We start from the raw sequence: 60,948 nt of genomic DNA, 5'->3' as shown, positions 1-60,948 counted from the left end.
TTTGGGTTTGCCACTTTCTTTGGAAATTAGGCTGGGAGTCGGATGTGGCTTTGTTTTGGTCTTGTTGCATGTAAGGCGGTGGTCCTGGGAGGTTTTGTTAGGTGAAATGGGTGTCTTTGGTTTGGGCTGCTGCGTTTTTTGTGAAGTCACGGTTGTCTCCGCCACCGTTTTCGTTTGGAGTGAGGTCTGTTTTTGAGGGTTGCATTTTCTATGTTGAGACTGGTTGGTGAAGGTAGGGTCTGGTGGTGATGGTGGTTGTGTCGGTTGCGGTGGTTCCCCCTTTTTCTAATGCGTAATCAATGTCTTTGTCTTTTATTTATTCAAATAATAAACTTCTTTTGGTTGAGGGTGTCCTGTCCCTTAGCCATTCGGGGACTAGTTTGTCATCTTATTAGAGAGTCAAAAACAACAAATGTAATTTTACGATCGGCTGGTGTTGGGTCCATCTCTTTCTGGCTTTTTGAGATGGTTTTGGTTAGGGGTCTGTGCAAGTTGCTTACTTTATTGCTGGTTATATACTTTCTCGCTTTTCTAGGCTACGAGTTTCTTGTCTATAGGGATTGTCCTCTAAAGTGCAGGAGTTTTTGCTCCTTTGGAGACAGATTTTGGTCTGCTTTCCGCCTTTTCCTTCTACGTCCTAGTGACGTAAGTGCACTTTGTGCTTTCTTGATGGTTCAAGCTACTCGTTGGTCTTCAGATGCCCTTTTTCATAGCCAAGGGGATGAATCTCCGAGACACATTTTTGTGTCTTGTTGCAGGTATTTCTCCGAAGCTTTGTCTGTTAAGATGAGTAAAGGTATGATCGACCATTTGGCCAGCTCTAGTTGCCCCTTCAAGGATGATGGGGATGTTGAAGATCTTCTTTGTGTGCAGACAGCCGTACGCCATCAACACTCTTATGTTAGCGGATGTAGCTACTTTGTTGTTTTTACTTATGGTGGTATTCCTATAATAAGTGCATTTGACCAAATGAGTCAAATGTCATTTGTATAAACCTAGTTAGGTATATCTTTATTTACAGCTGCCAAAAAAAAAAAAAAAAAAAAAAAAAAAAAAAGATTTAAAGAAAATGATCATACATTGTATTTTTTTAAACAATTAGTCTCTCTTGTGACGGAGTATATCCGTCACAAGGTGAAGACGGGCCAAATCGATACCAAATTGAGCAATGTGAATACTAGTGGGGCATGTGTAACTTATTACTTCCTCCATTCAACTCCAAACTACCATATTGGTTTTTGCATACTATTCACAAATGAATCTTCAATTGCAATTTTCTCTCAATATATAAGTGAAAATATATTCTTGTGGGATCTTATTTGATTCGTCTTTACGAGTACATTAAAAATATGTAACTTTTATAATTTTTGCATATACGTAGCTAATGATATTTACCGCGCAAAACATGCGTTGACAAACGTGAAAAGTGTACTATGGTAGTTTGGAGTTGAATGGAGGAAGTATTTAATATATTGCATGTTGGGAAAGCAAAAGCAAAAAATAATAAAGAAATGGTGAGCTCCCCATATTTCGTCTAATGTCAGAACAATAATTCAACCTCACCTTCTCTCATCTCTCATCACTCTCAGTAAACACCATTTTTTTCACACTTTCTCATCACTCTCACTGTATCATCTACAATAATAGTCATTTTGCCATTAAAAATCGCCATTTTCTCAGTCTTACATCTTCGAAAGCTCCGTCCATCAACTTAATCTCTTCAATAATTGAATATTCGATGGGCAAGAAACAAATGGCGAGGAGGACACCCCCGAAGAAAAATATGGAAGGTATGATATTATTGAATTTGTTGAATGTTTTTTGTTGTTGAATGTTTTGTCAGAAAAGATAAGGTAAAAAAATGGTGTTTATTGTTAAATATTGTTGATGAACCGTGCATGCATGCTTAGATTTAATGAATGTTGTTGTTGAACATGGTGATTTTAATTTACTAAAGGATGGTATCGTTAATGTATTTAAAATCAGGTCAGGTTTTGTTATTAAGGATGGTATCATTAGTGTAATGGGAAAAAAATGTTTGTTTAGTATGCAATAATGTCAGGTGAAGTCGGGTTTTGTTTAGAAATTGTCATGGTAGTCAGTTTTGTCAGATTTGTTGAGATTAGGGTTATTGAATTTGTTTTTATTGGTAAAATGAATTAATTAGACGTGTCATTGATTAGATGAGAAGAAAGGCAGAGGAAAGCAGGCGATGCAGAAGGGAAAAGAGAAGGTGAAAACATGGGTATCATTTAGAGAGCCGATGGAAACAGATGAAAGGGAAGAAAGTGATGGGTCAGACGACATCTCAGAGGATACAGAAGACACTGGTGAGGAGGGAGGCAGTGGTGAGGAGGAGAAGGAAGGCAGTGCTGAGGAGGAAGGCAGTGGTGATGGTGGTTTGACAGAGGTGCTGAATAAAGTGGTGAAAATGGCCGCAGCTCTTGGTGCAAAGAAGATAAGCAAAGAAGAGAGGAGCACGGCAGATGGTAAGCAATATATGTGACCATTTTATCGCAAAAAGTGACCACTTTAACTGATAAATGTGACCCTGTCATGTTTGTTAGCTGTAAAATGTGACCAATGTGGGTATTAGATGGTAAATTAGTAAACTTGCTTGCATTTGTGATAACATCATAACATATCTATCAATGACATAGTGACATTTGGAAATTGTGACTAATTTATGGAGAAATGTGACCTTGTTAATATATATGTGAGATTGTTATCTGCAAAAAGTGACCAATTAGGGTGATTTGAACTAACATTAACAAGGTAACAGCTATAGTTATCACATGGTGACATTTTTGTTATCTGTAAAATGTGACCTGTTAATGTATATGTGAAATTCTTATCTGCAAAATGTGATCAATTTAACTTATAAATGTGGCCATAACATATTTCATATCTTTCATATCTTTAAAATGTGGCCATATGTTATCTGATGAATAAAGCTTAAGTGTCTAACATACCCTTAAGTTATGTATTTACTATGAAATGTGACCAGTTTACTTAATGATCTTTTATCTAGGATGGTAACATAATAGAATAAAGATATTGTCACCACTTTAGTATACATTTAGTTTCTTAAAATGGTCACTTAGCTGCCTTGGTTATGGTAACATGTACACGTAGTTGAATTTGAGATGATATGTGAAGACTTTAATGTAAACTCAATATTTTAAGATGGCCACATAATAAACTGAAGTTCCTGTTAATGTATATGTGACAGCTTTATGAGCAAAATATGACCAATGTAACTAAGAATTGTGACCCTGTTAAGGGATAAATTGTGCTATTTGAGTGATTTGAACTATCATTTACAGGGTGACATATTTGTAATATGTAAAATGTGACCATTTTAGGTAGTAGTTGCACCATATATCATGTGATGAATAAAGGTTAAGTGTCTGACATATCCTTGTGGTATGTATTTACTCTGAAATGTGACCACTTTAGTGGAGAATAATATCTTAGGATGGGTACATAATAGACCAATGATATTGTCACCAATTTAGTGAACACTCAATTTGTTAACATGGTGACATGTGACCAAGCTAACATAATAGACTTGGTAACATAATAGACTTGGTTGCATTTGTGATGATATGTGACCAATTTAGTGTACATTTAGTTTCTTAAAATGGTCACTTAGTTCCTTTGTTATGGTAACATGTACACTTAGTTGCATTTGAGATCATATGTGACCAATATAACTGAGATATGTGACCCTGTTTGGGTGATGTGACCAATTTAACTAACATTTACAGGGTAACAACTATGTTTTAACAATGGTGACATATTTTGTATATGTAAAATGTGACCACTTTAAAGTAGAATAAATATCTTGGGATGGGAACATTATAGACTCAGTCTGATTACCAGTCATTATGAAATCCTTTTATGTTAGACAATGTTTGACCAACTATAGATTTTCATGTGCAAACAGTACTCAGAAAATGAAAGGTGTTGCTGAAAAGTCGAAGAACATAGAGGATGGACAAAGCTCAAAGAGAAAGTTATCGGAAGGGGTTGTGGTTGTAAAAAGAAAAAGACAGAGAAAGGAAGGAACGTATGTTAAGCATCCTTTCAAACTATGTGACCATTTTATTAAGACTATGTTAAGCAAAAGCAGAAGGCAGATGCCGGAGAAGCGGAAGCATCAGAAGAGACATTCACGCAACAATTGGAAAACGACCTCGTCTTGATCAGGTGGACAATGCTTTGGAGACCGTTAATGTAACCGTCGGTGTTGATTAACGATGTAATATTTTGGAGAAGTAGTTGGTGGTTGGCTTAACAATGTAATATTTTGGCTCACACTTTTAAGACCTTCATGATGGTGGGGATTGTGCGACAATCCTTGTTTTGTAACAACCTTATAACATAACAATGTTGTCATATATATATATATATATATATATATATATATATATATATATATATATATATATATATATATATATATATATATATATATATATATATACCAATGTGGTGACAGTTTAGCATTAATGTCGTGAGATTTTCATGTTGTACAGCAGTGTGACCATGTTATGAAGCAGAACTTATCATCCCTATGTTGGCAAAACTTGTCTTTTTATAACGTTCAGCAAAACATAGGTACATTTATCGTTTAAGGTGGTAACATATTCAAGAATCACTTATATGTCACCATCTTTAGAGTATTATGTTTACATGTAAACAGAAATCCACCCTGACATATGGGTGATCATGGTTGCAAAACTTAAATTTTTATCACCTTACATTATCTAGTTAAAATGGTAACATATTCCCATACATTAATCACATTTTGCCAAAACTTGTCTTTATAACATTCAGCAAACATAAGTACACTTTTCGCTAAAGGTGGTAACATATTCAACAATCACTTATATGTCACCATTTTTAGAGTATGATCACATTTTGCAGAAACTTGTCTTTATAACATTCAGCAAACATGGTACATTTCAGCTTAAGGTGGTAACATATTCAACAACCACTGATATGTCACCATCTTTAGAGTATTATGTTTACATGTAAACAGAAATTCACCCTCACATATGGGTGATCATGCTTGCAAATCTTACACATTTTTATCACCTACAATGGTCATATAAGACGAGGGACAGCGACGTACATAGTACTCTCTACTTTAGTCCCTTTCTTAGCCTTCTTCTTTAATTTGGCCCCATGTTCCTTTTTTTTCGTTGACTGCGGCCCTTTGTCGTACAACATAACGGGTTAAGAATAGGAGGCACGGTAGCATCTACAGTTGTTTCCTCTTCCTCCATATTAAGGTTAGAAAGCATCAATGTTACCTCCTTATTAGCCTTAACAAACAGCTTATCCACAACAACTCTTGCATCAGCAACATCCTGGCTTATGTTAGAAAGCAGCAATGTCCTAAATGTTACCACCCTGAGGAAGAAAATGTATCCATAATAACAATGTATAATATGTCTTAAGACAATAAAGCACATTGTGACCATTTTAGCTTATGTTAATATACTGTAAGATGACAACATTTATGTAAGAATGTGGTGACTTGAGAGGATATGACACAATGTAACCATGTTAGCTTATGTTGCCACAAATTAAGAAGGCGACATTTATAAAAGGACGTGGTGACATAAGACATTATGACACAAATGTAACCATGTTAGCTTATGTTGCTACAAACTAAGAAGGCCACATTGATGAGAGACGTGGTGACATAATACATTATGACACAAATGTAACCATGTTAGCTTATGTTGCTACAACCTAAGAAGGCAACATTGATGTAGGAACCTGGTGACATAAGACAATATGACAGAAATGCAACGATGTTAGCCTATGTTACTACACGCTAAAATGGTTACATTGTGACACGTTCTACTTTAAACAAATATGTGACCATGTTTAAACAAGTAAGGTGGTGACATTATCAAAATTTGATTTCATATCACCATGTTTGTTTAATATGTTTAGATGTTAAGAAAAATTGAAAACATAACACTTGTTAGCTAAGGTGGCCACAGTAGAAAAAAAATCACTTGTATGTTAAGAAAGGATATCACCTTAGCTTAAAGTGATAACATATAAGCTCAAATATGGTCACGTAGTGATTCCTGCAAATTGTTTAATAATTAGTCACAAATGTCAAATATTTTTTGATGGCATTTGCTATTGCTTGGTCTTGATCAGTGAAAATTGAGACAGGGCGGACATACTCACCCCTGGATTCATTGAAAACGTTGAACAACCACTCAAATGATTCTTCCCTCTCGTTCGACAGAAAGCACAACCGAACATAACGTTGGACCAATGATTGTTTATACCCACAAATGCTTCACATACAAGTTGTAAATGAGTTCCCATTTTGAAGCTTTTATTCCAAGTAAAGTGCCTGAAAGATCAGTACCTGACAATCAATAAATTTATAGCCTTGGTTAAAATGGTAACACTGAACTCTAAACTGGTCACATTATAAGCTAAAATGATCACATATATTACTGAATAATTACTTTTCAGCTAGCATTTAAATTGACATTACACATTGAACATATGGTTAATGCACGCCAGTTTTCCTTTCCATTGAACATATTGTACAGTTATCAATAAACCATTGCTTTGCATTGAATAATCAAATCTTGTACATAGTTGATAATTGCTTATCTGTGATGAGATTTCTTTGAAGTTATTTGAAGTTTAAGTTAATGTGTAAATACCCTAAATATATGCAAGCAATATTTTGATAACATTAGTTTTAAATTTAAGTTTCCAACATTAATAGAATCTTCATCAAAATTTGATATTTTCCTTCATCTAATTTAACAACAACAACAACAACAACAACAACAACAAAGATTTACTTCATCTAAAAGAATACATTACATCATGCATTATATTGATGAATATGTCTATTATCGTCCTAAATGGTTGCCTATGAAGTAAAACATTCAACTAAAAGTAATTAAACAACAACAACACAACAATTTCAGCCGTAAATTTTGATCTAAAAATGCAAATATATCGACCCAAACATATTGTTGCCCTAAAATCTGATGAACAAAAAAAATAACTTTAAATTAAAAAATACACACCTTTACTCATCAACATCCACAATTCCGTTTTCAACATCAATAATTTCAGTGTTAACAATACCGTGTTCAACATCAATTTCAGCCTTTTTTTTTGTTGTGGATTTATGAGGATTTTACAAAGCTAATTAAAAATATGAATTTGTGATGAACATTTGGTGATTGTTAGATGGATGAATATGAAGAATGAAGAATATAGGTTGAAGATTTGAAGATGGGAAGATTTGGTAGCATGCGGTTGTGTTTGTGTTGATTTTTCACGTGCCTCTTACACAGATTTGATGGGTATGTACTAATTGTCCCCCACCACTAATAAAATAATACTAGCTTCTCAAATACACTATCCACTATCTATCCACTATCCGCCCCATATTAGTGTAAATGGTATCGATTCGCCCCGTCTTCACCTTGTGACGGATAACGTCCGTCACAAATGAGAATTTGTGTTTTTTAAAAGGGCTCTAATCTACACTTTTGCCTAGGGCCCCCACAAACCTCGGGATCGGGCCTGCTCGCAACATTTGTCAGTAGGTTTCGCCATTATACCAATATAATACAACCTAAATTAGTCCAGTTTCGATTGTTCAACTCGTAAAACCATACAATTAATCGACAAGAACACCACTTTATCAAAACCAAGGGTTTCGGGTAATCGACAATGAGATCAATTAAAGAACACCAAGCAAACAGCTCAAATTAACAAACAATTTTTTGAATTACAGAAACTCTGAAAGTAAACAACCAATTGAGAAATAGATGAAGCATAGAAAGCAGAAGAGAGCTGAATTGAACTGGTAGCATAGGAATTGATTAACGAAACCCTAATTAACTGAGTAAATCCCCAATTTGGTTGCACCAAAATTAATTGATTCCTCAAATTAGAATGGAAATGAGGAAGGTAAAACGTTTGAGGACGAAAAATGATACTCGTAGTAGTATGAGGTAACAAATGAGGTAACAAAAAACTTACCGCAAACTGGTTGATCGATGGAAGACGAGGACAGTGAAGGTCCGGTGTTGTACAATTGAACAAGACGAGAATAGGACGAAGTGAGGAACTGGGGTGTAATCGAGCCGATCTGATATTGAAGCTCGAGTTTGGATGGGTTCGGAATTTTGGGCTTAGTGGGTTCGGTTAGGACTTAGGAGGTTGTCGAGCGTCTCGAGCCTAATAAATTGAAGGTTGGGTTTGGCTTGGAAAAAGTTGGTGTTGGGTCGATTTTTTTTTTTTTTTTTTTTTTGGAACGAAACCTCTAAAAAAGATTAAGAATTACGTAATTATTAAATCACATGAAGCAGCGATTATAATGTTTGTAGGATAACTATTTAAGCAAACTTTTCCACCAACTTGCCACGGTGCCAATTTAATTAGCAAGTTCATGAGCTACTTTATTAGAGCCTCTCCTGGCGAAAGACCATTCGCACCTCCGCTCGATGCTGCCTCTCACCTCTCCCTTCCACCCTACCACCACTCTTCACTAACTCTTCCTGCATCTCCTCAACCCTCTTTAGCACCATATCGAGACCCCGAAACTCCTCCTCAAAGACCCACTTATTCCGTCTCTCCCATAGCGCTCAACATCCTACCATAAACGTGACCATTTCCTTCACTTGAAGCTTCTTCACCACCTCACTAACCCACTCCCACACCTTCTCAAACCCCCCTTCTATCAACACGCTCGAGCTCCAATCCATCCCACAACCGTGACAACCCTCCTAAACCACTGCAGCCCCAAACTAAATGGAGGTAAGTCTCCTCTTCCCTGAGACAAAACGGGAATAATCCATCTGTACTTTGAATATGCTTCATAATATTACCTTTTGTAGCAAGAGCCTCATTACACAATTGCCACATGAAAATTTTTATCCGAGGAAACACCGGTATACTCCAAATCGTGTTCCATAATCTCCTCTCCTCCGCCCTAGACGAGGCCGTAGCGACCTCAAAGCCTTCTTCCGCAAGGACATGGTATGCCTTAATATTGTCTTTTTTTCTCACTTTTATATCCATACAAAAAATTTAGAAATGTTAAATTCGAAAATACTACTCCGTACTGTAATACCACGGTTTTCTAAGTCTGGTACTCGGCCGAATATGGCTTACTCGGCCGAGTAAGTGTGTCGTGTGTTTCTGGACAGTTTACTGCCCAGGAATACTCGGCCGAGTATGGGAATACTCGACCGAGTATACTCTACACTCGACCGAGTATCCGGTATGACGGGTATTATTTCCGCGGTTTGATTTAGAAAGGATTAGAGTTATATAAGACGCGATTTAGAGTTCTTAATCATTTTTACAAAACCTAAGCAATACAACGTAACTCTAATTCTCTCCAAATCTCTTTCAAGTGCGTGGATCGTTCGTGTGTCGTAGTTCATCTTTCCTTGCGTCGATTGTGTCGGTAAGCTTCTGATTTCATAAGTTCCATTGATTTATCTTTTAGGGTTTTGCCCTAATTTGTGATTTGGGGGAAAAGGGGTTTTGGCATATGATAATTGGAATTATGTGATTATTGTTAGGTGGAGATTTCGTAGAGGGGCCTTTCTAGCTTGTTTGATTGTCTCATTGCAGTTTTTGCTAAGGTAGAGTTTCCCTACTCGGTTTACTCTTTAACTGATTTAAGATTGTGTTGTGATTGTTTGTACGATTGATATCATGATTATCTGTTGTTGTTGGATTGGAGTTTGGTGGTGGTGTTGTGATGGTTGTTGGTGATGTTCGCGAGGTGCGCCCTCGCCTGAGTGGAGTCACTTACGGGAGTGACTTCATGCCCTGGTTTCGCCCTCTGAGGAACCCGCCACAGGAGGGGATTTGCACATTAATGAACAGGGTTATCGCTAGTTGATGAACGGGGCTTAGGTGGGTACGGTTGCGGTCCCCCACTGGCAGGGCTACACACTTTAGTGTGTAGTCAGCTACATGATGTGATTGGGAGTTGGAGGTGGATGGTGAACAACTGATTATCTTTTCGTACTTGTCTTATTTTGTTTATGCAGTAAACTAACCTCGATAATTGTTTTAAAAATTGTGGTGATCCATTCGGAGATGGTGAACAGTTATTGAGCAGGTGTGAGATGGTTTGCGCGAGGGATAGCTGGGATGGAGTCATCACGTGTCACTAGAGTCTTTCACTGTGTCTTGAACTTATATTTCTTTCAGTTGGTTTGGTATTTTGGAATAGATGTATTTCACTTTACAGTTTTGGGTTTTGGATATGTAATCACTTAAACTTATTTATCTAAAATATGTTTCTTTATGGTCAATTTGATATACATTGCCTCGGGTAATCGAGATGGTGATGATCTCTCATGCTAGGGTGGTCCTGGTAAGGCACCTTGGTATGTGGGGGTGTCACACGTACAATATAATATAATTAAAAAATATTAAAATTATACTCCTACTCAAAAAAAATCTAAAACTCTTTCAATTTGAGGTTTGTTGAACTTGGAAGCAAACAATTTCTAAGGGCTCGATGGCAAGCCAACTCAGATCATTTGCAGTCTTTGGAGGAACGATATTGGCACACTGAAGATAAGAAAAAAAATCAAAGGAAAGAAGTAATCTATACACATTCGTATATGACTGGATTGAAATAGGGCTTTGAGTTGATATAGTGATTTTCTACTAGTATACCATCGAGATCTGGACGAAACTCGTGTCGGGGTGAGGTCAAGTTGAGTAAGGGCCAAGAGAAGTGAAAGGTTGAGAATTAGGCCAGACAAAAAAAAAAAAAAAAACGATCAACCTAAATCTGACCCTCGGAGGTATACGTTAAATACTTATGTACATCCTCATAACCTAGAGTACACATATTTTTTACACACCTCTGTGTAAGTGTTATTTAGAGTTATCCCGTTTCATTTGATTTTTAACACATGTCTTCATTTAGGTGTTATTTAGAGTTATCTTGTTTCATTTTATTTATTACTATTTTATTTAAACGGGGTGTATTAAACTTTAAGTTATTCAGTTAGTTAAAATTACGTTTATTAAATTTCGTCCAAAAATTGTGGGCATAAATTACAACAGGTCTTGCTTAAAAGTTAATACTGTAATAAGTAGATTATACATCCGATGTACTACCACCAGGACACCAGTTGCATACGTTTCTGAGCATTATAATAAAGTTTTTTGAGTTTTGTTTTCAAAATTATGAGTTCTACTATAAAGTTTTCGTGTTCATTCATTTAAACATTAAACTCAAAAAAATACAATACAACTCAAAAACATCATATATAAGCTTAGTTAAATTTGAATTTTGACGGAAAAAAAAATAAAAATCTAATTTATAAACTTTAATAAACTCAGAAAAAATACAAATATGCTCAAAAAGAAATAAGGTCTGAGGTAATACATTCGATGTGTGTTCCCTTTTCCCGTTAATACCGCTTTAATTTAAAACCTCACGTAACCTTCTTTCATTTTTTAACTCTATTTTAATTGTTGAGTGAGACGCTAGGTAGCACGGACACTCCTCCTAATCAGTCGTCCCGTGTCCGACACGACACTCATCGGACACGCCTTAACGTGTCAGATATCTATAAACGAGGAATGAGATGTCGAAAGACTGAAAGAAATTGATTAGAAGATGGATTTGAGTGGAAAATGAGAATAAGTTATAATCAAAGTCAAATTTTACCTTCAATTATTTAAATTTATTATCAAATACATTTATAAAAATAAAATGGTACGTTAATTATAACTATAAAATATATATTTTATTAAATTTAAATAACGTGCCCCGTGTTCTAAATTTCATGGGATGCCGTGTCACGTGTCCGTGTCCGTATCCGTTTCGGTGCTACCTAGGTGAGACGTTGCAACTTTTAAGTTAAGGGATTATGATCCTCCCCACTCCCCAAATCCATTTCCTCTCCCAATCCCTTTTAATAATAATTTTCCATTCACTCCTGTTTTTGTTTTTGTTTTTTTATGAATAAAATTAGAACCGTTAGATGTTGTCAGAATGCGATCCGAACCATTAATAGGAAATGGAGAGACTATTGGCTCTAAGGGCTTGCTTGAGATGAAAATAATTATTAAGGGAGTAATGAGAGCTAAAACAAGAAGAAATGAGACGAGATTGATGCTTTGTGCCTTTGTGGTGGTTTTGGAGAGTGAAAAGAGGAGGTGAGGCCGTGAGGGGAGAATTATTACCTCCATAGGGAGGTAATGCATTACTTGGGGGAGAGGTAGTTAACAATTACTCCCTTAATGGAGGGACTATTACATACTATTACACTATATTTCCTCATTTCTATCAATTTCTATCTCAAACCCCATCCCTTCTTTCCATTTTTTAGTTCATTTAAGCTCTATTGCTCTCCTAATAATTACTCTCATCCCAAGTAGACCTGACAAAAGTAACCCGACACGATTGACCCGACCCGAAAAGGCTGACCCGAGACCCGAAATTGACCCGAACTACATCACCCGAATGTGACTCGAAAACCCGAACTGACCCGATCTGAACATGACCCGAACTTTCTTGACTCGTAACTGACACGACCAGAAAATGACTCGATCCGAAACCACCCAAAACGAAAATGACCCGACAAAACATAACTCTAATTGAACCGATAATACTTAAATTGGCTTTTTCTCTCTTATTCATCTGAAAATGACCCGACCCGCTTGACTCGAAACAGGCTCGACTAACAAACCCAAAATCCAAAATGATCCGACCGACCCGAATTAACCCAAATTCAATAAAAGACCTGAACTAACCTGACCGACGGTCTTCCAGAATTGGTAAAATGTAAGACTATGTACATCAATAACATTTGTAATGTGAGTGTTGTGAATATAAAACTAATATTCTCACCATTTTATAACTTTTCTACCTCAATAACATTCACTCTCAATTTGTTCACTTTATCAATAATTTTATCATGACATTCACTTTTATTATTATTATTATATCACACCTTTTATATCTCTAATAATATTACCCATTAAGTAGTTGACAAGTGGCGAAAAATGAGAAATCACAATGTCACAACCTAGTGTTGCAGCATAACACAATGTTGCGATTTTTTTCCATCAAGGCTTATTTTATTATTATTTTATGATGATTTTTTTTTGTCTTCTTTTAGTGAATGTTATTGATAGACATAGTCTAAAAATCGTGGTACTGTAGAAGTGTAGGAGTGATGAATTGACCAAAAACGGAAGTACGGAGTATACATAGCATTATGTAGCAACATACGGAATACATGATTCGTTGCACAAAAATTCACCACCACCTTTATTTGACTGAAAATAATTACAGAGGAAAAAGATACAGATAAAATAAAGAATAAAAAAAAGAGGGGAGGAGAAGAAATAGAAGAATAGAGAAAGGAAAAAAATCAGAAGTCATGGTTATGTCACCATCCCTAACCTCTTCTATTACTCCTCTTCTTCATTATCCTGCCTCCTTTATCAAACCTCCCAAACTTCGCCCTAAATAATCTTTTTCCTTTTTTTTTTCCTTACCTAATTCGCCGTTTTTTAATTCCTTCGATAAAATCAATTAATAATTTCATCATGAATTTTTCTCCATTTTAATTTGGTGCGTTATTTTAATTCATACTTTACTCTTTAATTCTATGTTTTTGTATGATTTTTTTTGGTTTGTTTCATGGTTTGATTGTTGTTTGGATGATTATCTTGAGCTGAAGTGATTAAATGATACGAGTAACTTGATCGTAATTGTATAAATTGTACAGTAATTATCTATGCTTTGATTGTTATCGTGATGATTGTTTCGAGCTGAAGCGATTAGTAACTTGCTTGTTAATGTAACCTTTTTCAATGTCATGTCGTCAGTCATTTGTTTACCTTTTACTCCGTATATTCATTGTGACGAGTATTTTAATCAAAGACAAATGATTGAGACGGAGGGAGTAAATTTTACAGTAATTTTTCGGAAGTAGTTATCTATGCTTTGATTGTTGTCATGGCGATTGTTTTGAGCTGAAGCGATTAGTAACTTGTTTGTTAATGTAACTTTTCAATGTTGCAGTTTTATGTAGTAATTGTATGAATTTTACTGACATTTCCGGACGTAGTTACCTATGTGATCACTAAATTTGTTTGATTCAATTTGTTTGATTGTCTTGACGATTGTTTCGAGTTAAAGCGATTGGTAACTTTCTTGTTAATGGAACCTTTATTGATCGCAATTTATATCGTAGCTGAAGTAGTTATATAAATTTGTGGTGGTTGTCTTGCTGATTGTTTTGAGCTGAAGCGATTAGTAACTTGCTTCTTAATGGAACGTTTATTGATCGCAATTTCATAGCGCAATTCTAGAAATACTAATTCCTTTAAGTAATGTATGTATGTGTCATGTGTGTAAATTTGATTGGTAGAAGTAAAAAATTAATAACAAATTTCTTGGTACTTTTGTTCGAAATGTTCATAATGAATGCTCATGGTAATTTACCTCTAACATAAAAATGCAAGTTTTCTTTAATTTCATTATCACTACTTAATACAATGCTTAAAAATGGTATTAACTTGGTAATGGAGAACAAAGAAGAGAAGTAATTGAATAGATGTGGACGAGCACTACCACTGTAATAAACGGATCGTTTGAACTATAAACCTAAATTTTGCTCAAAAGTACATCACCGTTTCCTCATTTTATGACCTCGTGCCAACAGACCGTCAATGTGGTTTAGATTTTATAGCACAAGTTTAAATTCATAGCTTTATTGAACATTTTTGGTGATTGTGTATGTATACAAAGATGTGTAGTATAGGGATTGAATTCTCGGTTTCTGTTGATATATTGCTTTACATCCTATTTATGCCAGTGTATTGCTTGTGCTTCTCTGTGAGTTTAGAACCAATCAACTGAATCGATTTGTCAAATTAATACTCAGTAGTCATTTATACATGTGCAGGTTTAAATGATCATAGCTTGTGCTGAAGTTATTTCTCCGTGCCAGGAAATTTGTGCTTCCAATTGTTGGGTGATTAGATTTCACGGGATTCTTTGTGGTGCTCTTTAGTGTTGTTATGGAAGCGATGTGGCTAGTGGATATGGAGGTTGTATAGTCTATTGTTCTGGGAAGTAGTATCTAGTTGTTCAAATCTGTTGTTTGGACTGAGTGGTACCGTAGTTTGCATGATGATAGGACTAGGGAAGTTAGATTCAATGAGCTCAACAACTTCAGGCATTGAAGACCGTTCTGAAATAGGAAATACTCAGATGGTTCTATTGGTAGAGCAATGTAATCGATAGGGACGGCAAACATATATTTAGACGAGTAGTTGATTCAGAACTTTAGAAAATTTGTTCTAGAATAGGAAGATTAGCAATGGGTTTACCCCAAGTAATCTCAAATGAATCTGATTTGGATTGTCTGGTTCCACAAAGCCAGTACATTGAAAATCCTCCTAATTGTCGTAGTGTTAGCACTTGCGATTTGGATGGAATATGTGGAATATTTTCAAGTCCACCAGATAGGAATTTGCCACTTTCTTCGAGGGGAGATCTTTCAAGTGGTGCCGTGAAACATGTGGGTACTCCAAGTGACTGTTCTGCACCTAGAGCGAACAGCGATATTGTACCTTATGTTCCCAGAGTGAAAATTGGTTCGAGGGGAAGTGATAGTTTGGGTTCTAAACTGAGTGTGAATGTTACGCCTGTTTCTCGGAAAGTAGGGTTTCATGCAAATGAAACTGCAATATCCTGTGAAGTGAATAAGGACGGTGATTCCCCAAATGAGGTCGGTGCTGCTGTGGACAAAAATGTGTCGTGCGGATTAACAATTCGAAAGCCAATGTTATCACCACTGAACCATATGCTCTTTCCTTGCAACCTCAAAGGAGATGCTTTGAGCGTCAGATATGGAACACTCTCCGCCGTCACAACTGCGAAAGTATGTAGTTCAGGAGAACAAGAGCCTATGAAGGAAAATACAGGTCTTAAGGACCAATTAAGTACCCCACCGTCATCATTTTCGTACAACAGAAAAAGTATAAATGCATCTTTTGTAGCTGGTAGAAAGGCCTCATTTTTTTCTGTTGATGGCCCTTTCCCATTAGACCATGACTCATTTGATGTTGGTTCTTCACCTCCAGGATTTAGCCTCCTGGAAAAATTAAACAAGGTAGAAACCAATGTCGTAGGGAACTCTGACTGCCGGGAAAGAATGACCCTCAGTTCTCTTCCGTCATCTCCACTTGGTCGGGAATCATGTGGAAGGATGAAGAAATTAGAAATTGACTATATGGCTATCAACAGCGCCGGTCTGTCACTTGATGGGCCTATTGATGGACTGGTCTTCCCTGCCGGAGAAGGGAAATCAATTGAATACTTTCGGCCATCGTCCTTAGATTCTATCAGTGGGTTTAGTTTTCCTAAAAGTCATGATTTACCCCCTAGTCCTCATAGCGCGAGGTCGAACAGAACTCCAAAAGGGCTATCTATTAGGAGATCTTTGGTTGGCTCATTTGAAGAGTCCCTTTTGTCTGGTAGAATCTCTTCATGTAGTGCTCATCAGGTATTGTACTTTCGTCTCTGGAGCAATGTTCAATGGGGACTTTCCAGTTCATTTGAAACATAAGTGGCTTTGCCATGCTACCATCATTTTATTTTTTTTCCTCCCTCGTGGATCATGTGAGGAGGGTTCAGATTTTTCGCTCTCTCCCTTCTCTTAAACATGCTGGGGATCTAGAGACAGGCTTCAACTAGCGAGGGTTCTGTAAAAGAAACTTCCTTGTTTGTGTTTTTGAGATGTTTAATGACTCCATTCTTCTAAAAAGATGATATCGAATGATCCCATTTGACAGTTACTCTGTTTTTATATTGTTAGAACATCGACGGTTTCCTCGCCATTTTAAGTGTTACTGGAGGAAACTTCTCGCCAAAGTCACAGAAACTACCATTTTCTGTAACCAGTGTCGATGGAGATAGCTGTTTACTCTACTATGCATCAATAGATCTCGGTGGCAACTCTACTTCGTGTAGGAGTGGTGGCAAGACTTTCAGTAAAAGTCTTGGTATTGATGATTCACAATATGTAAAGAGTCGTCTGCACATTCCCGTGAAAGGACGTATACAGCTGGTACTCTTTTGAACTTTTGGTTTGGGTCTCTGTTCTACATTAAATTTGTACATTTGGCTTTTTGTGGTATCTGTCGTACTGCCTTGCATAGTTGCATGTGTAAATCATCCTTGTGACAGAGTTCTGTTCACAGAAAAAAAAAAAAAAAATTCTAGTGACGTTCATTGCCGTTTTTAACTTTTATCATCGACCTTAATCTGCAGGTCCTCAGCAATCCGGAAAAAACACCTATACATACCTTTCTTTGCAACTATGATTTGAGTGACATGCCTGCTGGAACTAAGGTACATAACCTCTTTCTTTTCAGATTGATGCTAAAATTTGAGGTGTTGCAACATCTTTTCGCTCTCACATTTGTTTTGAAGGGGGAAGTCGGTGTATCTATGAGCTGGTATCCAGTTTTGCATTTGTTTGTCTACTGTTCAAACACGTCGAATCTGATTTATCTGGGTCATGTATAAATTTGGCTCAGGATTCCTGCTTCTATCAACAAACCACGATCCCTAATGTTTCATATATGAGAGCCAATTAGGTCATAGTGTCATACATTGACCTAATTGGTGGTGGTCTTATATGTGAAACTAACTCAGTCTCACATGTGAGCTGTCTCATACAAGACTCACTGCTAAAGATACAACGTAAATGTTTTATGTGAGAGACATTGTTCTATATGAAGATGAACATGTGTATTTGACTTTCAAAGTGGTGAAATGTAAATAGTTATTTTCTCACATTCTTTCAACCAGGATCCCTAAAGACTCTTCGTGTTTATCTTTGTTTTGATTAAATTGAAACAGACGTTCTTGCGCCAGAAGGTCACTCTTGCATCTGCTAAATTGTGTGATGAGCCTGAGCAGGGCGGTGAAGTTCAAAACTCGGAGGTTGAAGAAAGAACTGTGGTAGTTGAATGTGATGGATGCAACACTTTAGAAAATTGTGTAGGAAAGATGGGCACAACTTCCTTATGTGGTAATGCAAGCAAATACGAAGATACCTGCGACCAGAATTTCTGCCAGGCTAAATGCAGTGAAATTCCAACGAAAGGCTCTCCTGGTTCCGTTAAGGTCAAGCATAGCAGCAGCTGTGGCGCCCTTCGTTATGCTCTTCATCTTCGCTTCTTGTGTCCTCCACCAAAGAAATCTTCTAAATCAGTTCAGAGGTGCAAATCTAACACATTAAGTCCAACAAATAATGGCAGTGGTATTGAACAAGACCGCAGAATTTACCTATATAATGATATGAGAGTAGTCTTCCCTCAAAGGCATGCAGATTCAGATGAAGGCAAGGTATGATGCTTAAAAAATTAAAAATGCATTCTATGTTTATTATATAAGTAAAAATGCAAGTCAAAATTTGTTCATATCCTATCCATTCTGTATGCTGGAGAGTGTGGTCAGAAAAACTAGAGGCATGCTGAAGATGAGAATTGTCACGATCTTGGCCACTTATTTTTGCAATGTCGGATCTTAGAAAGTCCAGGAAGGGTCTGCCCCTCTGACATATAGAAAATTCAATATTACAATATAAAATTGTTAAGATTAACTGTTGGTTAATTGATTTACAAGGTAGAGTTATAACGTAAGCATATGGTCATAGGTTAAATCCAGCCCCCATTGTTTAATTTGAAGGTTCGCCACTGTATTTTGGCTTTTTTTTTCGTCCAACAGCAGTCCTGCCTATGCCACTGTTGTTTTATGAGATGACTTAGAAAAGGATGGAAGCATTGTTGAGTCAAACCCAGCTACGGAGTATTTGATTCTCAATTAGTCGACACGGGTTTAAAAACTTGTCCCCAAGAATCCCTTCTCCAATATTAGTCCTTAGTCACCAAAAAAATCCGTTCTCCCAAGAATTTGATGGTTAAAATATGCTATTGTAAGCCAACGAGTAGGTTTATTAACGCCGTGTGTAAGGTTTTTATCGTGAGTGACCTTATTATGTCAGTAGGAGCTAGTACTACTGAATGACACATGCCGAGTTGCCTACATGTAGAAATAGAAGTTTGGCTCTTTATGAATCGACCATAATTCGAAACTATCTGCAAGTATGAGTCAGTAATTGTCCTGAAGTTCTGTGCATAATTTGATGGTTAAATTGTCGGTTTATTGCAGTTCACTGTGGAATACCATTTTCCAAAGGATCCCAAGTATTTCAAGATTGGCGATCCATAAATTGTATAAGTTCGTCGAGGAATGAAACATCCATCCTTCCTGTTGCAGCGTACATTCTTGTACAGTTAACCTGTATCACTGTATGGTTCCGTCTTGAACTATGTATCTGCATCAACTTTCTACTGTACAGCTTACTTTCATCTTTAACCAATAAAATCCGTTCCAATTGTACCATTGACTCTCGAGTCTAGACCACCTGCTTTTGTATAAGGATCATCTCCAAATAGATGGTCCATTTCTCATTCGCAGTAAAAGTATAGTTTTAGGTTAAACTTATGTATATACGCAAATTCTTGTTTAAGACGGTAATATCCGTTTTTCTTCTAGTAGCAAATAACTTGGTCCTTATCTTGAGTTGTTTTGATGCAAAATATAAGGTGGGGGCCACAACTTATAACTGCATGCACAAACAAAGTCTGGTGATATAATACGACAATCGTAATTGTACTCCTGACATTCTCTTATGCGCCATTCACTATTTGCTTGCTTCCACCATTTTTCCCATTTGGTAATGTACTTTTACCACCCAATCACATAAACAATCTGTATGAGTTACCATTTTTGCTTAAATACTCTTTAACCATATATATACGCAGTATATTGGTAAATGGTAATTATGTTTCGAATTATCAACAACAATTTATGAGTTACATATTACAAACAACGATTATGCTAATTATATTGATTTTATTGCTCCAATGAACAAATAATTGTTTTGAGAAGAGTGTAACTAAATAAGTAAATTATTTAAAAAACAAAAACCATAGAATAATATTGTCGTATGGTATGAGATAATTCTGTTTATTGATGATAAAATAAATTACTGTAGTATAGTCTTATACAAAAACTATTGAATTTGTAAGTCAGATTGATATAAAAGGGGAGGCATGATCGAGTGAATGTCATACAATTATAAATAAAAAAGAAAAAACAAGAATTTTGAAAGTTTCTCTCCATTGCAAAATTATAAAAGTTGGTGGTTTTGAGAGTACAAAATTTTGAGCTCTATAAAAATTTATTTATTTCTGGTAGCTTAACTTGGTCTTTAGCTAGATTTGTACTGTCTATTTAAATGAAATTGTTTCCTTACAACAATCTAAATAGATCTATGAATCTATCTAACTAGAATTATGCTTGATCTAGATTTCAAAAAAAAAAAAAAAAAAAAAAAAATTATGCTTGATCTATTTTAATTTTAAAATGAAAATTATCGTCTTAAGGGAAATTAACCGCGGTAAAACATAACACCAATCCTTTTATTTCTGAATACACAGTTGTAATTACAGTCGCAACAAACTCAAATGCGAAGCTAGAAAATGACAAAAGAGTATCGACACCTGTCCACATATTTACAAGTGCATTTCCCAAAATACCCTTCCCCTTTTCATCTGTATAAAATCAAAACCCCTTTTTAAAACCCTCCTCATTTCACCCTCTCTTCGTCTTCCTTCATCTCACAAAAACAGAGCAACAATGGCGGAATCTGGAAACATTGTGAATTACCAAAACTACCCTTCCCCCATTCAAACTTACCCAAATCCTCACCCTTTTCCTTCCTCATCTTACCCATACCATTTTCCTACTAACTACACTCCAACTTTTACTAACTACCCTCCCCCTTTTACTAACTACACTACAAATTTTACTGTTTGCACTCCTGATCAAAACACTGAAATTGAACAAAGCTTTCTTCATACTACTACTACTACAACAATGATGAAGAAACAAAAGAAAACAAACCCTTTTAAAAACATCAACAATGATGGAACTCCAAGGTTTTACGAATGCCATTTTTGCCCTCGTAAGTTTTCCACTTCTCAAGCTCTCGGTGGTCACCAGAACGGTCACAAACGCGAGCGTGCGGCTGCTCGTTGCGCCGCTGCGGCTGCTTCTGCCGTTAAGTACGACGTTGTCCTGGTGCCACCTCAGAATAATGGCGGGTTCGGGTTCTGTGCTTGTTGTTGCGGTGTTAATGGCAGTAATGGTGGGTTGATGAAACAGGAGGAGAAGGCGGAAGGGTATTTTGGGAATAATAACAGTGGGGAGATGAATGAGAATGGGGTGTCGGGTTTGGGTTTGGGTTTTGGTTGCGATGGTTGTCAGATTCTGGCACTGCCTTCGAATGTGGCGGAGTCGGAGTGGATGGAAGGAGGTTATTTGGTGGGATTTGAAGATGAAAATCTGTGTTTTAATGAACAGGGTGTTGTTGATGCATCTGCTGCTGCTACTGCTACTGCTATAATTCCTCATCATCAATTTAATCCATTACTTAATCTTGATCTTAATCTGTCTCTCGGTAATTTCTAGTTACTTATAAATAAAGTATTCAAATATTAGAAGTAATTTAATTAATTAATCCTTTTTTTTTTTTGTTTGAGTTATGAGTTTTGTTGTTAGGGACTTGAGTTTTTGAGAAGTAACAGAGTATGTAGTTTGGTTTTGGTTTTTGGTTTTGATTTCGGTTTGGTTTTAAGATGAGGTGATGATGTATTTCAACTTAAAGAAGTTATGAGTTTTTTACTTTCATGAGTTTGATCTCATTTATTATTACCGTGGTTGTTTTAAAGTTGTATGACTTTGGTTACGATCACTACTTGGCAATTTTAACTTCTTCTGTTAAACTTTCATTCACATCTATCTAATTATTGAATTTAGAATTTGCATGAACGATCTCGATTAATAGACCATGGCGAGAAGGGAAAGAAATATACTATTCCTTTTATGTGATTTCAGTTATTTGATTACTTATTTAGTTTCATTTTTATGGTTTTGTCATTTATTTACTAAGATTGATACCAACTTTATCATTCATCAAAAAAATAATTTACTATAGATTTTACTCCGTTCGTACCAAAAAAATGTGTTCCATTAGTCAATTAATCAATTGACATACTGAAGCATGGTGCTAGCATTAACGGCTCAGCGCACTTACGCAATGACCCTTATTGGTTCAGCCTCGGCCCTAAAAGGAAGATGGGTATATATACATTATACATATAACCTTAAAAGTTGTATTTATCATTACCCTTAAAAAAAATCGATTATAGTTTACGTCTGTAACAAAGTAATGTGGTTGGCTGGTAGAACTGCAGAAGTACATTAGGAAATGGAAAAATGGTGGAAGCAAAAATAGTGAATGGTGTGCATATAAAGGGAATGTGCAGGATCGGAGTACAATTAGCATTGTCGTATTTACATTACTCGTACCAGAGTTTGTTTGTGCATGCAGTTGTCAGTTGTGGCCCCCACTTTATATTTTGCATCAAAACAACTCTAGATAATAACCAAGCTAATCCAGTTAAGGTTAATACGTATAGTGACCGTTTTAGACGAGAATTTGCGATTCAGTGATAAGAGTCTGGGAGCACAATCATAATAATGTTGTAAAATAGAGCAGCATGTTAACCCGTGAGATGCCAAATATGGAGATTGGTAAATCAAGTAATAAATGAGGTAATCATGAGAATCATCTACATCAACTCGTGTGCGAGCTAGCTAATCTTGCTTCAACTTGTTCTCTACCATCTTGATTAATTAACAATTTAATCACACTTACCTTTAATTAGATTTGGCAAATGGGTTAGTTCGGTCGAGCCATTTTGATTCGTGTTGTTCGAGTATGTAAGAATTTGGGTTGGGTTGGGTCATTTACGGGTGAATTGTTTTTAAGTTATTCGAGGATAATTATCAGTTTGCGATAATAAATATTCAGGTTAGGTTGAATAGGGTCGGGTCAATTCGAGTTTAGGTGCGAATTTGGGTTATTCGGATCGGACCAGTTTCGGCAGGTCCACCTTTGATTACTACTTCATAAGAGGTGCATAATTATTGAGTCTTTGGCTCCATTGAAAATAGGAACATCGACGAGCAAGTTATTGAAAATGCTAAATTGATGTTACCTTTCACAAAGAATACTAAAGGAAACCCGTAAATAATTGAAATGGTACGTGAAAATATATTTGCAACATTCATTTTGTAGATGTATCCTGTATTTACGGAGTAAAACGCAACACGCCGTAATAATTAAGGAGATCCAACAATGTAATTAACTCAGGTAAATGAGTAAACTAAGAACTTCATTAATTAACAAGAATTATCAACACCATGATTATCATCATTAAAATCAAATTCTCAACTCCGTATCGATCTAACAATAAAACTCGATCTAAATTAAACTTCTCAACTCTTTACTCCTAATAATTAACTTAATAATCAGTTAATAATCCTCGTAAATTCTTCAAACTTAAGAGAAATTAAACAAACAACATGACATTATTTATAACTAGAAATTACCAAGAGATAGATTAAGATTAAGATTAATTAATGGATTAGATTGATGATGAGGAATGATAGCAGTAGAAGAAGCATCAACAACATACTGACCAACACCCTGTTCATTAAAACACAGATTTTCATCCTCAAATCCCACCAAATAACCGCCTTCCATCCACTCCGACACCGCCACATTCGGAGGCAGTGCCGGAATCTGACAACCATCGCAACCAAAACCCAAACCCGACACCGCATCCTGATTCATCTCCCCACTGTTATTATTCCCAAAATACCCTTCCGCCTTCACCTCCTGTTTCATCAACCCACCATTATTATTACTACTATTAATATTATTATTATTACTGCCATTAACACCGCAACAACTACAGAACCCGGTTCCGAACCCGAACCCGCCATTATTCTGAGGTGGCACCTGGACGACGTCGTACTTGACGGCGGAAGCAGCCGCGGTAGCACAACGAGCAGCAGCACGCTCGCGTTTGTGACCGTTCTGGTGACCTCCGAGAGCTTGAGAAGTGGAAAACTTACGAGGGCAAAAATGGCATTCGTAAAACCTTGGGGTTCCGTCATTGTTGATGTTTTCAAAAGGGTTTGTTTTCTTCTTTTGTTTCTTCACCATTGTTGTAGTAGTAGTATGAACAAAGCTCTGTGCGATTTTATTAGGAATATATTAGGAATATATCATTGTATTGTATTGAGGCCCAACCCATATCGTCTATGTATTCTATATAAGCCGTGTTAAGGCTAATGATCAATGACACACACGATTATACTTCTTAACATGGTATCAGGAATTCAGGATCAGGTTTCCTCACGAAACCCTAACAAAACCCTAAAAAAAAAACCCTTTCTTTTCTTCACGACGAAGATCGTTTCCGCAGCCACAATGGCCGGTGATGACGACGTCGCTACCAACTCTAAGATCGACTCACAATCTCCTTATTACCTCGGTTCCAATGCTGTTCCCGAGGCCAAAATCTCGAATGTCGTTTTACGACGTGATAATTACGATGATTGGAAGAACTCTATGCGCATGTCCTTGAAATCGCGTCGAAAATTCGGTTTCATTGATGGCACTATAAAGAAGCCGACTGACCCAATCCTTCTTGAAAATTGGGAAGTCGTACACTGTACTCTTGTGCAGTGGATTCGAAACACTATCGATTCGTCCTTGCTTGACTCGATTTCTTATGTCGAGGACGCTTCGGTTTTATGGAATGATCTTGCCGAGCAATTCTCCGTCGTCGATGGTACAGTAATTCACAATCTGAAAACTCAACTCAAAAATTGTGTTCAAACTAAAGGTATGGATGTCACTACTTACTTTGGCAAACTTAAAATGATTTGGGACTCTTTAATTGTTCATGAGCCTCCTTTCTCCTGCAAATGTGGCAAATGTAGCTGCAATATTGGCCCCGATGCCATTAAACGACTCGATAACGAGCGTCTCCACCAATTTTTTATGGGACTCGATTCTACTTTGTATGGTAACATTCGGTCTCAACAATTTCAACTCGACCCGTTACCTTCTTTGACTCGTGCCTATCATGCTGTGCTTCAAGAGGAGCGACTTCGCTCTTCCTCTACGACCGAAGTTGATGCGGCTGATGTTGTGGCGTATGCTATGCCACGACAGTCTCCTAATTGGCGTGACAGGCGTGAGCAGGAGAGTGCACAACGCCGGGGTCTGTTTTGTTCCTTTTGTGATACTCGTGGTCATGAACCTTCAAATTGCTTCATTAAATCACAGCGATTCCCGGAATGGTGGGGTGATCGTCCGCGTACCCTTGCTGATTTACGCCGTGCTCGTGCTGCTAAGGGCACTCGTGGGTCTGGTCCGTTCCCTAGCACTTCGTCCTCTGCTGGTCAGACCACGGGTGCCTCGGGTTCTAATAAGGAGCCTGTTGTTCAGGCCAATATGATTACTACCAATACCGTCCTTACTTCGGATCGCTTAAGTGGTATGCCTTCTTGGATTATTGATACTGGGGCTTCTAATCATGTTACCGGTGATATCTCTTGTTTGCAGGACTGTCAGACGATACCAGCTCGACCCGTTGGTCTCCCGAATGGGCACCGGGTTGAGTCCACAATTATGGGCTCGGTCTATATTAATAGTTTTCTTACTCTTAGCCGAGTCCTCTATGTCCCAAGTCTCACTTGTAGTTTGCTGTCCGTACCGCAAATTACTTCTGATAGTGATTTAATTTTTGAGTTTGCTAAGAGTTCATGTTTGATACAAGACCGTTCTTTGAAGACGACGATTGGGATTGGTGAGCTAAGGGATGGATTGTATTGGATTCGCGCGTGTGCTCCTTCGGCGGGTATTCATCAAGTAAGTGCTCTAGGATCTCGTGACCTTTGGCACCGTCGTCTTGGGCATCCGTCTGATCAAGTCATCAAGACTATTTCTTTTGCTAGCAATTTCAAATTTAATAAGGACTCGGTGTGTGATGTTTGTCATTTCTCGAAGCAACATCGTAATAGTTTTCATAATAATGAACAGCGTGCATTGAATATTTTTGATTTAGTCCATTGCGATTTATGGGGTCCTTACCGTATCCCGTCTTCTTGTGGTGCGAAATATTTTTTGACAATTGTGGACGACTTTTCTCGTGCCACTTGGGTTTACTTATTGCTTGATAAAACTGAAGTGACGGACATGTTCTTGAATTTTGTTAATATGATTTCTACTCAATTCTCTAAGTCTCTTAAAGTCGTCCAAAGTGACAATGGGACCGAATTCAATTGTCTAGCTGGATATTTCTTAGCCCATGGCATTAAATTTCAAAAATCTTGTGTTGGAACTCCACAACAAAATGGCCGGGTTGAGAGAAAACACCGTCACATTTTGAATGTTGCTCGTTCTCTGTTATTTCAAGCCAATTTGAATAAATCCTTTTGGGGCGAAAGTATACTTACTTCGGTCTTTCTCATCAATCGCACTCCCTCACCTTTAATTAACAATAAGACCCCCTATGAGTGTTTGTATGGTGTTAGCCCGTCCTATGCCAATTTACGTGTATTTGGCTGCTTAGCTTTTGCTCACAACCAAAATACTCGCGGGGATAAATTTGAAAAACGGGGTCGCAAATGTATTTTTGTTGGTTATCCGAGTGATAAGAAAGGGTGGAAGTTGTTTGACCTTGAGACAAAGTCCTATTTTGTCTCTCGCGATGTTATTTTTCATGAAGGTATCTTTCCCTTCACTGCCCACACTACGGACCCTGTACACCCTTCTTCTCCCCTTGTTTCTGATGAACCTTTCAATGGCTCCGATGACATGGCTGCCAATGGGTTTGATACGGCTACACCTGCGGCTGGTACAGGAGCTAATGAGACCAATACAGCTGCTCCTGAAACCGGTCCCCTTGTTGATGAAACTGACATCGCTGCCGGTACTGATGCTACTACCAGCACTTCACACGATCCTCATGTTGGCCGGGGACACCGCATTAAATTTCCTAATTCCCGTTTACAAGGCTATGTGCTCGACACAACACGCAATCCATCCTCCTCCACTAGCTCATCCAATCCGTCTGCGTCGTCTTCAGGTACGCCCTATGAATTAGCAAACTATCTTAATTGTCATTCTTTCTCGGAGAAACACCGTCATTTTATTGCAGCTATTACGACGGGAATTGAGCCACCTTCATTTAAGGACGCCATACACGATGCCGGCTGGTGCAATGCTATGAAGGCCGAAATTGATGCCCTTGAACGTAATGACACGTGGGAGCTCACTGATCTTCCTAAAGACAAAAAAGCTCTTGGTTGTCGATGGGTTTACAAGATAAAATATAAGTCGGATGGTACCGTTGAACGCCTAAAAGCTCGTCTTGTTGTTTTTGGTAATCATCAGGTTGAAGGCTTGGATTATGGAGAGACATTTGCGCCTGTGGTCAAGATGGTTACTATCCGCGCTTTCTTAACTGTTGCCGCTGTCAATAATTGGGAATTACATCAGATGGATGTCCACAATGCCTTCTTACATGGAGATCTCGACGAAGAGGTCTATATGAGGTTACCTCCGGGTTTTAGTAAAGGCAAGGAAGGTAAAGTTTGTCGGTTAAAGAAATCATTATATGGCCTCCGTCAAGCACCGCGATGCTGGTTCGCTAAATTAACCACTGCGTTGAAGAATTTTGGGTTCGTTCACTCATACTCTGACTACTCTTTATTCTCCTATTCCAATGGTGCGGTGCGTTTATTCGTGCTCATTTATGTGGATGACCTCATCATTGCGGGTAATGATACAGCTGCAATTGCAAAATTCAAAGCTTACTTGGGTGCGTGTTTCCATATGAAGGACCTCGGTAAACTCAAATATTTTCTCGGCTTAGAAGTCTCGCGTAGCAAAGCTGGTATTTATCTTAGTCAAAGAAAATATGCCTTTGATATTATTGCTGAAACAGGTCTTCTTGGCTCTAAGCCCGTGGCCACGCCAATCGAGCAGAATCATCGACTTGGCTTAGCTTCCGGTCCTCCCTGTGATGATGCCGAGTCTTACCGACGGCTCGTTGGTCGTCTCGTTTATCTAGCTGTGACACGCCCCGACTTGTCTTATGCCGTGCACATCTTATCCCGTTTCTTAAGTAATCCGCGCCGTGACCATATGTTGGCAGCTCACCGCGTTGTCCGTTATCTGAAAGGTAGTCCGGGTCAAGGTATTTTGCTTCGGGCTGATAGTGCATTATCTCTTCGTGGGTGGTGTGACTCTGATTGGGGAGGCTGCCCTCCTTCTAGACGGTCCATTACGGGTTGGTTTGTGACTCTTGGAGACTCTCCTATATCATGGAAAACCAAAAAACAGCAGACGGTATCCCTTTCCTCCGCAGAGGCAGAATATCGATCTATGGCTCAATTGGTTTGCGAATTGAAATGGCTCAAAGGCTTGCTCACTACTCTCGGCGTGTCCTTTGTGACACCCATATCTATTTTCTCCGATAGCAAATCAGCATTAGATTTGGCGCGCAATCCGGTCTTTCATGAGCGCACGAAACATATCGAAATTGATTGTCACTTCATTCGAGACGCGATTACTGATGGATTGATTTGTCCCGGGCACGTGTCCACTACTGATCAGCTGGCCGATATCTTTACAAAAGCTTTAGGTGTTCCACAATTTTCTTACCTTCTCCGCAAGCTGGGCATTCTCGACCTTCATGCTCCAGCTTGAGGGGGGTATTAGGAATATATTAGGAATATATCATTGTATTGTATTGAGGCCCAACCCATATCGTCTATGTATTCTATATAAGCCGTGTTAAGGCTAATGATCAATGACACACACGATTATACTTCTTAACAGATTTCAGTGTTTGGATCAGGAGTGTGAGTAGTTAAACTTGGAGTGTAGTTAGTAAAAGGTGGTGGGTAGTTAACAGATAAATGGTATGGGTAAAAAGAGTAAGAAAGAGGTTGAGGATTTGGGTAAGTTTGAATGGAGGAAGGGTAGTTTTGGTAATTCACAATGTTTCCAGATTCCGCCATTGTTGCTCTGTTTTTGTGAGATGAAGGAAAGAAGAGGAGGGTCAAGTGAGGAGGGTTTAAAGAGGGGTTTGGGTTTTATACAGAAGAAAAGGTGGAGGGTATTTTGGGAAATGAGGTTGGAAATATGTGGACAGGTGTCAATACTTTTTTGTCATTTTCTGGTTTCGCATTTGAGTTTGTTGCGACTGTAATTACAAATTTACAACTGTATCACGGTAATATTCAGGAATAAAAGGATTGGTGTTATGTTTTACCGCGATTATTCTCCCTTAAGACGGTAATTTTTGTTTTTAATTAAAACAAGTCGAGCATAATTCCACTTAGATAAATCTATTTAGATTGTTGTAAAAAACAATTTTATTTAAATAGACAGGAAAAATCCAGCTAAAGGCCAAGTTAGCTGCGAGAAATAAATTAATTTTTATTGAGCTCAAAATTTTGTACTCTCTCAAAATCACCAACTTTTATAATTTTGCAATTTTAATGGAGAGAAACTTTCAAAATTCTTGTTTTTATTTTTAATTTATAATTGTATGGCATTTATATCAATCGACGTACAAATTTAATAGTTTTTGTGTAAGACTATATTACAGTTATTTATTTGGTTATCAAGATAGAATTATCTCACACCGTACGACAATATTATTCTATAATTTGTGTTTCTATATAATTACTTACAAGAGTATCACTTATATTCATAAAATTGTTACGCTCAACACAATTATTCATTCAAGGGAGCAATAAAATTGAAATTATTAGCATAGTCGTTGCCTATAATATGTAACTCATAAGTTGTTGATAATTCGAAACATAATTAGCAATATATGGTTGAAGAGTAATTCATACAAATTGTTGTTGGTAATTAAAAAAAGAATCAACAATTCCACAATATATTTGAGTACGTAACAAATTTATGTGATAGGGTGGTAAAAGTACAATATACGATGAAATGGAAATGGGAATGAAAATGGTGTAAGCAAAAATAGTGGAAGGCGCAGATGTGAGAATGTCAGTCAGGAGTACAATTACGATTGTCGTATTATACATTACTCGTACCAGACTTTGTTTGTGCATGCAGTTGTCAGTTGTGGCCCCCACCTTAAATTTTGCAGTAAAACAACTCCAGATAAGGACCGAGTTAATTGGCTACCATAAGTAATTAATACTTCCTCCATTCAACTCCACTCTACCACTTTCTTTTTTCACGTTTGCCAACGCGTGTTTTACGCGTTAAATATCGTTAGCTACGTATTTACAAAAAATATAAAAGTTAGATATTTTTAATAGGGTGTTGATTTTCGCAGTACACATTTTACTCATCGTAGTACACTATTGGCGATTATACCCCTTTTCATTTTTCTTTCCATTTTCACTTTCTAACTTCTCTCTATTATAATCTCTCTAATTTCATAAACCTACTATTGAGACGGATGTCGTCAACTTTGAGTGAGGGGATATGTCGCCGCCACTGGGGATGCAGTGGTGGTGTTGCACTGGTGGCCCACCACGGTGGTTGTGTGGGATGGTGCCATTGCATTGGTCACGGTGTTGGGTGTTCTACTCACTCCATTGGAAAAAAAATTGAGATATTAATTCGTTCTTCGCTCATCTGCAACATTTCCATACTAAAATCATAATGGTGCATTAATTGGGAAAGCTTTGGTGCATTACGTACTGAATTCTTGATTGAGAAAGTTTTAGCATTACCAAATAGAAAAATCAAACCATGTACTACATACCAGACATATTGTAAATTGGAAAAAAATGAAGAAAAATTCAACTATGTACTATGCAACAACCAACAAACCCCATCATATCACACTAATTAGCCCTTAGTCAATTTAGACATAAACCCTAATTAAAAAGGAATAAAACTACAAGAAAGAGCAAATTAAATTATTAATACGAGATTAATGAATTAAATACTTGATATTCATTCGAATAATCGTTCGTAACTGAAAAGTTTTAAGGAGATTTGAAGAAGTTTAAGGTTTCAACAATAGAGAGAAGGTAAAGAAAGTTAGGTTTGATGATTTTTTAGTTAAGGGTAGAGAAATGGAAAGTTTAGTGCAAAAAGTACTGCAATAAGTAAAAATCGTACTGCGAAAATAAATTACGTTTTAATATACTCGTAAAGACGAATCAAACAAGATCCCACATGAATATATTTCTACTTACGTATCGAGAGAAAATCGAAATTGAACACACAATTGTGAATAGTGTACGAAAGGGAAATAGGTAGAGTGGAGTTGAATGGAGGAAGTAACTGATAGAGTGTGGGAGCATAATAATTAGAAATGTTGTAAAATTGAACAGCATGTTACTCAGTGACATGCCAAATATGGAGTTTGGTAAATCAAGTAATAAATGAGGTAATTATGACAAACATGTACATCAAACTTCATCTACTAAGGTGCACAAATTATAGGATAAGACAGTTTTACACTGTGAGACGGTCTATTTTTGTAAAGACGATCACAATTCACTTTCTTCGCGATGGAACCGCCTCACAGTGTAAGATTGTCTCGGGCAATATCTACTGACTCGTGTGAGACCTAAATCTTGGTGAAGGGAATGCTAAATAATTAGCCATAATTATAATTTTAAAAAACAAAAACCATCATTGACCAAAGAAACGACTTATTGATTTGATTGAAGGTAAAATACACATTTTACATGTAGAGGAAAAAAAAATTGGCTTAAGAATTTATCGTTACAATCTGAACAAACCTCAGATAATGTAAATAATGAAGAAAAAAATATATTTGTGAAGTCAATTATCGTTCCAGTGTACTGTACAGTATGAAACAGTCTCATTTGTCTCCCTGAAAACAGGTTAAAACAATGAACCAATGTGTTCTCGTCCTAAATTCTCCGATAACCTATCATTGAGACTTGTGAATGAGGCTATATGAATGAATGATCCAACCAGGGGCGAAGCCACCTAGTAGCAAGGGGTGGCGGTCGCTACCCCAAACTTTAAAAAATTGGTTTAGAAGACGGATTTTTGCTACCCAAAATATTGCTGAATAGCAGATAAGTAAATGTTATCTCATTAACTATACAATAGACATTGTAATTCAATGGTAAAAGGCTTTGGTTTCCAACCTAGCGCCCTGGGTTCGAATCCCAATACCTACATATTCCTTTTTAATATTTTTTTCCTGCTACCCCAGAAATTAAATCCTAGCTTCGCCCCTGTGATCCAACCTCGATCAAACGATAAATGATCTGTTTGTAAGAATAGTTACTTGTGAGGAATTACAGTTCAAAAGTTGGGATTTCGGAAGATAAGCCGCCATGAGTGGATCTGTAGACTATTCGGGATATTAAAGATCGATATGGATCCGTTTCTCTTTTCTCCTTCAAGTAAGCAAGACACCTCTCTACTTCACCCTTCACTTCCATGTACATTTCTTGAGCTTTCTGCCTGTCTTTCAGTTCGTGTCTCCTCTCTACAGCAAAAAAATTAAAATAAATAACAAACATTACTCTAGTTACTCAAGGGCCGTAAATAACCCAGAAAGCAAAGCTTGGATCATTGTAATAGCAAGACAAAATAAAATGTGTATCATCGAATTGAATAACTAACTAAGATATGTAATTATGTACAGCCCTAATTATAGAAAGCCCTAATTATAGAAACTAATTTCGATCTACCAATTCTGTTGTGCATCTAATAGGATTTCTTATGCTGACTAGTGACTAGAATGCCTCGAGGCTCGAGGTCAGCACGGCTGATATCAGGAGAAGAAAGTTATATTGTCAACAATAAGGGGTTCGGATGTACGAAACCTATCTTAGCAACACTGACTGAGAGAGGATCAACTGGAGTATAGATTGAAAAACACAATCCACATGAAACAAACCAGCAGAAGCAAAATGGTAATGCAATTACTCGGATTAAAAGATAAGAATATTTACACTCTTTTGCCCACCTATCGGAAAAGAAGCTTTTTAATGACTGTTGTGCGGTTGCTGCAAACTAAAGAGACAGATGCACTAAATTTACAAGAGATCGAGTCAGACTGAATGCAGGTAACTTAAAAAATGTTTAATTTTGTGTGAAGTGAGGACGAGTCTATTTTCTTATTGGCTTTCTTAAACCTCAATTGAATCTGCATTTTTATGCAAAAGAATAAACACTACTAAACCAATTAATATATGCTCCTCCGCCCTTCGCAATACAACAGCAGCAAAAACAAGTTAGCAACAGAGCCTTAATCCCAAATTGATTCGGGGTCAGCTTAAATGAATTCCATTCAAGGCCGTCAACGACCCTCCACACTCCACATTAAATTGAGAAAAACCATGGAGAGTGAACAACCCTAACCCTTCACCACCTAGGAGCAGTTAAACCTTATTGTATTTCAAAGAGTAGAACCATATGAATCCCGTTGGGCTTGAAGAGTGGTTAGTTGTGCACCGGCTCCCTCATACCGTGTGCTGGGTTCCACTTCGAGTTTTTGAGGGGTTTTGAGGTTGCCAGGATTTGAACCCGTGACCTTCGGTCACACTGGCTCTGATACCATGATAGATGAACCATCTCAACCAAAACCTTAAGGTGATGGTTGAGGTCCAACTATTATAAATATTACTATTAGTGAGTAGTTTATTAAGCGTTTACCTTTGGTGTCAATTGGCTTCCCAAACAAGTAGTATAACCGTCCCGGAACTTGAGGGAGAATTCCAGGAAGGTGCACCTGTTGGTTTGAAACTTCACCACTGCTTTCAGCCCTGGCAAATTTTCAGGTCAAAGACGTACCATGTCAAACATTAACTATAAAAGGATTCAACAAATTGCAAATGTGTTAACGATTGAAGTCTTTACATACCTTAGCTTCAATGATTCATTTGTCAGTTGCTCCATTTCTGTTCTGAAGTAAGGAATCCTGGCTAAGTCGTCATAATCAAAAACGACCTGAAAATTGGGGTAGTTTAATAAATAATCGGAGCTAGAGATACCCCTGCTGGAAGGACGGACAAGTCTTTTCTATTCAAATTTTTAATCAACTCAGAGCTCTAATCACTGATTTTGTTAACATGGATAAGGTCTTGGGGTTTAAATGTTGATTTGTAGAGCGATCTAGCCGCTAAATTTTGTTGTTTTCTAAAGTATACAGGGTAAATGAAGATTTAGAGTTTGAAAGAAGCTTTCTAGTACCAGAAAAAACCTTCGCTCTCGTAGCATGGGAAAATGGCTACTTTTAACAGTTCTGTTAATCATTGCTCACTTCACTGTTTGGACTTGGAAGAACAGATTCAGTGTGTGTATAACAGGGTTTTGGCATCAATAAAAAAATTCGAGGTTCTACTCGTATTTGCTTTTCCACAAACCTAAGAAATTAATTTATTAGAAAACATTGATTAAACTTACTTTGCCAATATCATCTTCTCCTACAGCACCAAAAGGAACAATCTTAGCTCCAAATCTAGCAGCCATCCGCACAAACTCTGATTCTTCTGGCCAAAACAATTGATACTCCTCATCCTGAAAGATAAACATATGCTTCATTCTAACTATAACATCAGCATTACATCATTAGGCTCCTACGAATGTCGGGGCAAGGGGGTTCATATGTACGCAGTCTTAGACATGACAAGAGCACAAAGGTTATTACGGGATGACCATTTAAGAATTGCATCGAATGACTGCTACTCCTATTACTCCGTATTTCACAATACAAATAAGCGCCTCCAGGCATTTTGGTTAACAGTTCATTGTACCTTGTGAGTAGATAGATGTGCTTCTGAAATGAAGGAAAAGCCCCTATGGCAACAAATTTTTCATGCATTTCACGACATTCTTCACCAAAATGGCTACCTTAATAAACTTTTTATATTTTCGACAAATTTCCAAATTCCTTGCGAGATTACAACAAAAAGATGAGCATATCATACCTTCCGATGAAGAGCCTCCCTCATGCCTCCAGGATAAAGTAGAATATGAGACTTGGAAGCAAGTAGTTTGAACAAATTAGTGCCTGAAACAGGAACTGCACCCATTGCTCTGAACATGTCATATGATGATAGATCAGGCAATTTCCCATGTCCTTGCCTGAAGAACATCAGTGGGTGTGCTATTCCTCGCACGAGGATATTTTTCTCAGTCAAGATCCGAAGAACGAGTGGAACAAGCTCAAATCCCAATAACATGTGATAGCCAACCAATAAAGTTGGCCCCTCTGAAGGAATTCCTTCAAGACCCTCAACAATCTTCCCATCCTCTAAAGTTGAAAGCATAACAGGAGAAAGTATAGGATCAAACCACCTGTAGGTGAAATAATAAGCAAGAGATATACTTCTTTGATGGGTTTTGACAAAATTGTAACTCATTTTCATACAGAGTTTTCTAACAACCACCATAATATGCATTCAGCATGGCTTACAAGTTGTACTCCGAGTAAGTTTTCAATTGGGCATCAGTTTAAAGATGAAAAATATCAAAACCAGGAATTATAGGCATGACTATAAGTTCTTAAGCCATTACCTCGTGACCATGTATCACACATCACACAACTCCTAGAAAGTAGAAGCTAGACAAATAAAAAAAAAATATGCTCAAATAATGACAGAATTTGAAGGCAGGACTTGTTCTCATAAATAAGATTATAAGTTCAATAACTCATTGCGCGTGACTGTAACTCTCAAAAAACTACCCTTGTAATGCTGCGTCCTGAAAAGACACAATAGTAATATGATTCATAAAATTCCTCAAGAGGAGAAAATGTTATTTAACCTCCTTCACTTTAATGCAACGGAACAACCTTTGACATCACTTTACAGGGTACACCATTGCTAACTAGAAAACGTGTCCCTTTCTAAGAACTGCGTAAAAAACAGAATTATGGAACACGGAATAAGCAGAACATTATCTAAGGTACACAGAATTGTGAAATCAGGTTTCAGGAATAAATTTAGTTTGTAACTGTGATAGTTGTGCAATTAAGTTGACCTTACACAGCTTACAGCTACGAACCAGTTAAGGTGTTATACATTACTGCTTACCAGTACTCGTTCTCAACTCTTTTGAATTCAGACGGTGTAGGTGGCAGAAAATCGGTAACATAGTCACAGTTTCTCCCGCGACGATAGTAACTGGCACCCTTAAGTATATAGACCAAGTCTATGTCATCTTCCTGCCAACATCAATTACATTACATGAGTAAGCAAAATGTTGATAACTATATCTAATGTATAACTGCCGTAAGCAAGAACACTACAAGAAACAAATAATGTAGAAGCCATGCTTTCTCAAAACTAAGAAAGTATACTAATTTTCGGACTTCAGTGTTATGAATGTTAGAGCAGATTCATCCATATGCGCTTCACATTAAGCACCATAGTTTAACAGCATGAAGTACAGAGGGACATTGAAGAGTAAGTACCATTACGATTCCTATATAGTAGTAAGTTAGCAATTAGCAAGTACCATCAGTCTACAACGTAAAAAAGGAAAAAGGCAACCTATTATCCTCAAGAACCGTTAACATCTCTGAACAGAAGAGACATCATGTATGCTCCAGGACGTTTTGAGAAACAGTTGGTGTTAAAAGACTCAGTTAACTCTCTTAGACTGAGAGTTACGGTTCAAGACGGGCAACATCAAAGAAAGCATCATCACAAATTCTCTACAAACAGCTCAGCCTTCTCCAATTATCTCAAGTCTCACCCCACATTCAGAATACTCGCAATATTATCTGTATATAAACGATGAATTCACAATTCTCATAATACAGAAAAACAGTAGCCTTGGATGAGACAGCCAAATAGAAGAAAAAAATGTGAAGTTGTAATCAATTGGTCTGAATGGCGTTTGACCTCATACATGACTGAACTTGAGGTGAAGGTAAGAAGGGTTAGATAACTTTCTTTCAACTCAACTATAGAAGCACAAATTCAGTTGCAAGTACATGATTATTAAAGTATGGTAAGGAGAGATAGAAGTAAATAGATAGGGATTAAAAGAGAGAGATTTTGTCTTACCAATAACAAGAAATGACCATTATCAGTAAGCTTACGAATCTCACATTTTGTTAGCACCTTGCGTAGCCTTTCGCCTTCATCTTGACTTGGTAATAGTGGATCCCTTCCACTGACAGTACAAAGAAACACCAAAGCAAGAGAATTGTCTTTTAGGCTTGCATGGCATTAGTTTGAACAGGAAACTGAAGTACTAAAGACAATAGCCGCAAAATGTTTAACATCATAACAGGAACATAGTACACCTCCATCCCAAATTTATTGCTCTCACGTGACTTCTTTTATCATCCAACTCACCTTGACCATTAATATTTTTAAACATATGCAGAGATACAATGTAAAATTTGCCATGTTTCGGTCAACTTAACATCTTTAGCTCACCAAAGTTAAATGAGGACAACACAAAATGGATGGAAAGAGTAATACAACATCGTTATGCTAGTCCCTTAAGGGCTCCCACAAATAGCAAAGCAAGGGAGATAAGACAAAGAGGTTGTTTTCGGATGACCTACAAAAATAACTGTGGAGAATAGTAAAAAATCTAAAAATGATTTAGACTCCAGTAGGCAGTAACTGCAATATACTCAACGTAATCAACCTCACGTATAAACTCATAAGATTCCGCCTTAATCAGACACCAGTGAAGAAGCTACATGTAGAACATTTAGAGTCAATTACCTTAACAGTATCAGAGTCTGTGCGCGGATGGCATGGAGCCGTGAATTGGCATAGGCACAAGCGTTTTGAAGCATTTCCAACTTCCAAAGAAATGTATTTCCAGGAAAAAGGCTAGCAATGACCTGTAAAACATTGTCAGATCCTGTTTCAATAGACTGTCAAACCAACTCAACCTAAACAGTGCTTTTCTTGAAATTTAATTAGCACCGGTAGTCTGGTATACTCGGTACGATATAATAGCAACGACAAATTAGGATTCTAAAACAATGATAAGAGTACTCTTTAAATGTAAGGTATACGTTTGTACCAACAATAAAAATTGTAAGACATGGAGGTTTGTGTTATTATCATTGTTGAATTAAAAGCTGCGCGCACCAATGTGGCTAAATTATTGGGTCGATAGAGCTTACTGTCATTTCAGACACTACATCTTCATAACAAATATGTATCGTCACCTCCTTTAAAGGTACTCGTAACTACTAATAGAGCAAAAGGATGACAGATTCACAACTAAGCATCCTCATAATTTGTTAAAAAATCTAGTCAATTTTGCAAAGCCATATATAACAATGTTGAGTAACAAGTAACTTTACATCATGATACAAAAACTTATTAAGTGGGGGTGTGGGGCCTTACTGAATAATATGAGGACAGTGAGGAAAAACCCTGTAACAAGTCTTTGGAAGCTTCAGACTGCCCAAGGATTTTCTCCACAGCATCAACGAAACCCCTCATAGAATCACCTGTTATGAATAGCAGAATTTCTAGACTTAGTTCATGAGTGCCAAATCATAACTCTGTAATGCCCCTATAAACTTCCCTTTTTTCCTCAATATTATGGTGATAACGTGAAAATTAAAATCAGAAAGTTAACAGTATAAGAGTCGAAACACAGAAATAATGGTCACTGACCTGTCACTTGGTTAAACGGAGAAGTAATGCTAAATAACGATTGTACTGGTGAAGATGACAACAAGGACGCTGGCAGCTGCAGTGAAGACCTGCTGAAAGATGTAGCTGATAAAGGAAGGATATTACATATTTCACAGTGATTAAGAAACTGAATGTGTATAAACAGGATATACCAAGACAACAGCATATGAAGTATCGCTTAAGAAAGCCAACTTTTTTGGATGATTCCAAATGGCAAATGGCAAACTTAGATGCACAAGAAAACTCGAATTTTATTGGGATTTGAAACAATCACAAGGCATACTTTAAGAGAGTAGCTACAGGAAGACCATAATCTTAAATTTGAGTATCAACTTGGTTCGACAATGGCTAATTGACTATGTAAGAACAATTACAGAATACACATACTTGAATGGCATCATTCAACCATTCTCATAGGTTAACCTTTTTTGTGGAAACATTAACAGATCCATATTCATTCCTACATTTAGTCAAGTCATTATTGTGAAGAAAAGAAGATCATCATAACGATGTTGATCGTTCAAGCTCAGATTTCACATATCATAAGAAGGTCAGAGCATACCTGGATTAACCAAAACCAGCACAATATCCATATTTAGATTGTGAGATGCGACAGCTAATGCAAGACATGCTCCAACAGACTCGCCAACAAGATATATAGGCCTATTTGGTAAACGGCTATGCTCTGACCTAACAACACCGTTAACCAGCTTCACCAATTCTGCAATTTATCAGATAGTTCCTCAATTTAAAAAGAAAAGAAAAGAGAAGAAGTAGATGGATGAACAAGCCCCGACATAGAAAAAACAGGCAATACTCCCAACCTAAAGTTGATTGAAACGTCGTCTACTATCACAAAGGAAAAACACCATCAGCTATTTACGGTTTACACTAACAAAACTACTCCAGGAGGCACGAGTTAAAATTGATGTGAACAAGAATAATAAATGGAGTTGACAGTAAACACCATTGTTCAAGTTTCATGCAGTGCTACTTAGCTTAAAAAGATCAATAGTGCACAGGTGATGAGCAAATCTACATGACGACATTACCCCAACGACTCCAAGGGCACCGTGTATGGTGGAGTAATGGGCAAATGTACGCTAACACGGCCTAAGATTATGTTTGATAACTAATAACAGAGATTATTTTCAAATTATTTATAATGAAAATTGAGTCAAAAATAGCCAGGGGCGGATCTGGGGGGTGAAAAGTGAGGGCACGTGCCCTCACGTGAAGAGAAAAAAAAAAAAAAAAAAAAAAACAGAAAAATAGAAGGAAAGACGCCATAGATACAGTAACTCAATAACACAAACTGCACAAAATAAAACCAAATAAACCCTTAAAATCCCTAAATACAACCACCGACTCCCACTTGCCGCCTCACTCCTCGCCTCCTCAGCCGTCCACGGTCCATACTCCACCGTCGGCCTCCCTCTCCGTCCACCTGCTGCCTCGCCTGCCTGTATTGGTAAGTTCATTTTTCCCCAAATTATTTTCCCCCAAATTCGATTATTATTCATTTGATTGATTGAACATTGATTGGTAATTTTTAAATTGTTATCATTAATTTGTTAGTCTATTTATCTATTTGTGTAATTTTAGATTTCTGTTATTTTAGATTGAATGATTTGGTCATTTTTGTCAAACCCTAAATCACTTCCTTACTTAGCAATTAATTTCGGTTAGGACACTTATTTGAGTTCAAGAATTATTTGCGAAATAGTTTGAGTAGCCATTAGGGAGTTAAATAGTATGTTCTGGTAATGTTTTTGTGAACTGCAAGCAACATAACCACCGATTATTTGGGTTGTCTGAAATGCATTTTTGTATGTTCTGGTGAAGTTTTTGTGAACTGCAAGCTACCGATTATTTGGGCTGTCTGAAATGCATTGTTGAACTGAACTGCAAGGTCCTGAACTGCTGACCATGTGGTTTGGTGAGAGTGACATTGTAAAATTTAGGCCTATCCAACTGCCAGCTTAAATTTTTAGACCAATAAATGGCGTGGATTAAGAAAACCATTATAAGAGGTGCAGAAGGAGACATGAGTGAGAGATGGTTCTTCCAACAATGTAGGATGTAAGTCCATAAGATCAGAACATACATATCAAATATCAGACACAAAAGGATCACATCAATGAAAATCACGAGATTGCCTTGGCCACCATAACTTTGTGGGTGGGATGGGAGGTCTTCCTTCCATCACAATGGGTGTAAGGTATAGGTCCACTAAGAGCCCAAATATACACATCTAGTAACCAACAAGAATACCATGAGTCATGTCATCAAGAGTCAAGACAGCACAAATAGGTTAGTTACGGTTTTTTGTACGATCACATTTAAATAATTGTTTAGTGACTCGAAATTGGGAGAACTGGTTATAACTTATAAGTATGTTAGCTAAAGTTATGAAAATGGAAATTATTGTGCAAAAAGTACTCAGTTGAGTAAAGTGTGTACCGCGAAAATAAACCACGTTAATTATTATGTATTGACAATATTGGAATTCTAATGTATAATGTTGTCCGCAATTTTTTTTTCTTAGTGTGCCACCTCTTTACTCAAATCCTGGATCCGCCCCTGAAAATAGCACTGACCAACGATAAAGCAGAAAAAAAACGAGTCGAAAAAAATGGAAATACCTGCAAATGAAGTCCGATCCATAGCTGGAATATGCAAACACCATACTTCAAAAATTCTATTTACAAAATCATCATAATGTACATGTTTTTATCAGTTCATGAGTTTATTCAACAAAGTAGCATGCATGATAGCATGGTAGACAACTAGGGATGTCAGTGGGGCGGGTTTTGGCGGGTCTCGCCCCGCATCCGCTCCACTTGGGGCGGGCGCGGGTAATGATTTGACGGGTCATGGGGCGGGGATGGGTTTCAAAAGTATCATTCGTCGCGGGTCGTGGGGCGGGGATGGGTATCACATGAAACCCGCCCCATACCCACCCCGCCCGCCTCGCTCCGCATGTCCCCGCTCCGCTTATACCCGCCTCACTCATCTCCAAATCACCAACCCACCTATAATAAGTAGTAGTAATTATACTATAATAATAAAAGAAAATTATAACAAGAGGATAAAAAGCCCAAACCAATGATACTTGGTAAGAATGCTAACGGAGCTTTAGATGATTTGAGGGAACAATGAGTGAAGCTCTGTTAATTTGATCAAGCAGCTTTGTTTACTTTGGACATGTGTTTCATTGTTGGTAAAACTCTTTCATGGTTTGAAAAACTTGTGTACTAGTTAATTGAATGTATATTTTGCGAAAACTTATTTGTATAAGTAGTACGACTAGTATATTTTAGATTTTAGATTTATATTTTTAAAAATTGTTTATGAGCAGATAGGTAATTTGGCGGGTCAACGGGTCCCCGCGGGGCGGGGACGGGTTTGAAAAGTTCAACCCGCCGCGGGTCGCGGGGCGGGTGTGGGTACGCATTATAGACTCGCGGGGCGGGTGCGGGTTACCCCTCCTCCGCACCCACCCCGCCCCATTGACATCCCTATAGACAACCAGCATCACTATAAAATTAAAGATTATACCTCATCTATTCATTTCATTTCGAGACGTTTGTTCAAAATCTCTCTTAAATACTTTAAACAACCGTATGGAAATGAAATGAAATGGATGGCGTAGAAAGAAAACTCAAAATCAGTGACTCCGCACTTACTTTCCCAGCTTCTCATGGTGTCTTACTAGGCCAAGTCCAACACCGTCAATTCCTAAAAAAAATACATTTCAATACTTCTATTCCGTTCTGTACCAATTGGTCTTTTGAAAGACGGTTCAAGTTAACATAAAGGTTACATAACACTACCACGATACCAATTCATAGTTTCATACAACGATCTCAATTTATTCTCGTATGGATTTGTTATCACAATAATATCCTCATTTATAACATTCGTAAGAGTGGCTTTTTATAAAAACTCGTCAAAAACAATCGGCAACAATAAACAAATTGTAGTGCACTTCGTTAGATGCACTCCATAAGAGATTTTTTTATAACTACACTATATTTTACGACTTATGGACGGTAAACAAATGACTGACACGTCTAAAATAGAGAAGATAAACAAATGAAATCTGAAAAGACGATAGTTTTTTTTTTTTTTTTTTTGCTCGTAACAACTAACAATAATACATGCATGTCGTTTTATGGCGAACCGTAATATTATAATATTAACCCAATAATGCACCAAAAAAAAAAATAATATTAACCCAATAAAAAAAGGGGAGGAGCAAACCGGGGAGATAAAGCAAGAGAGGAACACGGTTCAACCGTGGAGCACCACACTCAACCGGAGTAAACCACCGCGGTCCAGCACCATCACGACCGGTCAACTCAACCATAACCCCGGCTTGATCAAAGTAATCCGCCACACTCTTCTCACTAACTCCTCCATCGCCTTCTACATCAATACCTCTACTCATCTCTATCCCGGAATTATACTTTCCGGCTGAACCGCCGGTCCATACCGGCGCCGAATCCGGTTTACTCATACCATTGCTTTTTTGAGCGATTGTTATAACAGACCGGCGGTTCAACCTCCTCTTCGGCGTTTGCGTGGTTGTGGATAAAACGGCGGTGTATTGGTGAAAGCATGGTGGTCCAATAATCGACATTGTTAAATTAAAATTTTGCAGTTTTTATTTTTATTTTATTTTTTTGGTTTGAAATGTGCGCTGATTATATTAATGTGTGAATGTGATTATGTGAGTATATAATTATATATGCTTGATTATACCAATTATTGGTGGTTAAGGTAAGATTAGAGAGGTGGATTATCAGTAAGTGTAGAAACTGGAAGGTGATCTGCGACTTCGGCTTTCTTGACTTTTGGGTGTTCTCTAAATCTTTCTTGCTCTTGGTCAAATTTTTAAGTGATTACTAATCATACACCAGCAGACTCTTTTGTACAACAATGAGCAATTATTATTCTAATAACATTGTCTTTTCAATGAGTCTTTCTTATGACGGGTATATTCGTCACAAGCTTGTAACGGGTTAAATATCACTCAGATAGGTAACAAAAATTAAAGTGTTTAGAGATCGAGTCACAAATGATTTGTCTTATCCACCCATATGGATTTTACTTCACCCGTCACAAGCTTGTGACAGATATCAGCCGTTACAAATGAGAATTTGTATTGTCTTTTAGTACCAAAAATTATCTTTATCGGGTGGTAAAAATTGAGATATTATGGAAAACAAATTCAAAGTACGAATCTTTATTTAAACTAGTTGGTTGCCCTCGACCTAACGGTCGCGGTATCCGATTACGTTAATTTGATCTTTATCTCCGAGATTAAAGTCGGGGTAATTGTCTAATCTTTAGATTGACTTATGTTGACTTTAGCATATTGCCTATTTAAAAGAAATAAAATTATTTTAAGTTAATATTGAATTTTAGCTTAATTTAATTATATTTGTCCCGTTTAATAGAATCTGGATCGATCCATATTGCAAATTGGGTGTTGAGAAGAGGGAATGATGGAAGTGTAGAGGGAAAGGGAAAGTGTGAGCAGGAGGAAAAGAGAAAGGAAGAAATGTGAAGGATGTGTGTTGTGGGCGGCTGAGATTAGAGGAAGTAAAGGATGGACGGCTAGGATGAATCACTATTGCTAAGCACTGTTCATTGGAGATACTATTCCTAAGCTACAGTAAATCGACTTCTTACATTTTAAAGGAGAAGGATTGTAATGTTCTTGTGACTTATTTGACACCAGGAAAAAAACATCGTCTTTTAGTATAACACGATTAAAAGTATGGACAGAGTATGTTACATACTCCGTACATCCTAATTGTTATGAAATATTATTATATGGATGTCCATATCTTACAATACTCTAGAATATATTGTCTTATGGAAACCTTCTCCCATTGTGTTGTATATATATACCCTTTATAATGGAATAAGAATACGGTTTTGTCTCCCTCGCTTTCTCTCTATCTTCTCTCCATAATTCTCTCTTCCCTTTATTTCACTACACGTTATCAGCACGAGTCTCTAACCATTCCCATTATTATTTCTACATCAAATGCATCCTACTTTATTATTTCTACATCACAACCTAGTTATTATTAATCAGGAGGTTCGTATCAGATCTCATTATTTTCCGTCATATGAAATTTTAAGCTAAATAATTTTTGAACTAAGAATGCATTCCAATGGTTTGGCTTAATTTTTCACTAGCCAAATTGGACCCACATTTTAAGATACTAACTTTTTATTGGTTGTTTCCTTGTGGTAGGTCCATTTAAGCAATTTCAAGCAATTAGCTTAATGAAGCTAGTAGCTTAAACAAAGCTAATTTATAAGGACATTTCCAATGGCTTGACTACTAGCTTGCAATTTTAAAAAATTGCAAGCAAGTCCCTAATTTAAACCATTGGACTTGCTCTTAGTTATATTTTCTTACTATCTATTTTGAACAGTTGATGAATTATAGTTTGCTAAAGAAACTAATAATTTTGGTTGTATAGTTTATTCATACATATTTTATAACGGTGTATATAGATATATTATCAGTCTTGTATAAGGTATATAGTATTGGACCTGAAGTTTCATACATGCGGTAAACAAGTTTTTGGAAAGGACATATCATCTGACTTTGGACCTGAAGTTTTAAAAGTTCTATTTTATAAAGATGAGAGATATGTCCATATTATGACTTTGGCCTGAAGTTCAAAGTTTGAAAGGTGTGTAATAATTTAACACCGTCTCATCAGTACAATATATTCATATTGTATAAGGGTAAGTGGCCAGAAGTCCACGTCTATGAATATATGAACCGCTGTTCAATTTAAAGTGGTCTTTAAGAAAGACAAATTTATTTGCGAATTAATTCTTGTTCACCTGAAGTTGAACAGTATAATGAGATATGAAATTTGATCCATTCCTTGAAGTGAATGTGACATCTCATAAAGACTCTGTCTGTAGCAGAGATCGAGAATATGGCGTTATAATAAGCCTAATATTGCGGCCTTAATTGAGCCTAATACTGTGGCATTTGATGAGTCAAGTAAAGAGACTTTATTGAGCCAAATTTGTTCATTGAAAGAAATGAAAATATCTCATGAAAAGTCATGTGAGAATATGAGACTCGTATATGCAAGAGTTTGATATGAGAAAAGAAAAAAATGATATACGAGCTGAAATTTTGATATTCATACTATGACCAAAGTTCATAGTGTTTACATATACTGAATTATGACATGGAGTTCATAATGTTTCCAGATATTGAAACTGTGACTTGAAGTTTACAGTGTTTATTGATGGGGCATATTCTGCACCCGCTGACCAAGTCAACATATTGAGCAAGGTCAAAGATATCCACAAGCAAGTCAACGACTTAGACAGCCTAACCGACGCACCCTGTCGGCCTGTCTCTTGGGTCCCGGCCGGGGCAACTAGCCAGCCGGGGCACACATCCGCGAACTCATATCCAAGACCCCTCGGCGGCGTGTCAACAGGGCCCGCCGGCCTGCCATGGGTCCCTCGGTCGAGGGTAGATAAGTCTTTCCACCTGCTAGCCACTTGGCCACTACGTGACAAAAGGTGAAAGTTTATAAATACTCCTCAACTCTCATTGAGTAGGGGATCCACAATTTAACCTAAGAATCACTATTCATCTGGTATTATCTTCCTTATCTCTCTACAATATATACTTCGCCAAGTAACAACAACTTATCTCACTAAGTTTACTGACTTGAGCGTCGGAGTGAGTTCGCTCGGCCCAAAGCCGAGCCCTCAGTTTGTTCACTGTTTCAGAAGACCGAGATGAGGATTCAATCAAGGACGTCATTCTACAAGCACAGGTGGCAATAAATAACTGCTCTGGAATTACACCCGGAACAATTGGCGCCGTCTCTGGGAAGATACTAGAAGCTAGTCACATTCATTCCCAAACAAAAACCCACCCAAAAAGCTAAGAAGATGTCAAAACAGCAAGAGGTATTCGTGACTGACGAAACCGAATTCTACCAAGATGATACCGTCCACAATTCTGGAGTTGCGCAGCCCTCCATCGGCCGGGTAATTCAACCGGAGTACGAGATGCCAATAATACCAGATACGCCGCTGCCCGCCAACCAGGTCACCATCATGGGACATGTGGTTGATGCAGCAAAACTGAAGCTACTCTTGGACTTAATTGGTAGTACGCCGGCTCACACTCACACCGACAAGAGCGGCGGAACCCGTCCAGGAGACCAGGGCCCAAAATGTGACTCCAAGAGACTTGAATGGAGCACTGGAAGAAGCTGGCCCCGTCAAGACGCCGGGGGAGCCCAGAGTGCTAGTGGTAGACCTGAGTCCTTCCCGCACTCGCGGGAGGACGGCGTCGCCGCAAAGACCGACGAGGCATGCCCCAGGAGGAGTGAAAGAAGTCCGACTCGCCGAGTCGGAGAAGGAGTCCGACTCACCGAGTCGAGAAGAAGCCCGACTCACCAGAGTCGGAGAAGAAGCCCTTCCCGCCACGGGGAGAGGAGCCGGACTAGGAATGCGAGGAGCCGATCGCCGCGTGTCGTTCGACACGTGGTCAGACAGCCCCTCAGTGCCTACGTCCTTGAAACCGCCGTGCCAACCAAGCTAAAATTGCCGGCGTTCACATACAAAGGGGATAGCGACCCCACCGACCATGCCGAGGCCTTTGAGTCGTACATGTCGGTGTGGGAACAACCCGATGAAGTCCGTGCCGAGTCTTCCCAACGACCTTGCATGGGATGGCTCGGGTTGGTACAAGGGGTTGCCCGATCGCTCGGTATCTTTATTACGCCGACCTAAGGGACGCCTTTTTAGCCCAGTACTCTTGCAATAAGAGAAGGGCCGTGGAGACATCGGATCTCCTGACTATCAGACAGGAGGGGAGCGAGTCTCTACGAAGCTATGTGAAAAGGTTCGACGTCAAGGTTCAGCAGATTCGAGAGCTGAACCCCAAACTGGCGGCCTTCGCGGCGATGAAAGGCCTCCTAAGGGAGACTTAAAAACGAGCTCATCAAGTACGGAAGCACGGGCCTAGACGCCGCCAGGAAGATGGCCGATCAAGCCATAAAAGTGGAGGACTACCACAAAACCCGGCTAGGCTGGGCCGAGGCCGGGCCCTCGAGAGAAAAGAGCCGCGGAGGACAACCCGGAGGAAGGACGCCGTGACAATAATAGGTCACGGTCGACAGTCCACCAGAAATAGAGCTCGACGGGCGCCGGGGAGTTCGGAACGTACTACCGAAGCGGTGCAGGTGATCACACCCCCCGGGTCGTATCTGCCGCCGAGGTCTTCGCCCGAGCAAGAACGAGGGTCGGGAAGTGGGAAAGGCCCCCAAGCCGAAGGGAGACGGTGACACGAGCCAAGATCGTGAGTACCACGGCCACACCGGTCACCTTATCGACAACTGCCGCATCAAGAATGCCATTGAAGAGCTGATCCGGAAGGGGAGCCTCGGCAAGTATGTTGCCAAAGGCCAAAAGACGATGCCGCGGTTCAAATAAGAAATCCGTCTTTGAACGGATAGGAGTGATCCATGTTGTCATCGGGGCAACGAGAACGGTGGGTCCGCTCATGGGCACAAACGGCACTGAACGAGTCAGTATCGGGCCATCAACTTTGTGCCCAAAACAGCGGTCCCCGCTTCCAATATCCCCGACATGACTATTGGGAAGAAGGACTACGAGGGAGTCATCGCCCCTCACAGCGACCCACTTGTAGTCCACTTGGACATATCCAACCACCTGGTCAAGAGGTGCCTGATTGACACAGGCGCCTACACGAACGTCGTGTTTAGGGAGTGCTTTCTCAACCTCGGTCTGAAGGTTGAAGACTTGAGCCCCTGCACCAATCCGTTGTACAGTTTTTCCGGGGCCGGCCTGGTACCCCCGGGGTCGATCGGGACGCCGGTGATGTTCGGCGAGGGGGATGCGGCTAATAATGTCCTAGCTGAGTTCGTGGTCATTGACGGCTCGTCCGCCTACAACGTTCTCATAGGCCGAGTCACCCTGAGCGAGGCCGACGCAGTGATGTCCATCCGGGCCCTGACACTGATGTATGTCTCGGACCGGGGGGAAGCACATAAGCTCGTCACCAAGGACGAGAGGGACGTGGTGGTCAACGTCCAGATATCTCCCAGAGCATGCAACATGCAATCCCTCAAAGTGGCGAAGAAGTCAGGGAAAGGGAAAAGCCCATCCTTACAACAGGAGGGCGACCTCATGGATGCAACTGACGGCTAACTGGGAAGGTCCCTACAAAGTGGTTGAAGGATTAAGGCTGGGTACACACCGGCTGACAGACATGGAGGGTGTGCCTTTGATGAGCCATTAGGACACTGACAATCTCGGGAAAAATTTTGTATAGCGGCGGAGGTTCCCGAGATAACTGTGGTTACCCCGACGCATGTTTATATCTAATGAAGAATCGTCCAAGTTTTCCATCAAAGTGTTCATTTTCCCCCGGTCACTATCAAGAAGCAGGCGCCACGGCGGTCACCCCAAGAAGTAGACGCCACGGCAGTCACCCCAAGAGGTAGACGCCGCGGCAGTCACTCCAAGAGGTAGACGCCACGGCAGTCACTATCAAGAAGCAGGCGCCACGGCAGTCACCCCGAGAAGTAGACGCCACGGCAGTCACCCCAAGAGGTAGACGCCGCGGCAGTCACTCCAAGAGGTAGACGCCACGGCAATCACTATCAAGAAGCGGCGCCACGGCGAGTCATCCCAAGAAGTAGACGCCACGGCGATCACCCCAAGAGGTAGACGCCGCGCGATCACTCCAAGAGGTAGACGCCACGGCAGTCACTATCAAGAAGCAGGCGCCACGGCAGTCACCCCAAGAAGTAGACGCCACGGCAGTCACCCCAAGAGGTAGACGCCGCGGCAGTCACTCCAAGAGGTAGACGCCACGGCACTCACTACCAGCGCAGTTGATACTCGCGAAAGCGATCAACATGCCTTAGAAACGTTAAACACAGTTGAGATACGCACCCTAAACTGCCTCGGCCAGGCCGAGGCGGAAACAAAAGAAGCGCTCAATTAATAACGTAAGAAGACAACTCAGACGAAAACAAGAAAAGACCTCGGCCAAGCCAGAGGCAAAATAAGCAAACTCTTATTAAAAATGATAACAGGTTACAAGTGAGGAGAATACAGACGACGGTCGTCCCCATAAGGATAAGCCAAAACACAACCTACCAAAGTTGTACAAAATACAAGGAAAAGAAAAGCAAAAGGTTACAGACATATCATTTGAAGCGCCAAAAGATGGCAGGGAGGAAAGGCTTAATAATTGGCTCCCGAACAGGTGAAGCTATCCGAGACGCCGGGTGAGCCTGGTGACGACCGCCCGTCTCCCTATGCATGTTGCCGCTTGCCATCAGCAGCGTTAGCAGCATCATCGTTGATGGGCGACCCAGAAGCTGTCTTGGCAGCCTCAGCTTCAGCAGCCTCAGCCTCAACTTTCTTAGCAGCCTCAGCCTCAGCTGCCTTCATCCTCTCGGCTTCCTCCTTGGCCGCCTTAGCCTTCTCAGCAAGGGCTGCCTTCTCCGCGGCCGCCTCTTCCTCCTTCTTCACCCTTACCTCCTCCTTGGCCTTCTCCTCCGCGGATTTCTCCTTAGCTTCGAGCTTGTCGTCAAACAGCTCGTCAAATTTGTCCCACGGATAGGAGCCATCAAGGGGGAATAGCTCCCCAATCACTTCCCTGGCAGCTTCTTCGGCCAGGTCCCGGTATTGGGCGCACATGTTAGGGAGGATAACGGTTTGGAGCGTCTCAATGTCCTCCTCCCTTTGGGTGATGATAGCATCCTTGTTCCGAACCACCTTCCCCTTGGCCTGAAACATGCCCCTCCATTCGTCCCTTTGCGTACGGTAAAGGTCGGCGTGCTTCTGAACAAGGTCACGCCCCTCCAGCAGCTTAGCAGCTTCAGCCGCCGCAGCCTCGGCCTTGGCTCTCTCAGTAAGGACCTCCTTTTCAGCGTCCTCCCTGAGTTTTCTCTCAGCACGGACTGCCTCTTCAGCCTCAGCCTTGGCCCTCTTAGCCTCCTTGTTCGCTGCGTCGAGCTCAAGCCTTAGTCGCTCGAGCTATGGGGCAGCTTCAGCCATGGTCTTCTCTTGCTTCACAATAAGAGCACCGGCCGTATCAACCCACTTCGCCAGTAACCTGATCAAACTTAGGCCCTCCGACTTAATCTGGAGGGGGGTAGGCTTCGGGAAGGAGGTGACAACGGTGGCGTCTTGACCACTTGCTTGCGCAGTTTTCCCCTCGGCACGCCGTTCAATAGTGTGACCGGTAGACGGCAGCGGTTGATCTACAAAAAAATTCAATTAAAGCATCTGTGTCAATATACATGGACATATCGGAGAGCCTGTCATCAGGAACGCCTAATGAACCGGCTAAGTCTGAGTCACAGGATAGATCTGTACCATGCTTGGCCTTCTTGGGCGGAGGACGCACTTCCTTGCTGGCAGCAGTAGCAGCAGTAGCAACGGAAGCGTTAGCAGCAGGGGCAGGCTCTTTCCTCTTACGGACAAGGAGAGATCCCTCCGTATCGGAGTCCTCCCCATTGGTAATGTCAACGATCACCACCGTTTCCTTCTGGACTGAAGGGATGGGAGGTGGAACGGATGTCGACGCCGTCGCCGCCGAAGACTTTGTTTTCCGCGTTCGGCGCGGCATGTTACTAGCAACCTTCGCCTGGGCCGCCTCCACATTCAAGCCTTTCAGCTGCTGATCCATGAGATCATTCGGCGACGTTCTGCGATCACGAGCTAGAGCCTTAAGATGCAAATCAGCAACGGTCTTATCCTTGTGCAGCCCCATTCTCCGGAGGATATCCTCAGACAGGTCCGGTCCAAAGTGGTATGCAAAGGAAACAAAGCAAGAGTTAAGTAGAAGAAATGAACCAAAATTCAAAAACAGAAACATTGAGAGCAGAGATGGGCCTCACACCGACCCCACTCACCCCGTGCTAGGGCCGGTATGAGGCCGACATGGCAGAGCAGCTCATCCTGAAGAATGATCTCCGTTGGGGGAATCCATCTTTTCGGCACCCCACTCTTGTCCGCCTCAAAAAGCCTCATCGCCAGCTTCTCATTCGCCGTAAAAGGGACCTTGCTGGCGTCCATTTTAAGCTTTTTCCGGGTGACCCATTTGTCATGCTCCGCCTTAGTCTCGCACCGCAAATTAACTTGATGCTGGAAGGACCGGGGCAGCGGGTAGTCATCCGGCACCTCAACGTACACCCACCGATCTTTCCAGTCTTTGCAGGAAGAAAGCTTATCGACGGAGACGTAACCCGGCTCCATTTGCACGTTGTACCATCCGACGCGACCAGCAAATGACGGCCGAAGGTGGTGAAGCCGACGAAATAAATTAACCGTTGGAACTTCCCCCTTGAAGAGACAGAGCCAGACAAAGCCGACTATGGTCCTAATAGCCAACGGGTGCAGTTGGGCCACGGCGACGTTCATGGCTCTAATAATGGCCATGACATATTCATTCAGCGGAAACCGGAGCCCGTACTCCAAGTGCCGGATGTATACGCCGGTGCAACCCGGTGGAGGGCAACAAACGGCCTGACCCTCCTCAGGGATAACAATTTTGTATCCCCTGCCAAAGTAGAAATGGCCCTCGAAAAATGTCTCGCCGGAACAACTGGTGAACTTATGGGTCCAAGTACGGTCAGGGCCGATCTTACAAGGGTCGCCGTGATCCATGACATACTGCCTCCCCTCATTAGGACGAGCCCTTTCAGCATCATCGTCGTCATCATCAACATCATCATCGTCCTCCCAATCCTCCAAAACTTTTGGGTCGACTTCGGGAGAAGGAGACCTAGGGCCCCCAGACCTTATCGGGATGGCGTCTAGTATCTCCTCTTCATCAAGACGCGACGGGGAACCCCCCGGCGCAGATTTACTAGGTCCGGCATCAGCAGAAGACATGTTTACAACAAAACTTACAAGTTAAAAGGAGAAAAATTTGGTTGTTTACCTTGAAGAAAAGTGCTAGCCGAAGTAACGACTCTGAAGATTAGAAGAGAGAGAAGTCCTTGAAAGTTTAGAGAGGAAAATTTTAGAGAAAATGAAATTGGTGGCCAATTTCAGGGACTAACTGCCCTATTTATAGGGGAAAGCCCATGAAGAAGGACCAATTAGGGCACAGTCCATGAAACGTCAGCCAATCAGCGAACAGACACGTGTCAGACATGCAACCACGGAATGTCAATCGTTGCAACAGTTGAACGTCAATCAATGCAACAGTGACCAAGCGTCTTCAACACGTCCCTTCATATCTCTCTGCCTATTCATCTTCCTCAACAAATTCCTAAGTATCTGTTCTCCGCCGGCCACATGATCAGTCAAGCTAGATAGCACCGGCCGGGGGCAATCAAAAACAACCGGCACTCTCAACCCTGGTCTCGGCCAGCGTCACTTTCTTTTCCACATCGGATGCCCTTTACACATCCATGTGGAGGGGGGATATGGTACGGCCTAAGCAGAACCATGCCGAGGTAGAAGAGGCCGAGAAAGAAAATTTTTACTTGCGCAGAATATACGTTCAACATACATCGTAGCCCATACCACGGCATAGACTACGCTGGGGGCAAATTGATGGGGCATATTCTGCACCCTCTGACCAAGTCAACATATTGAGCAAGGTCAAAGATATCCACAAGCAAGTCAACGACTTAGACAGCCTAACCGACGCACCCTGTCGGCCTGTCTCTTGGGTCCCGGCCGGGGCAACTAGCCAGCCGGGGCACACATCCGCGAACTCATATCCAAGACCCCTCGGCGGGGTGTCAACAGGGCCCGCCGGCCTGCCATGGGTCCCTCGGCCGAGGGTAGATAAGTCTTTCCACCTGCTAGCCACTTGGCCACTTGGCCACTACGTGACAAAAGGTGAAAGTTTATAAATACTCCTCAACTCTCATTGAGGAGGGGATTCACAATTTAACCTAAGAATCACTATTCATCTGGTATTATCTTCCTTATCTCTCTACAATATATACTTCGCCAAGTAACAACAACTTATCTCACTAAGTTTACTAACTTGAGCGTCGGAGTGAGTTCGCTCGGCCCAAAGCCGAGCCCTCAATTTGTTCACTGTTTCAGGAGACCGAGAGGAGGATTCAATCAAGGACGTCATTCTACAAGCACAGGTGGTAATAAATAACTGCTCTGGAATTACACCCGGAACATTTATAAATTCTCACATTTCGTATAGTGAGTATTATTTTGAGTATCAATATTAAGAATGAGGATGTATATATTTTCATAAGTTATGTGTTTATATTAAAACACTGGTATTCCCACTAGAAGTGGACATTACTTCACATTTGAAACAAGAGTGATAATGTGACCAATATATAATATATTGTGAAGTAAATGGTCGAAAAATACAACTAATTTGAAAGTTGTTGAATCATCTCTCATGCTTGAAGGGAATAATTGATTCGTAAGTTGAATTATCAACTTACATGTATTATCATGCTATATAGCACATTGAAACATGCGTTGTGATAAGCATGCATATGTCATCATTGTATATGTTGACGATTATAACTGTTGGTCATATGAAAATACTCAAAGAGTAATATATTCCAGTAATATATTCCCTATTGGAATATTGATGAGTTTTGCTTACATATATGAGACACTTATTGTGTCCTATGTCAGATGTCACATCATTTATCTGGCCAGATATAAATTTTTAATGAGATTTACTGATACAAGTATTGCTAAAAGATTAGCATGATGAATATAGTCAACTAAATTATGGCATGTGATAAGTGAAATTATTGAGATATATCCAATTCTTATTAAAGATTGTCGTGTATTTTTGGCAAACTAAGAAAGTTGACATGAAATGATTCAGATGTGACAAATTATAGCCATCCGGGTTCTTACTATACCCGTTTTGATAAACCTTGAGTTTATTCAAGAAAAGGAAAATATAAGTGCTGAAATTCTCTCGTGTAGAAATTTTATTAAAGGCAAGACACTACACTGCAATTGAGTATATATGATGTTGGAGATCTAAACTACTCGATATTGAATAAAGAACTTAAATGTTCGTGTATTGATTGACACTATATTGTGTGACTTGTAGTCACATAATGATTTTTCTGAGTAGTTCCCATGATTAAAAATCACATTCAGATTTTTATATAAAATCGTTGATCTCTTAAACTGGGCATTGTGAATCAGCACATTAAAAATCCAACTGCATTATACATTTCTTCCAGAAATATTTTGTTATTGTACAAAGATGCCATATAAATTTTCATCAATGATATGAGAAATTGATGTCTAAGATGGTTATGATAAATTTTGGACTATAAATTGATTATAGTTTTTACCACCTTAGGGGGAGAAATGTGAGTTAAAGCTGGTAAAAACAAAATTGATCTCATGCTGAACCAAAAGTTCAGAAGGTTATACGTTAAATTCATTGAGTAGAGGTTTTTGAATTTGATATAACCATATGTTTTACCAGATTAACACAAGTATATACACTTGAAGTGTATTATAATAAAAGTCAAGATGAATTGACGGTTCCAATGAATGTGAAATAGCAAGTTCAAGCAGTTGGTGTGACATATAATTGCTATATTTGAAGTGTCCCTGAAGTGACACGATATCTGAAGGATAATAGATGACTTAAATGAATATAATGGTACCACATACATATTCAGATTCAGATATCATTAAACAGTACTGATATCATCAAGAGATGATAAAATTATATCGATATATTTATGGGACATATATACATTTGCGCGCGATATTTTATGGACTTTATAAATGGGGATCGTAAATTTAAGTTCATTTTGTTGTCGACATATAATCAATGATTATAAATGAGCTCATGGACTAGAAATTCAGTTATTGACCTGAAGTCAATCCAAATTATGAATACTGGAACGAAAACTGATCAGTTTGCATTTTGAGTCATCATCATGTGCATATAGAGAGTAAGTTCATCATTGCATCTTAGTTTTAATATATACATTATTATTGCATTGTTATCAGAATATGTTATTTAGAACTTAGTTTCATATCATATGCATGCACATGTTTCATAATATATAATTTTGAATGGATAATAATGGAAAGGAGAAATATATTTTACTCCTATGAGGATAGCTCCCTGTAGAAGCCTCTTATAAATGATCATCAATTGTTAATGGTTGATCAATTGAGTTATTGAAAACTCATGATATATAAACCTCTACTATACGATTGAAAGATATCGTGATTAGTTCCAAAATGGAACATCAAAACTCCTATAGAGTTTATTTGAAAAGTTATTGTCTCAACCTGAAGTTTGAGCATATTGAATGAGCTTTTTGCTAAACATGTAAAATTAGTTTATGGTCCAGAAATACCATAACGATTAGAATAATGTAGTGAAAATCTACAATGGAAAATGTCAATCCATACATATATGGTTTAGCAAAGAAAATCGCTCAAAGGTATTGGATGATTTATTCAATAATTATTGGATTGATTTTTCTTAAGACAAGGATTAAGGAATGATGGCTACACTCTTTTTCCCTTCGACTAGGTTTTTTGTCCCAACGGGTTTTTCCTAGCAAGGTTTTTAACGAGGTAGCACTATAAGCGCATTATTACGCTATAGTCATGATCGTCATTATTGATTGAGATGACAAATTGTTTTAGACATATAATGTTATGTCGTTTATTGAGTAGCAACTATATCACTATTGCGGAAGTATCAATTAAATGAAGATCCAAGAGATTATGAAATGATTATATCCAGATTGTGAGTTCTCAAAGAAATATGATATCGAAGCTGTCATGGATTTCTATTGATCGAAGATTCAAGTTTATCAACCATAATGGGTACTACTTCAACAATCGAGAAGTTATGTCAAAGCATGTATCATTTGAAGATACATCAAGTTATTTATTTATCAGGGGGTAGCACGCGCTGTACTCTTTTTCCTTAGCCATGGTTTTGTCCCACTGGGTTTTCCATGGAAAGGTTTTAACGAGGCAGCTTGTTATGCGTGTTTGAAAATTATTGTACTCTTTTCCTTTCTAGCGTTTTTCCCATAGGGTTTTTCTAGTAAGGTTTTTAGCGAGACATTTTCTTCAGTAATGGACATCCAAGGGGGACTGTTATGAAATATTATTATATGGATGTCCATATCTTAGAATACTCTAGAATATATTGTCTTATGGAAACCTTCTCTCATTGTGTTGTATATATATACCCTTTATAATGTAATAAGAATACGGTTTTGTCTCCCTCACTTTCTCTCTATCTTCTCTCCATAATTCTCTCTTCCTTTTATTTCACTACACTAATCTCTATTTCCTCTTAACTGTTTAGATTTTGTGAATTTGGACATCATGTCAAATTAATACTATATATTAATTCCAGAAACCAAGGGACTTCAATTTAATTAAATAAATTTATACAAATTAATTATACTATATAGTTTTAAATCAATAGCACTGTGCGATGGACCTGAACAAGGGAGTTCAATGTAAATATAATATAGTTTTGGTTGATGGTATAAATTTAGAGAACACCGGAATATGGTGATTTTCCTTAAAATAAACATGCCCACTTATGGCATTAATTATTATAAAGATGTTAATTATTTAAACATAAACAAATATAATATAAGTATATTATATTTTGGAAAATATTAATGAGTAAATAAATCAAACTAGATTTACAAAAAAATATAATATTCCATAATTATTTTGACTTAATTAATTTAATGCATATATGTAGTGAGAGTAAGAAAAGTAACCTTGGATATAGTAATCACTCATTGGATACTTAAAGAGTAAAAGTAATAATTCTGTTAGTAGTGAAAAGAATTGTAGTAACATTAGATATAGTAATATGATAGTAATCACTCATTTGAATAGTCAAACTAACTATATTAGCAGCGAGCGGGTGTAGTGAAAGTAACAGGAGTAGAAACGGGAGTAGTGAAATTATCAATATTAATGTACAAGTAATGAAAGTAACAATAATTAGGTAACAATAATTACGGCGGGAGTAGTGAAACTAAAAGTAATAATAACGAATGTAATAAAAGTAACAATACTAAGAACGAGATAAAGTATATATGAACAATTAGCTAAGCAATCGATTTAAGTAAAATATTAATAGCGGGAGTAGTAAATTTGTTTCATAATTTATTTCATTGTAATTTTAAGATATACTCCGTATCATAGAAAAATATATTAATGATAAATTTAAAAGTTTTGCAACTTTAAAGTAGTTTTAGTTAAATGAAAATATTATTTAATGCTAAGTAGAGGTAGCCCGGGCGAAACCGGACACCCATACTAGTACTATATATTAAATCCAGAAACCAATGGACTTCAATGTAATTAAAGAAAGTTATACAAATTAATTATACTATATAGTTTTAAATTAATATCACCGTGTGATGGACCTGATAAAGGGACCTTAATGTAAATATTATATAGTTTTGGTTAAAAGTATAATATAAAGATGTCTTGATGAAAAATATTTATGGAAATTGCATTAAGTTAAAGTAATTAAATTTAGGAAACACAATAATATAGTGATTTTCCTTAAAATTAGCATGTCCCACTTATGGAATTAATTAGTATCATCATAGAATTATACATTAAATTAAATGTAGTGAAAGTAATACTAGCAGTAACGAGATTAATAAAATTAACGGTATTAATGTGGGAGTAGTGACAGTTATAATAATAATAGTGGGAGTAGTGAAAGTAACTACGAATGTAGTGAAAATAACAGTGGTAACAATGAGAAAAAGTATGAATAATTAAATAACCAATCGACTCAAGGAAATATTTTATTTATTTAAATATAGCCGGATAAAATTAACGGGAATAACGAATTTAACTAAAAAAAATAGAGAAATTAGTAAAAGAAACAGTAGTAACCATGGGAGTAGTGAACGTAATGATATTAACAAAGAATGTAGTGAAAGTAATAATATTAATAGCGGAGTAGTGAACGTGTCTCATAATTTGAAAATAAATTTTACATTTCATCATAATTACAAGATATGCCGTAGAAAAATATATTACAAATAGTAAACGTGTGAGTTAGACAACTCCAACATAGTTTATTTCATTGAAAATAAAATTTAACGGTAAATAGAGGTAGCCCGGACGAAGCCGGGCACCAAACCTAGTTATTAAGAATACGGAATCATGGGCTTCACTAAAGTTTGAATTAGGTTGGATAACTTTAAAATTTGGGTCATATTTAAATCGTGCCTGCTAAAGATCGTCGACAATTTACTAATTATCGTCGACAATTTTAATGAACTTCCAAAACTACCCCTCCCTCACACTCCCCCTTATATTTTTCATATTCTTCAAAAATTAACCTTTCACACTTCAAAATTTATTAAAAAAAACCCGACTCACATAACAACAAAAAACCGTTTCAACCACATCATTTCCGTCATCAAATTCAAACATTCAACAAAGTATGTGATTGTTATTAATTTTTTTTTTCTGAGTATTTTCTTAGTTTGTAAATTTAATTTTTTAATTTATTGAAACTTATTTTAATTAGCGATTATCGATCCACGCACCCAAAACTAATTTAAGACGGAAATTAATAAATTTGTTTTAAAAAAAAAATTGTTGAAAAAGGGCCTGGATGAAGAAATTTTTCGTCCAGACCAAGGTCCGGACAAAGAAATTTTTCTTCCAGACCATGGTCCAGACAAAAATATTTTTCGTCCAGACCCAGGTCCAGACGGAAAATATTTTCGTCCGTACCCGTCCCGCATTTAAAAAATATTTTCGTCCGGAAAAAAAAAAAAAAAAAAAAAATTTTTAAAAAAAAAAAAAAAAAAAAAAAATTCCGGACGAAAATATTTTCCGTCTGGACCTGGGTCTGGACGAAAAATATTTTTGTCCGGACCATGGTCTGGACGAAAAATTTCTTTGTCCGGACCTTGGTCTGGACAAAAATGTTTTTCGTCCGGAATTTTTTTTTTTTTTTTGAAAAAAAATCATTTTCTGACTTAGATTAATTTTTGGTGCGGTAATCGATAATCGCTAAGTTCTCGTTCATGTTGTTAATTACAAATCCCGCTTTTTTTTTTTTTTGAAAAAACCGTCTTTTTTTTTGTTTGAAAGATTTTAGTGAGACGGAAATTGACTTGTGTTTTAGTGAGACGGAAATTGCATTTTAGTGAGACGGAAATGGAGTTATGTTATGGAGGGCAAACTTGGAAATTTACATTAAATGTCGACGATAATTAGTAAATTGTCGACGATATATAGCAGGACCCATTTAAATAAGTTGTTTAAGATGAGTACTAGGTCAAGTTTTTTCAAGGTAGATTAGTTATATGGAGTCGATTCTAGTTGAATTATACGAGTAAAAATTAAGCAACACGAAAGAAAATAATTTGGCGAAAATTACTAAAGACGATAAAAATTACCTAGACGTCTAGATTACTTGTCAATCAATAAAATGAACATCAAAAGAGTTTGTAACGAAGATGAGGAAGATACAATTAAATGTTGATATGAACTTGTCGTGCTGATATCTCTTTGGAGTTTGGTACGGTACTTCAGTTCTAAGTTCTAACGTTATTTTTTAAAATAAAACAAAATAATAAGGCAACAATTACATATCTAAAAAGCGACTAGTATAAAAATAGCTCCAACTTTTGAACTGAAAAAGAAAAGCAACTTTAAGAATTAAGATTAGACCAATCGTGTACATTTTGCAGTCACTAAAAGGTAGAGAGTAACGAACTCGGAATATTTATAATAGTTGGGCCTCAACCATCACCTTAAGGTTTTGGTTGAGATGGTTCATCTATCATGGTATCAGAGCCAGTGTGACCGAAGGTCACGGGTTCAAATCCTGGCAACCTCAAAACTCCTCAAAAACTCGAAGTGGGTTAAAACTCCTCAAAAACTCGAAGTGGAAACCCAGCACACGGTACGGGGACGGGCATTTGAGTGAGGGAGCGTAATAGGAATATTTATAATAGTTGGACTTCAATTGACTCAACCAAAATAACACGACTCGAATCCAATTCGTAACCAAATTGAGTATCAGAATGGACTGAATCTAACCCAAAACTTGAATTAACCCGAACTTATTCAAGCTGACCCAAATATTTATTATCGAAAATTAATTGCTATCGTGCAATGTAAATCAAACTACTCAACGAAAAACCTTATAAATAAAATTGGCTACTTAAACTGGAGTC

General features: G+C 38.4%; 2 protein-coding genes and 1 long non-coding RNA gene across 4 annotated transcripts; 1 reads left to right on the top strand and 2 right to left on the bottom strand.

Moving 5' to 3' along the window:
• Positions 1-4,924: 4,924 nt before the first annotated feature.
• Positions 4,925-7,393, bottom strand: LOC141602436 (uncharacterized). Of its 2 annotated transcripts, XR_012524444.1 has the most exons (4): positions 7,089-7,393; positions 6,220-6,406; positions 6,063-6,113; positions 4,925-5,421 (listed from the first exon to the last, which is right to left on the bottom strand). It is a non-coding gene; the product is annotated as an uncharacterized LOC141602436 (long non-coding RNA). The 2 variants fall into 2 exon arrangements; XR_012524445.1 differs by having other exon boundaries at positions 6,063-6,391; positions 7,089-7,351.
• A 5,904-nt stretch (positions 7,394-13,297) lies between these two features.
• Positions 13,298-19,666, top strand: LOC141599147 (uncharacterized). Its single transcript, XM_074419074.1, has 6 exons — positions 13,298-13,639; positions 14,979-16,583; positions 16,896-17,147; positions 17,351-17,431; positions 17,945-18,433; positions 19,259-19,666. Exons 2-6 carry the CDS (start codon positions 15,396-15,398, stop codon positions 19,316-19,318), a joined length of 2,070 nt encoding a protein of 689 aa, XP_074275175.1. The 5' UTR covers positions 13,298-13,639; positions 14,979-15,395; the 3' UTR covers positions 19,319-19,666.
• A 12,649-nt stretch (positions 19,667-32,315) lies between these two features.
• Positions 32,316-43,592, bottom strand: LOC141599146 (phytyl ester synthase 2, chloroplastic-like). Its single transcript, XM_074419073.1, has 14 exons — positions 42,965-43,592; positions 42,388-42,439; positions 41,344-41,399; positions 39,261-39,419; positions 38,678-38,782; positions 38,402-38,508; positions 37,766-37,887; positions 37,091-37,199; positions 36,113-36,243; positions 35,006-35,375; positions 34,482-34,595; positions 33,940-34,025; positions 33,732-33,841; positions 32,316-32,559 (listed from the first exon to the last, which is right to left on the bottom strand). Exons 1-14 carry the CDS (start codon positions 43,341-43,343, stop codon positions 32,366-32,368), a joined length of 2,094 nt encoding a protein of 697 aa, XP_074275174.1. The 5' UTR covers positions 43,344-43,592; the 3' UTR covers positions 32,316-32,365.
• Between the last annotated feature and the right edge of the window lie 17,356 nt (positions 43,593-60,948).

The sequence above is a fragment of the Silene latifolia genome, chromosome 9 (genome assembly GCF_048544455.1).
Source record: "Silene latifolia isolate original U9 population chromosome 9, ASM4854445v1, whole genome shotgun sequence".
Taxonomy (NCBI): Eukaryota; Viridiplantae; Streptophyta; class Magnoliopsida; order Caryophyllales; family Caryophyllaceae; genus Silene; species Silene latifolia.
The sequence above is the reverse complement of the archived record's forward strand: the minus strand, read 5'-3'. Positions and strand labels throughout refer to the sequence as shown.

What these genes read in the sequence shown, in the direction of transcription:
- LOC141599147 (XM_074419074.1), top strand. Translation starts at nt 15,396, where the DNA reads ATGGGTTTACCCCAAGTAATCTCAAATGAATCTGATTTGGATTGTCTG. An exon ending in TGAAAGGACGTATACAGCTG is followed by an intron (nt 17,148 to 17,350) that starts GTACTCTTTTGA and finishes CTTAATCTGCAG; the next exon opens with GTCCTCAGCAATCCGGAAAA. An exon ending in ACATGCCTGCTGGAACTAAG is followed by an intron (nt 17,432 to 17,944) that starts GTACATAACCTC and finishes AAATTGAAACAG; the next exon opens with ACGTTCTTGCGCCAGAAGGT.
- LOC141599146 (XM_074419073.1), bottom strand. Translation starts at nt 43,343, where the DNA reads ATGTCGATTATTGGACCACCATGCTTTCACCAATACACCGCCGTTTTA. An exon ending in GGATCGGACTTCATTTGCAG is followed by an intron (nt 39,420 to 41,343) that starts GTATTTCCATTT and finishes GATAAATTGCAG; the next exon opens with AATTGGTGAAGCTGGTTAAC. An exon ending in GAGAAGATGATATTGGCAAA is followed by an intron (nt 34,026 to 34,481) that starts GTAAGTTTAATC and finishes CCCAATTTTCAG; the next exon opens with GTCGTTTTTGATTATGACGA.